The sequence below is a fragment of the Vigna unguiculata genome, chromosome 11 (assembly GCF_037176805.1).
Source record: "Vigna unguiculata cultivar grain cowpea cultivar isolate G323 ecotype 2 chromosome 11, ASM3717680v1, whole genome shotgun sequence".
NCBI classification, from domain to species: Eukaryota; Viridiplantae; Streptophyta; class Magnoliopsida; order Fabales; family Fabaceae; genus Vigna; species Vigna unguiculata.
The window spans coordinates 41,011,020-41,072,917 of NC_140802.1; the positions used below are offsets into that span (position 1 = coordinate 41,011,020).

Below are 61,898 nucleotides of genomic sequence, written 5' to 3' on the forward strand. Positions count from 1 at the left end.
TTTGTACTTAGGTGTCTAGTGCAGACCTTTGATCTTCTATGCTCTCTTGTATCAGATTTTTCATTATAAATAGAAGATCATAAGAGGGCTCTTTCAAGCCCTCCAAAATATATTTTCTCTCTTTTAATCTCAAGTATTTTATATGATCTCATATACTTAAGCCCTTTGAATTTGAAAATGCTATAAAATGAAAGTTCACTTTTTACTCTGTTTCCATACATCAAAAAGTGACAGAAAGGAAAGAATGTCTTTTATATATCCACTTATCTTGTTTAATTTTGTCAAAATGATGGAAACTAAAATTTATCTCTTCATACGAGAAAATTTCCCATGCTATTGTTACCGTAATTGTGGCAAAATTAATGCAATTATATACAATGCCTTTTCTGAGGTTTCCTTGAATAATCCAAAAAATATATCATATAAAGACTTTGAAAGATGATATATTTCATGCCCAATTTTGAACTTACTTGCAAATAGGCAATATATGCATCTACAATGTCCTCGAAGGTACTAGCCTTGTCTTCTGTTTGTCTACAATTAAGAAAAAGCATGAACTAGTAAGACATTCAGTTTCATTGATGTGTGTAACAATGACACATAACTTATGATGATATAAAACACCTGCAGATAATGGTCAAAAGAGTAATACTGCCTATAGTTTTTTATAAATGTATATAACTCAAAAGAAATGCTTACTTCAGATGATAATTGCTTTGTTTAAGTGCATAAAGTTCAAATAGATGTCGAGGATTTGGCCCAAGTACCTCAGCGATCACTTTCCACTAAATTTAAGAAATATTAATTAAAAGTTGCAATGCTTACTTGGAACTAAAATAAGAATTTAAACAATAATAAAAAAATTATCTAATGGTTGAAATATTTCATACTTCTGAAAGACTAAAATAGTCAGTGACAACGTGCATTTTGGCTTCTTGTGGAGTCCATCCAAAGGTCTGCCAAGCAAAAGTTGTTCAATCAAAAATATGTACTAAAACATATGAAAAAGAACTTATACACACAACTATAAGGATAGCATATCACAAAACCACATCGACTTCATCATAACCATATTGTAGGAGGAAGCAATATAATAATTATAGCAACAAAATATTTTCCCAATAGGTGGAGTCAATTACATGAATCATTTGATACCATAATAACTAAACTCTGCACCGCCACTTGCAAATGAGGCAGCTGTTGTTTTGGGCTTTAAAAAGTTTCTCCTTTGAACTCGCCAACTCGGTTGCAAACTCACGAGTCTAGGCAAGTTCACCGAGTTCACTCATGATTCTATCGAGTTTGCAGCAAAAGCAAGTTTGTTTATATGTTAACTCAGAAGTTATGTGTAGAAAACGTAAACTCATCCAAGTTAATGAGTTAACTCACGAGTTTGACAACCATACAATTGAGTTTGACCCAAAGATTATAGGTTACAAATAGATCTAGTACGAAATAGTTTTTTCTTAAACTACTCTAACAAAAGTCGTGATTCTTATGAAGATGATTTGAGAAACGCCAGCAAAAAGACAGGCCTTCACACTTCATTTCTATCCTTGTGATCTTTTATCCATGTCATGGTAGGGATAAGCTTTTTTAGAAGCTAAACAACATTTAAACATTGTGGAAACCCAAATATACCATCACAAAAAATTAAAAAGTGATGGGTAGTTTCCAGATTTCAAGCCAGAGTTGACAACAAACCCTAAATCACGCCGAGAGCACAACCATAACAATGCCTTGCAACACCCGCAATAATGGATGCTCCAATCACGATTCAAAATTGCAACACGTAAATATGTTTTCATGCCTCACCACCACAATAGCAGCCATTTTTGCAACTGCAGATAACATTGATTCACATTGATTCACGTATTGTGTTTTACCCTCAACTTTCCTTCCTAGGAAACTTAACCTCAAAAGGTAGCATAGTGTATCTTACCTTGTCATCAGTAACATTTTTCCATAGAAAGGAAGGTAGACATCTATACAATACAATTGTAGACTAATCCTATATTCCATATTTCATGCTTAATTCGGAGGAATCAGCAAGTTCGTCCATGTATCTTAACCTAAATATATACACAAATTCTCATGATAATTTGTTTGTATTGGTTTGGGTAGAAAGAAAGAGTGGAGGAGGAAAACATTGGCTATTCAAGTACCTCACGTGAGATAAATATCTCCATATATCCAAACTCCAAGAAAGCTTCATATGAGTAGTAACTGGGGCAAATAACAAGGTATTGGAATTAGTATTACAAAGAATACAAAGGTAAAATAAATGTAGAAAGGGCAGCCCAAATATTAAATTAGCCCAAGTCTTTCATAAGAATGAAAGAATTCAGAATACATGAATATGTATAACATGAAAGTCAACCTAGACCCAAGACCATGAAAAAGCATTTAGTCATTGTTATAGGAATTTTATGCAGGAACAGCAGTGTTTTTTGGAGGTTGTGTTGCTGAAATTGTGCAGCATAAATACATATAGATATAACCACTCTTTGTGACTATGTGGTTGTTATTAATTGTATATTTGCATGTTTATATTTCTTGTATGTAAAGTATGTGTTACATTTTTAATGTACATGAATCTAATGATTCACTGTACAATTCAAAATATAACTTCTCCGATACAGAACTTGTATCTGGATTCAACTACTATGTTTTGTCACTGAATCGTTCAACATACACAGATAGTTTCCCTGCAGTCAAAAGTTGATACATCTATTAAAAAGGTTCCAGTGCCTTCAATTCAAAAAAGTAATTATGAGAAAATTTGACAACCGCAAGATTCCAAGGTAAAAGAATATAAGCAGTATTAGCTGGAAAAAATAGAATCAAAGTCCAACCAGTATGTAAGACCTTTGTGTAAACTGCGACAAAAATGAGAATAAAGGAAACAAAGTTTAGCATAAGAATATCACCTATCAGATGTCACCAGGATAACAGGCAGACAACGTTCGTTTGCACCCAAAGCAATTATTCTCCATATTAGACTATCATGATATAGGGGTCCACCGACTGATAACTTGTTATTTACCATGGCGTGCTTTAGAACTTCAATATTGTTAATAACCAGCTTTGGCTGCAATTACTTGAATATATCATCAGTTTGAACACCTCATGTCACTAACACACTACACAAAAAGAAAGAAAAAAGCAATCCAACATGACTTCGTAGCATAGATAAATGAGCATACAATCTTACAAAAAACAATCATTTCTGGATGTATATTAGCACAAAATGCATCTTTATTACGTTCAACAATTTAATTCAAGGTTTATAATTATGGCCCAAAACCACAACTGCAGCTGCAACGTCATGGTTTTGGAGGTCTCCCCAACTGCAACTGAGAATACACCAGACACGATTGCCCGAAATGAAATGAAGAGAATGGCATTCATGAGTGCAATTTAAAACCTTGATTAAATTGAGTATTTTGCAAAACAAACCAATAATGTACCTGAAAATGATCAATTTCAGCAGCTTGTGACAACAACTCTAACAACAAGCATGGCCAATCAGTACAAGAATGTGTCAAAGTCCTGGAGAACACACCGGTGTGATTCATGTGAGAAATGGCATTGGCCCTCCACCCTTGCTGAAGCTCGATCACCTTCTTCGCCAGCTTTAGTGCCACAACCGATTCCTTCATGTAAGAAGCCTCCTCAACGGACAAGCCATTCTTCTTCTCCCCAAATCCCAAAATCCGACCAACCTCCGCAGCCGTGCATTGCCCAGACATGGCCAACACGGCCCGCTCCCATAGCGCGGCAGGGGAAGCCCTGTCCGTAGCACGGGACTTGCTCTGCAGCACCTGGCGGAGCGCGGTGGTGAGGCCGTGCCATTTGTTGAGGATAGTAAATATTTGTTGGGAGCTTATGGTGCCGGCGCGGACACCCTTCTCGGCCATGGATTCCAGGCAATGCTCAAGGGTTTTGCGGCAGTCGGAGAGGCGTGGCGGCGGGCAGGTGGACCAGGAAGCCCACGGGCCGTGTGATGGGCCAGGGTCAACTTTCATTTGCTCCGCGAAGTCAACGTATCCGGTGAGATGGGGGCCTTTGTTCCAGTCGGGTAGTAAACCTGAGAACAAGAAGGGACAAACGTGAAATGCGTATTAGAGGCAGAGAATTTGGAGAGAGGGAGGGAGAGAGAGCAAAGGCACGTTGAAGAATGAGGGTGGTTTTGCCGACGCCTCTGGGGCCGTGAAGGAGGAGGGGTTGGGGGACACGGTGGTGCTGCGCGTGGTTGTTGAGGATGGTTTCTAAGAGGGGTCTCGGAAAGATTCTCCATGCTTTCTTTTCTGCCATTTTGCGCGTAGTTTCTTTGCTTTGTTTTCACTGGGTCACAATACTTAAGGAACGGCTTTGTATTCAACCTAGAAACACACAAGTACACCACATGGAGAACATTCAGCACCTACAAGCTTCAATAATGCCTAAACTTAGGGTTTAGGGTTTAATCATAAAGATCATCAATTACCAGATAACAAAGCACAATTACCAAATACATTGTGACACTATTTTTTGCTGAAAACTATGCATGCCGAAAACTCAAATTAAGAGAAAATTAACAAGACTCAAATTAAGAGAAAATTAACATGGTACCTTGTGCAGAAATTACTGAAAACTCAAGTTTAAATGGAAGAAGTTACAGCAGTAGTGCGGGAGATGATGTCAAGTTGAAGGTGGAACTTTCGAAAACGTAAATGGCCAAGAAGAAAACCTAGATGAAGAAAAGGAAAATTAAAAGTTAGTAAAAATAATGGACATAGATGAAGAAAAGAAAATTAACAGTTAGTAAAAATAATGGAAGGCCAAATTAATGATATTGAGATTTCTAAACGAGAAGTTAGATAAAAACGCTTAATGAAGATTATGAAAAGTGATAAAAGAGGGTAGGAAGAAGTAAGTGAGGGTTTTGAAAATATGAAGAAGGGAACACTGTTTTGTCTCTGTTGATAAAATATTTTAGATTGATGTTTTATTTTTACTATAAATTATAAATAATTAAAGTGTAACTTTTCTTCATTATTTTTTTATTTTTATATTACATAATTTAATGTCATTTAACTAAATTTAACAGTTTGTTATCATGTAGCAATTTTTATATCAACAACCATATTTCTTTTAATTTAACTATTTACGATAATTTTAAAGCTTGTAATCAATTATTTTACACATATTTAAATTAAATTTAACTTTAACCTTTTAATATGACAGGACTTTTATTTCTTCTAAATTTCAATAGCTCGGTGTATAAAAGACATAGTTACAAAAATAACTAATATTATTTACTTTATTGATTAACAAATAAAAAACATTTTTTTTAAAATAGTCAAATCTAAATAAAAAAAGAAGTGGAAAAGCTTTAATAATTTTATAAGAAAATTAACTTTTGAAAATACTGATATGACTATTTTGTAGCACGTGATTTATTTTTTCTTAATTTTCAAAAACTTTTCCACACTCGCACAGGAATAGAAAGATATTGGTTTTTACTCAATCTTCATTTTGCGCTTCTTCATTGCTCTCGTGCATTGATTTAATCCTCATTCTTCCATCAATTACTAGTAAGTTTTTGTTCTTCGTGAGTGGTTTATGGGTTTAGACTTCGTGAGTGATACCATTGTTATGAAAAGATTAACAAATTCATAAAATAACTTGAAATTTCTTAATATTTTGAGCCAACTTTTATTAATGTGTTGTATTTATGTGTTTTGTTTTTAATTTTCCAATTTGTTTAGTATTAATTCATGAAAAGATGTTAACCGGTATGATATGCAATTATTAGATGTACCACACCAAGTCAACTCAACAAAATAGTAATAAAATGATACCTATATACTAAAGCATTCAAGTAATCAGCCTAGGCTGGGCTAACCTAAGCCTAACCGACCTAAATCGGTAACCTAAACATTTAGAGGAACAACCTGCCTAAGACAGCACATGAGCAACACAAACCACCAAGGAAAGTAGTCGGCTTAGGCCGACAACCCCAATATACTTAGCAAAATCAAAGCCCCCTTAGTATTCAATGGGTCCACCTAAGGGCCTGGGTTAGGGCCCAGGCCCACTTACAGCCCAAACTAAGGCCCAAGTCAGGGCCCGACCCATGGCATAACCAGACATAATTAATACTCTATAAATACACATGGACCCCAATAATTAAAGGTACGCATTCATTACTCCATTAATCACCTAATTTGACCTTTTGAGAACTTCGACTCACCTCATTTGGAGTCCCTTCTGCAGGTAACCCCTCCTGGGTACAAACATGGAAGACACCATACCCAAGGTCTTGACAGAAGGAACTGCTCTGATACCACTAAATGTGACACCCCGACTATTATACTAAATAATTATTATCTGATAAAAAGATATGGAATTAATTTTTTTTTATAAGATTATTCTTGAGAGAACATTAATAATAACATAACATCATATTCATATATATGGTTTACATCTTTGTAATTGTTCATGAAATATTACAAAAATATATATTTGTATAATATTAAGAGTCTTACATCAAAATAGAAGATTTATCTATATTTTTAATATCTCCTAAAGATATTAATAGAAATTATCCATGAGTTAATCTTCAGGAGATCCACCAACAATATCCCGAATAACTCTCACTAAGCAGGTTCATCTTCTGTTCATGCAACAGGTACATATGAAAGAAAAATATGAAAGGAGTGAGGTCTTTATAAGCCTTAAATATCAATCTTAATAAACTCAACAAACAATACAGACACCGGGGGCCTAGATTTGGACCTACAACCACAAAACTTGATCTTGTTTTACCAGACATATGGATCCATATTCCACTTCTGATGATCCAATCTGAACATCAAAAGTTACTTTGGGAAGTGATTAGGTAGTTGAGTATTTCTCATAAAACATGGTACAATCATAATTATTTCTTTCTCGAGAATATTAGCCATTCATCGGCTCATAAAAGAGATATATACTCACTACCTAACCTTGGCGATGCCGAGCAGGTATCGGATAGTCCCAAGTTTGGCCTATGAATATCCTAGCCCAGTGCGTTATTCTGAACTATCCAGATATTCACCTACTTGGTAAAACTTCCTTAGACCCCACCATGGTCCCTGCCTTTCATCCCGCAGTGTACCAAACTGTGACTTCCCAAATACAAACACTTTGACACTGGTTTAATCTCAACTTATTGAAACCAAACTTAACTCTCACTCAACTGACATACTCTTGGATATTTTCAATGGTCATAAAATGTGATGACTATCAAATCATGTCATTGTATAAACTATACACAAAGAACATAAAATAAAATAAAATGTACATGTAATTTTCTTATTGATTGAAGAGCACACTAATAATATTTGAAGAGAATTAGGATCTATTTGAATCTTTGCTCTAAACTTTCTTTCCATATTTTTCTCTTTCTCTTTCTCTCTCTCCTTTCTTTCTCTTTCTCTCTCTCCTTTCTTTCTTTCTCACTTTTTCTCCCTTTCTCACTTTCTTTACGTAACTTCTTCTCTTCACTTCATTTCATCTCCATACATATGTATATATATAAGCTACACATGCTTATCCTTTTCCGAATCATCATTACCATCATTACCTACATTAATGAAGAGACAATCTTTATCTCTTCATCTTATCTTCTTCTTTTTTTCTTTTTATCCTTTCTTACTATCTTCTTATCCTTTCTTCTTCTTTTTTTTTCTTTTCTATATATATTTTTTATCTCTTTCAGAAAATTCTTCATATATATATATATATATATATATATATATATATATATATATATATTATTAGTTTTTTTTTCTTCTTATAATTATTTTTAATAAGTAAAAAGTATATCATGATAAAATATATTTTTACTGTTTAGACTACATCATAATAAAATACAAAATATTAGTAAAATATATAATATTTTCTAAGTGTTTTATTTAAAATAAATAATATAGTTTGTTAAAAAAAGGATGTTACAGTATTCCTTTTAATTATGACTTTTGGTGCAATATTAATGCGCTTCTTATGCAAATAGGGTGTTAATAGTGAGGGGGAAGAAGAGTTTTCAAGTGCAGATTACCTATTAGGAGACAAACATAAAGTAATTATGTGGTAAGTGTACGGTTAATTTTTTTATAATTATAATAAATGAATAGTTAATTAACTTGTATCGTTATGAGATTTTTATAAGCTCACAGTTGGATGGTATTTATTAAATGCGTGGACTTTGACTATTGTAATTGGAAAAAAAAGTAACTTTAAAAATATACATTTATTATTTTTTCTAAAGTATTAGGTACCAAACATAGAGTAAGAGTAATTATGTGATAAACATAGTGTTACTTTTTTTCATGATTATAATAAATGAGTAGTTAACTATATTGTATATCTTATGAAGAATTTTTACAAATTTACATTTGAATGATATTTAAAAATGTGTATGCTTGGACTCTTGCAATTGAAAACAAATTAAGTTGAGAAATATATATTAACTATTCTTTCCAAAATATAGGTAACAAACGTCGAGTAATTATGTGACAAATTTAGTGATACTTTTCTCATAATAATAATAATAAATGAGTGGTTGACTATACATTTCAAGAATTTTTACAACCACATGATTAAATAGTATTTACAAAATGCGTAGACTTGACTCTTGCAATTGAAAAACATAATTAATTTAAAAAATATATATTGATTATGTTTTTCAAAGTATTTGGTACCAAACATAGAGTAATTATGTGTCAAAGTCAATGTTACTTTTTTTCATAATTATAATAAATAAGTGGTTAACTACCTTATATACCTTATAAAAAAAATTTACACGCTAATACTTAAATGGTATTTCAAATTATGTAGGCTTGGATTCCTACAATTTGGGAAAAAATTAATTTAAAAAATATATATTTACTATTTTTTCCAAAGTATTAGATACCCAACATAGACTATTTATATGATAAATTTAGTGTAACATTTCTTATAATTATAATAAATGAGTGGTCAAGTATCATCACGAAAAAAATTTACAAACTCACGATTGAATGGTATTTAATCATGCGATAATCAAGTTATAGTTTTTTTTTTTTACAAAGAGTATGTTATTAGTTAACACATCAAAATTACCAATGATGATGCGGAAAATTTGTAACTCTGTTTGCCACATAATAAATTTGTATTTGATAGATACTTAGTTCTCAAAACACATGTGAAACCCATGCATGAGAAACCACAAATATGAAAGTCCTCATTTGTACAAATTTATGCAATCTATCTAAAAAATAAATAAATTCTTGAATCTAATTATTTAATGACAAAATTATTATTTGAAAAACAAAATTATAGAACATTAGTTATATGCGAACTCGTAGCTCCAATATTAGGCCGCTAGTAAATTAATAAAATTGATTTACTAATTGGGCTTTAATTCTAACTACACTTTTCATCGTCAACATAACATTAAAGACAAAGCAATTTGAAAATACATGGTTGAAGTTATTTTAAAAAAAAAAAAAAAACTTTTTACTAATGATAGATTGATTTTCGCCTGAACCGTCGATTGTATTCAACTAGGTGAATACAATATGAAATAAACTTCTGAAAAGTAAAACAAGATTAGAAAGAAAAAAAAAACAGCATTGTATCAACATGGACTATTTCTTTCCTTTTATGGCCCAATTACTTTTCACCGACACAAGTTATAAAAAATCTAGAGAAGTTATATATGGAATTTTGTATAAATTAACTTGTATAACTCAAAGAAAATTTATTTTACTTTTATTGAATTTGTTCATATTCAATATATATAATATTTTTTTACGAATAAAGTTAGTGCTTGAAAATATAGAATAAGTATCCAAAAACATAAGAATTAGTAACAGCTGGCCAAAACTTTTGGAAGCCAAATTCTATCATCACTTCATCTTGTTTGGTTTGTTCAGTCCGCACTCTTCTTCAATAAACTAACTATTTTAATTAAATATGATAATAGTTAACAAAATAGTAACCAAGATAAAAATAAATGCATCTCTGGTGAAACATCTTATAAGTAATGACATGTTTATTAAATTAATCATAGTATTATAAGTGAGATTGACATCTTATTTAATAAATTGAAGAATCTATAATAGAAAAAAATGTCATTTTTTATAGTAACACTATTTTTTTATTAATGTAAAATTTTCACACTAGAGACCAGTATCATGTTGGTTGAAGTAGAATACGAGACTATCATCTTCAACAATATTTCATATATTAGAGTTTGTTAGAAAAAGAAATATAATTAATAATCTAAATTAATCTAAAATATCGACATTTAGTAGTTCACTTAACATTATATATGTTTCTCTTGTTTTCTAAAAGAGGTTGATCAAATTTTAGAAAGAGCAAATTAGTTATAAAAGTGACAAGTTTTGAAAGTACTTAAAGTAGTGTATCTACTCATATTTAATCTATATCTAATCATTGGAAGTTCCACATTGACTAGAAATAAAACAATGTAAATTTCATTTTACAAACCAGTTTTGTAGGATTGAATTAGGCTTAAAGCCTACTTCTAATACTAACCATTAAATTATTCAAATTAGTTAAGGTTTCTTTTTGGTCATTCACTTAAGCTAAAGGCATGGGGGAAGAATTAGAAGTTGAAAACGTGTCTCATAATGTAAGAAACACAGCTAACCCACCTCAAAAACCTAACTTGAAGAGGAAAAAGAAGAAAGAAAGAAAAAGGGTAAGAAAAGAAGATGAAGCACCCACTATTCCACTTTGAAAAAAAACCAGAATAGAAAAATGGGGAAGCCATGACTCATAGCCCATGTTTGTTTGGACTTGTGTCTTCCCCCTAGAAGAAGGGACCCTCCTTAAAAGATAGGGCTCTTAGTTCCAATAACTTTATTAGAGGCAAAAGTTATGTCCTTTTTGTGACCATATATACTTGCCACTAATCAATTGCCATAGAGGATGGGTTACCATCTCCATAGAATCCTCCAAGATTCCTTCTAGGGTTAAAATGTCTTTCTTATTTACTATATTTATTTCCAAGACTTTATAGGAATGAGTCAATAGAATATGCATTGAGCATGTTTAAAAGAAGAACAAAACCATACCAAATCAATAATCCATCAAAACCATCCCTAGTTGCCCTCAAATGATTGAATGCCAACATTCATAAAAGGTTTTAATATTAGGGTTATGAATTTTAGTTACATATAAAAATAATGGATTTGGAATACATATGAGTAGAGTTTAGATAATTGCTCCTGATAACTCACAATTATGATTTAAAATACACCTTAGTAGATTTGAGACAACTACAAAGTTAGTTTATATTAATTTTATTTTTTTCTTTAATAAATACACGTAACAATTATTAAAGATCAAACACATAATTATTTTATATTAACAAAGTTTGAACAAAATTAATATTATTTAAAGAGTTAAATATGTTTTTATCTCTTAATTTTTAGTAAAAATTGAAATCAATTCATCTTTGAAATTTTGACTTAATTTAGTCTCACAATTTTAAAAATGCATGACTTTAGTCATTTTAACTAAATTTTATTAATTTATTTGATATTTTGAACGTGATTCATGATAGTATTTGAATTATCTACATCATTTGACACGTTTTCATTTCAATGTTAGTTGAGAAATGTGTTTAAAATGTTAAATAAATTTAACAAAATTTGATTAAAAGTTAAAATGACTAGATTCGCACATTTCTAAAATTTAGAGACTAAATTGGACTAATTTTAATTTTTATTGAAAGTTAGGAGATAAAAAACATATTAATTCTTGTTAAAGTTTATACATTAAGATTTTTTTATTGTATTAAAAGTGAAATATATTTTTAAAATGTTTTAGAGGATTTGTTGGCATCACTTCCGATAAGCGTATAGGGTATACCTACTTTCTAGTGGGTGATTAGTTGAATATTTATCGTTTCCCCCTTTAAATATATGATGTCAAACCAAACCAACAAAGAATTTGCTTTAGCGTGCAAAAACTAGAAACAAATATCACCTTATGGTATATTTTGATTGGTTAATTTTTAATTATGATTTGGTATCTCTATGGTTGGTTCATATTATATATAATATATGGTTACACTTTTCTCATGAGTCACTTTTGACGAGGAATTTGAGCACCCTCGTTAAACTTCTTACTTATAATAATTAGTGTACAATTCTCACATTGTGGTGATGGTTCACAAAGGAAGCTACCATACAAATTGATTCATTAAGATTTGGGGTGGCAGAAGATAACTTTGAGGAGAAAAAATAAAATAATTTTTTCAAATGAATAAAAATAAGATTTTTTTTTTACTAATATAAAAGAATTTTACACATTTGTGATGATGAAGTTGAAGTGATTTGTGATGAGTGTGAGTGTTGAATATTGGTGGAGGAATATGATAAGGTCCATAGGAGCATGAGTGGCGATTATGCTAAAAAGCCACTCATGTGTGTTCCCCAACACAACTTTTTTTTCATTTTGACCAAACACGGTATATTCTTTCTCAAGCCTTTTTTAGTGATCAACCAAACAAGCCTTCTCTTCAGTGGAGTCTAGATTGGATCTGCATAACTCTCTATCTCTTTCCCTCACCGACAACTCTCGGTTGACTAAAATACTTCAACAACAAATCATTGAGACATTTTCTTAAAAAAAAAAAATTTACAAAATATATAAGAGAGAGTAAACTCCATTTTGTTAAACTGTATTAGAAATTCAAATATAAGTCTGATATTAAATAGAAATGATAAATTTGGTTAAATATATTTTTTATCTCTTAACTTCCAGTAAAAGTTAGTTAATATTCGAAAATTTTAGCTCAATTATGTTTTCCAATTTTAGAAATGCGCGAATCTAGTCATTTTAACCAAGTTTTGTTAAGTTTATTTGACGTTTCAAACATGTTTCATGATAATATTTAAGTTGTTTATCTCGTTTAACACATCTTCGTTTTAATGTTAGTTAAGAAAGCGTTTGAAATGTCAAGTAAATTTAACAAAACTGGATTAAAATGATTAAATTCACGTATTTTTATATATAAGAAGTTAAATTGGTTTAAATAGATAGATTAATTTTAATTTTCACTTAAAGTAAGTTAAGAAAGGATAAAAAACATATTTAACAGAATAATATACATGAAAGAAGATTAATAAATTTATTATCTTAATATTTTATGTTGAAAAATATAAACTAAAATGGACTCAAATCTTATCAATGTTATATTTTTTTCATTTAATTATTTTATTGAAATATCCATCAAATTAGTTGAATTTGTATGATTGAGAAAAACTTAAATTCTCTTATTTGAATTGTATCGTGGCTAGGTACTCCCATTATTAGATACAAAACTAAGATGTATTTTCTAAATTTTTATTAGTTTTTTTCTAATGAAATAGTCTTTTTGACTTTCAAACACACAAATTTTGATTAGTTAGTTCTCATGATCTTGGACAATTTAGTCATCAAGATCCAAATTCAGTCTTCTCTTTCATTGAAATACTCGCACATTCTTTCCTGAATTTGTGTGGGGTGATCACAAAAAAACGAATCAAACTATTTAAAAATAGAATAAGTTTAAAAACCACAAGCTAGCCCTAAAAAATGAACATTTTTGGGATACATTTGAATACTTTGTCTCTACCACCAAGCTCTAACCCTAGTAGTTGAGGTATCTAAATAAGAACAAATTTATTTTGTAATTGCTTTTATAAACTCTAAAAGCATGAGCTGGATCCCACACGAATTAGCCAACTACTATGTCATTTATATATTTAACGTAGCTATAAGAAAATAATGACAATTTTTTTTTTACTATAAAGGAACAATTACAAAATTAAGTTAATATATAATATTAATAAGCCATAATTAATTAGATGATGCATACAATATGCCCCATTTTATGGTCACGGGTTTTGATAGAAAGAAAGCAACTATGGGCAAGGAGTAATTAATGAAATCTTTAATCCATAATTAGCACACATACACTTATATAAAAAAAAAATAACATATATAATTGTTGTTTTTATTTATGATCTTACATCACCTCCTACTTAATTAGGAAGCTTAATTTCCTTTTGTTACATTAAAAGTTGTTTCCTTTTTTATATTACAAAAAGCATGTATACGAGAAAACACTTGGATGGGTGGTTTTACCATGTAATGAATGTCAACTTGTTCTGTTGGCCTTATTCATATTTGAAGGTTATTTAGAAATCCATCACAAGTTGCGTGATTTGTTGAACTTCTTTTTCTTTGTTTGGGTTTCCATTTATTAACAAGAGGTTGTTGAGTCTAAGACGTTTCCTTCTAATTGGAGAACACTCAACAACTTGCATTTAATTAATTAACTCTTCTATTCCATGTCTAAAAGTGACATCTTCAAATTTTCATAGAAAAATTATACTTTAACTTCTATCATTTACTTACTTTCTGACATGATTTAGTATGAATTATTGATTCTTTAAAAAATAATAATACATTAATGATGAAAATCAAAAAATAAAAATCATATCATTGTTCATTTTCATATTACTTAAACCACAAATTATATACTCTAATCACAATAATAATATTAATTAATTAAGTATTGCATGTCTATAAATATACTATATATAGTGTTGATATTTTTGACCAAAGGATTAGACGGTGCAAAAAGCAAAAGAAAAAAGAAAATTTTTACGATGAGAATTGAATGAGGGTTATGTTATGAAACATTGTTGCAGGAGGATAATGACAATGCAGTCTTCAAAGGAAAGTTGTGTGTGCACAGTAACTAATGTTGAAATTTGATAATGATAATATGAAGCAGTAGTCAACTGAAGCACGTTGAATTTTGATAACTTAGACAAAGAAAACGATTGGCCGGCAATGGAGTGGTTGGCCTTAGTCTCTCTCACATTCTGCACTGCTCAAACTTTATGGAAAAATCATTCATTTCCTTTTTAGATTACAATTTTATAAAACGAGGTTCATGTATAAATTTTGTAAATAAAAATATATCAAAGATAAATTTCATTCAAAATATCAATTAGATATATGTCTTGGAAGAAATTTATCGTAACTGATAATCAACGTATTATTTCCCCTCTTGATGAGGTGGTGGTTGGTATGTATTTATAAGAATGATTTTCTAAAAAATTTAAATGTGTGATTTGTAAGATTAAACATTTTTGAAGAATAATATATTCGTCGCTGGTTATTGTAAAATAATTATAATTTTACATTTAATTATTGTGAAAAAGAATATGGTTTTCTGTCAATCAAAGTGAAAAAGGTTATGAAACGTATTCGTAAATGAATATTCCGTAAATCTTTATTCTCAAATAAATGTTTTTTATTTCTTCTGCCAAATAAATGTTACCTTCATTTAGTAAGATGTTTTTCACGTCACTTAAGAGTTTCATACGTGACACTTGTCGAGTGTTGTTATGCCCTGCGTTTAATGGCTATATTTCAATTTTCTTTTTGATGTTTTTATTTAATATGAATTTCTTTGGAGTCTTTATTGTACACATGATCGGAATTCGAGTAGATAAAATTGAAAAAGTAGAACATTAATTATATATTAATATTTATAAATTTTCTTAAAGTTATAGGGTGAAAATAATATTAATCTTTTATGTGAATTAAGTTTATATTGTATTTGTATTATTTGTCGTATCAGAGTGAGCTCGTGATTAACTCGATGATATGTTCATACACTATATTATGGTTCTTGTAGAAAAAATTTGTACAACAAAAGACTTGAGAGTGAATGTACCGATGTGAAATGTGAGAGAGACTTATTCTTAAGGAGAAGAATATTACGAATTTAAGTGAGTATAAATTTTACATTTGGTAGAAATGAGAAAGTTCATATAAAAATAAAGGTTTGTAAATTTATTGTCTTTTTAAGGTTTTGAATTAAAAATAACATCAATTATTTTATATCCATTACATTCAAGTCCTATTTGATGGGTTTATATTTTATCATATATGGGTTATAGTTATAATTATTGTGAGATTGTGATTCCATATCGTTATATAACATTAGTCTTACACATATAAGACATTTCACACCATTTTAATCCCAAAACCTTAAGGCAATGGTGTTATGAGTTTTTATTCTTATATAGTGTTTAACTTTGTCTATTCTATCCAGTGTAGGACCTTTTGACACACACTTGTACTATTCTCAACAATTTCCCCTCAAGGGTCAATCCCTTGTTTTTTTCTTTTTCATATGGTATATTTTCCCTCAGGTGTATGGTGACCCCTTTTTGGTTGTGGTCATACGATCAGTCACATAGGTGACCCTCCTTTTTTGTTATGGTTATGGTTATGTGGGTTGTCACTTCGAACCATTGGCTCTGATACCACTGATAGGTTATATATATTTTTCACATATGATTATATATACCAATGGATACCTTTTGATTCATACTTAAACTATTCTCAACACTATTATTGAAGTTGTTTGTCTATTTTTAGTAAATCCTTTATAAAGATCCATCAATAAATATTTTAAAATAATAAGAATAACAACTTTTTATTTGTAAAATTTTTTAATAATATCAAATGTTAAAAGTGAGTTTAATAAACGAAACTGTAAGTTTGCAAACTTTTTCTCCTCAAACAAAAATATATTATTGAACTTAATTTTGTTTATAAAATGTTCATAGAAAAGTTTTGAAGATTCTAATGCATTATAAGAACATTATCTCGAGATGAAAATACAATATAAATTTTCTATTTGTGATAATAATTAATAACAAGAGGCTTATACGACTGTATAGTGAGATTATACTTTTCAAGACAAACTCAAACTCAAAATGAATATGAATATCTTATATACAAATTATTATATCTTTCGATGAAAGAGAATTCTAAATTATCTTTTTTACACCAACTCAAAAACCAACTAATATACGAAACAAAAGAAATAGTACAAAATATTTTATTTAGTAAATGTTTCTATAATTATGCAACCCCTATTACCTAATTAATAGTTTATTATAATGAAAAAAAAACTTTGTCCTTCGATAACCAAAGAAATTATCAAGTTAGTTACAGCTATGAACTTGACCATGATGACTCCATTTATAAATAGAAAAAAAAAATTCCAAATCCACACCAAATGAAAGTAGGTATTTTCTTCAAAATCAGAGGATAATTAGAATTCAAATTTGATTATCGTATCATATCCATACAAGACGTGTAAGAAGAAATAACAAAACTTACAAGTTATTATTATTATTATTATTATTCCAACCTAAAAGATTGAGGAAAGACTCAATCTTCACATGGAGTACTTGCTAATAAATTGCCTAAAATATAACATTGCTGACCAAATTAAATAGTCCTGGTTTGCCATTATTTTTTCTTCTGAGTTTCATGCAATTTTATATATACTAATTCTATTTATCATCAACAAGGCACTGATTTTTTCCAACATAATCACCGCACTTTTTGGTGATACTCAATTGTTCCCAAATCACATAATTTTACATATGGCAACATGGAATCACTGCAAATCATTTTCTTCACTTTGATGCTTCCCACACGATCCTTTCAAACAAGTTCACCAGCAATGTAATTTCCCTCTTTAAATTCAATTACATTAAGATAATAAGCTTAATGTAATATAATTAGAAAAAAAAATCTTGTCACATACCAAAGGACACGAATAGATCATTAAGTTTTTCTTTCTTTTAATAAAATTGTTATTCAGACCCTTATAGTTGAACGTCTCATGTTGAATATAGATAAAATAATTTTATAATATATAGAAATAGTCATATGTTTAGTAAATAATGAAATCTCGGTATTTTTTGAGATTTCATACGATCTTCGAAATTTTTAGATATTATTTTCAATATCGATTCTTAAAATTGGTAAAAATATAAAAAAATTCAATAAATAATATTCTCGTGGGTGAATATTTACTCTTTTATTCTCAAATTTAGATGTAATGAAATTTAGATGTTAATGTAAAGTACAATTCCTAAAAAATGGATTGTTTTAAGGTTTCTTCCGCCATTTCACCAAAGAAATCATTAAGATTTGTTTTCTTTAAGATTTTTTTAATAAAATCTTAAGTCTTAAGTATTTGCAGGTATCGACGTTGTTATCATCGCCTCTTGAAATTTTATATAATAAACTAATTTTATAAAATTGAATTATATTTATAAAATGAGAAAGATTGAAAAGTAAAATAATAAATTTTTATAAGTGAGAATTAAAGATAATACTTCTTTAATAACTGGGTGACAATTTTTTATTAGTTTTATAAAATTAAAATAAAATATGTAGTTTTTATTTTTGTAATTTCAACTTTTCTAGGTAAAACTTATCTTTCTCTTGACTGTGCAAAGACATCCAATTCAACGGAAACACTTGGTACTTTTGTTTGTGCTTATGTTGTTATAAACATGACAGTTCATGTAACAATGGGGGCCTGAAAATATGGATAGGGTGGGTGGCTCATTCATTCATGTTTCAAAATTAAGTTTTTTATTTTTTTTAAGAAAAAAAATATTTCCCTTTTTGTTTTAATTTACAATGTTGAGAATTTGTATGTTTTCTAACAAAGTATTTCTATTATCATGATTAGCAATCCAATTTCTAACTTAAGAAACCTATTTTTATTTATTTTTTACTTTTTATATAGAATATCTCAACCAAGTCTATTTTTCTTCAAATTAAACAAAAATCACTACGAACATTCAATTATTTTCTTTTCAAATATTAAGGACCACTGTTCACCAATTAAAATATGGTGGTATGCAGAGTGATTCAACGACGTAATGACGTTGATAACGAGAGAAAAATATTACATTAAATGACACATCTGAGTTTCGTTATTGTAAAATACTTTTCTAATTACGACAGGAAAACTTATACAAACCAAAAAAAAAAACTAGAATAATTCGTGTCTACATATTTCAATTTTTGTATCTTACAAATAATTCCAAATATCTTATGACGAATCTGAATTTAAAAATTAAGATTGTTTAAGAAAAATGGAATTTAAATAAACCTTACAGGAATGACAATACAAAATTTATGTAAGATTCTTGGATTATTTTAAAGTAAAAACAATAATTTTCATGAAACTAGTTTTATCATATATATGTTATAAAAAACATATGATAACATGTATTAACATCTCATACTTTCATTTTAGGATAATTTTTGTCCTCTTATGTAATATAAGTACATCATATATTGAATAAAATCTTATGAACTAAAATAAGATGAACTGTTATTGGTTGCAGCATAACCAAGATTCAAGGTAACATTTATCATTTCTCTTTCCCACATCAATTATTACCTTTGTCCTACTATACACCGTATATTATTTTTCTTTTATTGGTTTTTTATAGATAAAATCGTCATAAAATTTCATATTTTAAACTGAATAATAATTCAAAACCATAATAATTTTTTTAACATGTTATTAAATTGATTGGATCGGAACACTTTTCTTTATATATATATATTTAAAAAGTAAAAAAAATATATTATGACTTTTATTTTTTTCACCTCTATTTTTAAAATGATTTAGTATTAATCATCAATTAATATATTAATATTTTTTTTATGAATTAATAACCTACATTAAACTATAATTTGATACATATGCATGTGGTTTTGTTGAGTTGGTACTCAGTCCAAAGAAAATTCAATAATATTGAATTCCATCTAAGCTAAGAAAGCTGCTGCTGCTACTTGTTGCCTCTCTCTACCCTATCATCACCACTCATCATCTCATACCTTCACTCCACTCCAGCAGTTGAAAAGGGCCAAACTTTCTCTCTCTTTCTCTCTCTCAACTCATTCATTACAGCCACCGTTTTCTCTCTCTTCTTACTTCCTTTGCTTCTTCTCTTCTATACCTAAAGCCTACCCTTCTTCATACCCATCTCCATTTCTAGCATGTTTCGTCTTGGCCACCCCAAAGTTCAATTTTTTCTCACACACTCCTTCCATTCAAACCTCTACACGCTCTTGGGTCACTTCTAGAAGATCTATCTCTCAACCCTTTTGGGTGAACACAAAGAAGAAAAAAAAATGGGAAGCAAGTGGAGAAAATTGAAGCTGGCTCTTGGTTTGGATTCCTGCGTTCACATTCCTAGAAGAACCTTTGATGATTCCTCCGCCACAGACAGGTTTTCCGGCAGCGTCTCACCCAGCGTCGTGTCGCCGGCCGGAGACACCTCCGGCTATCGCCCATCGACTCCCACGCCGTCGTCCTCTGGTCTACGGTTACCCAAATCCGGACCCAAATCTCCCAAGGTTAGAAGAACTTAGCATTACCCTTTGAACCTTTGCGTATAAAGTTCCGTTTTTTATCCTCTGTTTTTTCTTGGGTTGATTTCTAAAGTTGCCCTTTTTACTTCACCTGTAACACACCCGTGAATCTCCCTGGCAGGTTCTGGTTTTCAGTGGCCGCATTCATTACATTTCTTATCTTTATCGTTTTTGTTTTGTTTTCTGCGTTAAATTGGCATATTAGATGCTATGATTCATGCTATCCATTAAGATATGACTTGATGGACATCAACTTCAGCTTTAATCACACTTTAGCATTCTTAATTGGGGCATGGTGGAGTGTGACGCATTCTGACTATTGCTGAAGCGTTTTATTCTTTGTTGTGTTATTTTCAACTCCATTATGGGTGGGGAATGGCATAAAGTGGAATACTGTGCCTACCCTTTTATGGACCAGTTGCTTGGCTCAACAAAACATGCTTTGCATTTTACACCCTTCTTGTTTCGTCCATTTCTCAAATTTACTCTGCACTGTTCAATTTTGTGGGCACATTTTTCTCTCTCTCTCTCTCTCATTTCCCTTACTTTGTTATCCCCACTTGAGACCCCATAACCGTTGATAGGAAATTTCCCAGATACAAACAAAATAAAAAAGTTGCAGGATAATCCATCTACCGAATGAAAATCAATATAAACTAATATTAATAAAAATTTTAATTTTTTTTTTCCTGTCAGGTAAGACTTTGTACTATTAATCCATAAGAAATAAACAGGGAAAGATGTACTAATTTGTAATTGGATGACAGTGCATAGATTATTTAATAATTATAAGATATAATAATGATACAGATTAATAAAGATAAAGATGGTAGACCAGTGAATAAATCATGTTAGGTTTCGCTTTCTTTCGATGAAATTTGCAATTTTTTAGTTGTGAATTTGTCTTGGTGGCTTTTTTTAAAGGGGGTTGCTGATTGTTGTTATTTGTTTTTCCTTGGTGACCTCAAAGTCTTTGACCAGGGAACGTTGACCTAGTGTTGTTACCTTTGTACTGTATTAAGATGTGGATTCGGCTGAGAATCTAGGCCTCTGTGGTAAAAAGATGGGTTGCATTCAATTTCATCTTTTTATGCAATGGTCTTACTAGTGGACCTGCATCGGGACGAAAGAGTGCAGTGTGATACACTGTAGTGTAACAGTGACCTTTGCAAATGTTACATTTATCAATGATTACTTTACTGAGTCACTGTTCAGATTCTCGCCTATTCAATCCATTTAGTGCTTTTTCTTTTAATTTTTAATAACTTGCTAATTCAGATATTAGCATGGATTGTTGGGATCGATGTCCCCATAGATATATCTGTGTGGCCACGTTTTTCATTGTTAGAAAATTTTAATCATAGTGATAATTTATTTTAGTCAAAAACCTTCATATATACATACAGACAGTGGGATTTGAACCTGGGAATTGTTGTTTCCACCAACTGTTTGCTTCAATTTCTCTGAGAGCTTTGTTACTTATAAGTGCATCAATATGGCCATATTTTCCTAATATTTTTATCCACTGTGTGCAGGGTACGTGTGCAATATGCCTTTACACAATGAAACCAGGGCAGGGCCATGCCATTTTCACTGCAGAATGTTCTCACTCTTTCCATTTTCATTGCATCACTTCTAATGTGAAACATGGGAACCAGATTTGCCCTGTCTGCCGAGCAAAATGGAAAGAAGTTCCTTTTCAGAGTCCTACTTCTAATATACCTCATGACTTACCTCGAATTAACCTTGTTGCTGCTCGAGATGAAGGCTGGTCAGCTGCTGTACGGAGGCTTCCTTCTCCTCAAGGTGATGCTGCTCGGCCGATTTCGTCACTTTACCATGTTACTGAACCAGCTATTTTCGATGATGATGAAGCCCTGGATCAACAAACTTCTATTACCCATCAAAAAAATGAAACTGACCATGATATGATAAATACAGTAGAGATAAAAACATTTCCTGAGGTTTCAGCTGTTCCAAAATCAGCCTCTCATGATGCCTTTGCTGTATTAATCCATCTCAAAGCGCCTCATTCAGGGAGAAAACCACATATTGGACAAAATATTGAATCATCGCCTCCAGTTGAGAACACTCGAGCTGCGGTTGATCTTGTTACAGTTCTTGATGTGAGTGGTAGCATGGCAGGTACTAAACTAGCGTTGCTAAAGCGTGCTATGGGTTTTGTCATTCAGAATCTCGGTCCATCAGACCGGCTGTCTGTCATTGCCTTCTCCTCCACAGCACGCCGCATCTTCCCTCTCCGGTTGATGACTGAGACTGGACGACAGCAGGCATTGCAGGCTGTTAATTCTTTGGTTTCAAATGGGGGGACAAACATTGCCGAAGGCCTGAGAAAAGGTGCCAAGGTGTTTGCTGATCGCCGGTGGAAGAACTCCGTCAACAGCATCATATTACTCTCTGATGGGCAGGATACATATACAGTCAATAGCAGGCCTAATACTGGAACAGATTACCAGTCACTTGTTCCAAACTCCATTCATCGAAATAATGGTGTTGGCATGCAGATTCCAGTGCATGCATTTGGGTTTGGCTCTGATCATGATGCCACTTCAATGCATTCAATTTCAGAGATATCTGGGGGTACATTTTCTTTTATCGAAGCTGAGGATGTGATCCAGGATGCATTTGCACAGTGTATCGGAGGACTCTTGAGTGTGGTGGTACAAGAATTACAAGTGGAAGTGGGGTGTGTTCATCCTCATTTACAACTTAGTTCTGTAAAAGCAGGAAGCTACCAAACAAGCTTGATGCCGAATGCAAGACTGGCTACTATCAGTGTGGGAGATTTGTATGCTGAAGAGGAAAGAGACTTTTTGGTGACAGTTAATGTTCCAGTTGATGAATCAACTGATGAGATGCCTCTGTTGATTGTGAAAGGTCTTTACCGAGATCCCATAACAAAAGAAATGGTGGCTTTGGAAGAAAACAGTGAAGTTAAAATTCAGAGACCTGACATCGCTGGAGAACTAGTTGTGTCAATAGAGGTAGACAGACAGCGAAACAGGCTTCAAGCTGCTGAGGCCATGGCTGAGGCTAGAGTTGCAGCTGAACGCGGTGATTTGTCTACTGCAGTTTCAGTCCTGGATAACTGTCACAAGGCATTGTCTGAAACCATTTCTGCACAAGCTGCAGATAGGTTATGTGTTGCTCTTTCTGCAGAGTTGAAGGAGATGCAGGAGAGGATGGCGAATCAACGTGTTTATGAGCAGTCTGGAAGGGCCTATGTTCTGTCAGGATTGAGTTCACACTCATGGCAGAGGGCAACCGCACGCGGTGATTCCACAGACAGCTCTAGCCTTGTGCAAGCATACCAAACTCCTTCAATGGTTGACATGGTGACGCGCTCCCAGACCATGGTTTTTGGAACGCCGCAAAATAAACGAGTTCTCAGGCCTGCCAAATCATTTCCTGAGAGACAGAGAAGACAATAGGAATGAAAAACTATGTTTGGAAAATACTATTTGGCCTATACTTATACTTTCTGAGGAAACCTTCATGTTTCTTCGTATCTTAAGCTACCCTTTTGTTTTTGGTTTTGTGAAGGTGGGGTATAATGGAAAGGAAGGAGTTTTAGGTGGATAAAATTCCTGATTTTGCCAATATGAAAAAAGTGTAAATGCATAGGCTGGAAAAGGGGCTCTGCAGAGAATGAATGGCGAAAAAGGATGCACAGGTTGAATATTTCAGTGTGATTCCGAGTGATGTACATAACCTATTGTTTTCAGTTGAATTGTGCGGGTGAATTTCATCACTCGATTATATACATATGGTATAATATATGTGCTTCTGATTCTTTTCATCAGTGGTGATATTCTTTATTATGCTTTTCCTTAATTTTATGTCACTTTAGTTTGCATGCTTTCATTTTATATTATTAAAGTTCTTTTCAAATTCAAGAACCACCGTTTGTGGATTCTAATTCACCAATATTCTGGCAACAATGAAGGAGAACTTGCATTCTTCTCTAAAACGCCTTTGTTCAAGATGAAATCTGTAGGATTCTGAATATATTCTAATATAAGCGACATGATTGTGATATGAAAGAGGATGAAAAAATCTATTGGTGCCACTTTTAGAATCTAATATTCCAAAGCATATATTGTTCTTTAAAAAAGCAAAATTCAAACTTTTACATAAAACATATATAATATATTTTTGGACAAATGAAAGAGTTCCTCATCATGTTTTATACCCCCACCACTTGTTTCCTTACTGGATAATCTTGGATTTCATTCTCTAATGTCTCAATTCAGGCCTAACTCATAAGTTCGTTCTCACTTGTTTTCGATTTTCAATCCAAACTTACACCAAGTGTCATGTACTATGATACATCATAATAATTTGAGTCACGTATATGTGTCTTATATGAATGAAGTATTTAATTTATAAAGTCATAGTAAATTACAAAAGAAATATTTGAATAATGACCGATTCTAGTAACAAAAAATAATTAGTCACTATAGTGATAAATTTATGTTTAGGTACTAATTTATAAACAAAAACTTATCGACAACTAGAATAATTTAAAAAATTATAATTAATCTCTAAATTGATAACTAAAATACTTTCTATTTTAAATTAGTTTCGAAATTATTATTAATATTAACTAATAAGGTTTTGACTACAAAAATAATTTGTTTTTAAAATGATCTTTAATTAGAAAATTAGTCTTTAACATATTTTTTGTTACTAAAATTGGTAATTATTTAAGAGTTTTTTTATAATAATGCTTTTATGATGACAAAAATTTATATTTTTTATGTTTTATGTTGAAAACTTCATTACATATAATTTTAATTTAGATTCACACAATAATAATAATAGTTTTATTATATTTTTAAAAATTATTATAAACTTTTTAATATTTATATATCATATTTTATTATTTTCAAAATAAAAATAACTATATCATAGTTCATATATATATATATATATTTTATTTTTTTTTTGCTTTTCTTCATTCATTACGTGAAATCATATTCCTTTTCTTAAAAACAAACCACTCAAACCTTTTTTTTGTCTTCTAAAATTCAAATCCTATATTATATTCCCACTCTCTCCCACGTTCCATAGGTTTTGCGTTTTGACCTGCTTTTTATATGACATGGGCCAGAAAAGTAAAACTCCACCTACTCTTTTCGGATCTTTCATTGCAAACCTAAACATGTAGTGATAATGGAGCTATGGACACCACATGATTGGATATACCTCGTAATGTGAGTCATCAAGTCACGTGATTCTCATACCAATCTATGTAATAAATTTTCTTTGATGCAGATAATTAATCTGTTTAATAGAAGATTAAAACAGCTACGATTAGATATTTAATTTGTAATCAAGTGTGATTAATATGATATATTAGAGTGAATTTATTGCATGTATGACAAAAACTTGGTAGGACCACCACGTGTTTGATAAAGTAAGCAATGCTTGCCACCTTTGCACTTGCTTCTCTCTAGTTATGGAGCTACCTTCAGGAACCTCATCAATCTCTCATTCTCTGTGACTTCATTATAAGCCCTTCGACACTCTCAAGTCCTTCATATTCTTCACCAAAACTTGCACTCAAATTCTCATTTCCCCAACATTGCATGTTTCACAGTTGGCAGATCAAAGGCTTTGAGGCACGTACTATGGTGAGTCCTATTTTTTTCAAAAAATATAGGTGGTGTTATTATTCTCGTACGTAGTTGTACCTAAAGAAGGTGGCATTGTGGTTTGGTTTGGCACATCAACCCCACCAAATTAAGGGAAAAAGTTAAGAGGGTATGTTTATTAGTGTAGGACATGATTGATTAAGGATGCTTGACAGCATAATTTGATTGCATTTTTTGGATTAACATGCTTTCCAATAACGATCTCAGAGTCACCACCGCTGATTAAGATTGTTCTTGAGGAACGGAAATGCTCATTTTTCTGATTGATTTCTGTGCTGACATCTCTCTCCTTCACGTTTGGCACTGACCCCACAAACGACAAAGCAACATGTCACTTGGGACCCACACTTTAGATCAAAACAACTCAGCGTTGAATTTCTTCTTTACGGGATTAAGTACATTTTAACCATATGTAGCTAGCTCCATGTCTTTCAAGCTAAGTTATGTTATATGATATGTATAGAAACAGTCATGAACCAGTGGACAAATAGTATAACTAGTATAATTATTAATTATACTTTATTCAATTCTTATCTAGATTCTCTCACATTTTCACTGGTAACTGCTAAGTTACTAATTAACATTTATTGATTAAAAGGTTGTGGTTCTGGAATGCATATACCAGTAGTTGTAGCCGTTATTATTGTGTGATCTGTATTCTGTCACATTTTCAATGGCAACTTAATAACACATTTATTGATCAAGATTTATTAAGAGAGAGACTTGCAAAGTTTTTGTGATTTTTAATAAATTTAACTGAGTTCAAAGAAGTGTTCTACTACCACAGAATATTACTGACGGTTCTCTTGTAACATGAAGTTATGGTATGCTTTATTTATCTAAATCCATTAAACTGTGTATACCGTCAGTGTTTTTTCATTGTCTCTCACGTCTTTTCATTCAAGAAATGACAAAGCAGTACTTTATCTTTTTGGCCGTTAGCTACACCTTATTGTTCTATTCTTTTGAAGTAAGTAAAATTTGGTGCTCCAAAGTTGAAACTAATTTATTCCATTTCGTTTTTCATGTTTGTGATAAAAGATATACTTGTCCCTTAATTTTTATATATTTTTAAATAAAGTACAAATTCTGTTACGACTACAAGACAATTCTGTAAATTCAGTGGGTCAGATTGTTCATACGAAGGAAGAATGGATCAGGAAATGGGTGAAAAACTAGACAAGCTGTGAGGTGGTTTTATTTTGGATAGATGCAAGTAAATTTAGAAGGGAGGTTGAAGTGTTGTTTTCAGTTAGCAATGAGTTATTTTCAAAGAGGTGGAGGATTAGATGGTTCCTTTTTTAAGCTTCAATTGAATCAATTCATATCTAGATGTTTATGTTGTTTTTGTAGAATAGACTCATTTGGATAGGTCTCTATCCTCTATATCTGTTTACCATTTGTGTGATTGATTTTCTTCCAATTGCCATCTATTGTTCTCCAATAATGAAACTTGGAGGTTGGTGACTGGGGTTCTCATCACTCTAATTTACTTCTGTTTTTTCCTTGTTCACTTTAGTGAAATAGTTTAGTTTCTTTCCAGAACAGAGAAAATGTGCATAATTTGAGGGGAAATTACAAAACCTTGCAAACCCTCCTTGCTATATTATTAATCTTAGTCTTTGCTTTCTCAGATGCTCATTGTAGCTTTCTTTCTCTTTTTTTTCTGTTGCTGCTGCTTTGACTTTCTTTGCACCAAAACCCTCTTCTCCTATCTCCAAAATTCAAAAGCTTTGCAGAATTGTGGGTGAAAACCGTGATGGTTTCTTGTGTTGTGGTACATTCCATTTGTAGACTTTCGAGGCTGTTCTCAAGCCCTGCTTCTACCAGTTCACTACCTGTACTGATTTCTGTTTTTGTGGTTTAAGATGTAACATTTCTGTCGGTCGATCTGTCTTCCTGCAAATGAACATTATTGCAACCTTTTTTGTTGACTTCCTAACTCTTTATCTACTATTTACTCTACTAAATGCTCACGCCTTCAATGCTTCTGCATACAATGTTTTATAGTCAATAACCTACCCACTGCCACAGCTTTATGTTGTTTTAGTATATGGAACTGAGGGAGAATAACCTTGACTCTGATGTTTTGTTGGGAAACCCAGCATTTGTTCCTTCCTACCTTTTTACCTTCATTGCATACATGGCTGTGAAATTAGGTCAGGAAACGAGACTTTATATCCCCTTATTAAGAATGAAATTATTGACATCCATTTCCTTGCTCAGTGTAGAAACTGAAAAATGGGGATGCAGTTGGCTCTCTTGATTTATTTTTGTGAAGCTTGTAATTTTTGGATTAGTTAACCGGTGGATCACTTTTCCATTTTGCTTCCACAGATGCAGATTGGACTCACAATATTAGAAGACTAAGCCTGTTCTTAATACTGGTTTAATTTGTTTCCTTTCTTTTACTTGCAGTGTATGGGTTGGAATAAATGAAGCCACAGCTCAAAATTGCTCTTGCTTTAGTTATTAGCTTGCTTTGGATTCAGAGCTCATTTTGTGGTCAGTATAGCAATTTAGAAAATACTATGTAATTGGCTCTGCAATTGGTTTTAGTAGCTTAGCTCAGAAATTTAGGTGATTTACGGCTTCAATGAAAAAGGAATCCTATGGGCACTTCAGGGAGTATTTGATTTCAGTTTGCTCTGTATTTTAGCACTAGTTATTTCACAAATTACGAAAAAATATTTCTTTGCCTTTCTAATTTTGTGAGTAGTATAGTATAGCATACCTTGAATACTGATATTTAGGTGCTTTCTGCATAAATAAAGAAAAAGGTAAATAGATGTATTTGATACACGGGACATTACATAGACTTATTCCTGCAACGTGAGATGATTGATAATTCATAATCAGTTTCACTTTCATGTTCTTTTAATATGGAGTTTTTTGAGTTTCTGTCTTTTACTTGTTTCATCTTAGTGATAAATTAAACTCAAAATGAGCCAAAAATACATTTTTTTTTTTGCCTTGTATTGTTCTTTACAGATGAAGCTTCTGATAACCTAAACAAGTGGAGATGCAGATGTTCTTTTGGAGGGAATCAGAGTTTCTCTCTGGCTAACTGTTCTAAGTCATGTGATTGCCACTCAGGTATGCTGTTAATATCTTAGTGGAATGAAGACCGATAGCCTCCTGCTGTATATTTTTAGGAACCTACAAGCAAGACATCTGAGAAAAGAAAGAAAGAAAGATGATCTGCAAACTTTGATTACATTTTAATAAAGAAAATCGATAATTCTATTTCACAGTATATCTGGTGCTCAGTTTTCCATCACAATCAAATTTCAGAATGAATCTTTTTCTACTCCCTTCTAAGCTAACCACTCTGATTACCTTGCTTTGTTTTTCTTTATTACTGTGTCCTATCAGTTTTTTTTAACCTTCTTTTCACTTGTTATATTCTAACACTTGATTATTTAACTTGGTCTTTGATTTTGGGTACGAGTAGTAGATGGATTTTTGAAAAAAATTCCTGGTAAAGGGAATCAATATAGATTTATACAAGTTGCTTTCACAATAAATTTCAAATTATATTTGTTGATAACAGAACACCCTGTAGAGTGGCAAAAACTCATTGGATATTAGTAGGTGTAGGTTAACTTTGATCCTCCAAACGTTTCATTGTAGATTTCATATTAAATGTTGACACTAGCATAAGAAGTTTTGGAGCTAAGATGCTAAAGTAGGTAATTGTGGTTGATAATCAGTATGCATGGTAGGAATGCAATGTATTTCTCCATTTCGGTTGAAATGGGGATACCATGATTACAGCTTCAGTATCATATGGTGACTACTTTGCCTTCCATGTAGATGCTGAAGAAAGTGCATCCGTATGGACATGCACATGCGATTCAAATGGGTTTCCCCAAGTGGCAGCAGATGGTCATAGCCCTAATTGCTTTAAAGCTTGCAACTGCACTTGGGGTACTTTCCCTCTATCTCTTCCTCTAGTCCTGAATTTCCATCTCTTAAATTTCACTTGCTCTTTTTTGGGGACATTTAATACAATTTTTCCACAACAGTTAACTTCTTACTTCAAGATTGGTTTTGTTTCTCAATTTTTTCCTATTTCCATCATATTCTGGTCCAGTTGATACTGGAAAAAGATTATACCATTTCACACAAAATTATTGATTTATTCCTATATCAAGCAACTCAGAAGCTGAATATATGATTTCTTATAACAGATGACTTCTTACTTGAAGATTTTTTTCTTCTTCGTATTTTTTTCTTAATGATATTGGAAAAAGTTCACTGAATGTATGATTTTTTATGTATTCTTCAGGAACTGTCAGCAACCGGGGAGGTTCAAAGAAACGTGTTTCCATCAAGATTGTTGTAGTTATCCTATTAATATGTGTTATATGCACAACCATGGCGTTTCTTGTCTCACTCTTATGCCATGTATACAGAAGGGACAGATGTACTATTCAATCACCCATATTCTCAACATATAAGGAAACAAGTAGTGGTAGTACCACCAACTTAATTAGTCATAGGTCAGGGGCTTCCTCAGTGCCAGAAACAAAATTTGCAATAAATTCTCCAATTTGTCATATTACAGGTGAGCTGGTTTTAATTTCATGCTTCAAATGTGTATCCCTTTTCAAATTTTATGAATGTATATGCAATTCCGGGGCTTTTCTGTTAATTTGCTATTGTTCATTGGTTCTCAATTAGCATTTTTCTTTTCTGTAGGATGCTTTCAGAAAGCCTCTTTCTTATTTGGGAGCCCAAAAGAAACTTACCATGGAAATATTTTTCCATTTTCCTTAGCTGAACTGGAAAATGCTACTGAAAACTTTTCATCTTCCAACCTGATTGGACTAGGCGGAAGCAGTTATGTATACCATGGTCGTCTGAAAGATGGTAGCAATGTGGCGGTTAAACGACTAAAAGATCAAGGAGGGTCAGAAGCAGACTCTGCATTTTTCAAGGAGGTTGTTCCTAATGTTGCAATATCAGTATTCTTTGGCTTTCCATTTGAAGTTATTGCTGCACAGCATTTACAGTAATTATTGATTAATCGTTTTTGGTTGCGCAGATTGAATTATTATCTAGACTTCATCATTGTCATTTGGTGCCTTTGCTAGGATACTGTTCAGAGTTAAAAGGAAAACATGTTCAGAGGTTACTTGTATTTGACTACATGGCTAATGGAAATTTGAGGGATTGTTTAGATGGAGTTTCAGGAAAACATGTAGATTGGGCTACTCGTGTCATGATTGCGTTAGGAGCTGCAAGGGGCTTGGAGTATCTCCATGAAGCAGCTGCTCCAAGAATTCTTCATAGAGATGTCAAATCAACTAACATTCTTCTGGATGAAAATTGGCAAGCAAAAGTATGAATCTTGTGTGTTCTGGATGCACTGTAGTAGTAAATTTGGGAATTAGATGAAATATTTTACCTGGATTTGCACATGAATACGAGTTTGGCTTATGATACAGAGCCAGTAAGATACTGAAAGCAGATAAAAAATGGTTTTGGACTAGAATCCTGTAACACCTTTCTGGCTGCTGAATTTATTTTATGAATCTACTATCTTTAGGAAGTATAGTTAATGATTCATAGCTGGTAATTGTTGTTTAAATCAAAAAGGTATACTTCCATAATGTTTTCAAATATTGAACTTGCAGATAACTGATCTTGGCATGGCTAAAAACCTGAGATCTGATGACCTCCCTAGCTGTTCAAATTCTCCAGCAAGAATGCAGGGTACATTTGGCTATTTTGCACCTGAGTATGCCATTGTTGGTAGAGCTTCTCTTGAGTCAGATGTCTTTAGTTTTGGTGTGGTTCTTCTTGAGCTTATCAGTGGCCGCCAACCCATCCATAAATCTACTGGCAAAGAAGAAAGCCTTGTTATATGGGTATTTTAAATTATCCTCTAACTACATAACCATAACCTTGATTTTACATTTGTTCATCTTAGGAACATCATTTTTCATGAGGATCTTTGACTTATAATAGCTTAAACTTGTTTTGTTTTATTCATTTCAATCATTGATTCATCATGTCTTCTGCATCCCCATAATACATTTCATTTTCCATTTACAATCTGAATCCCCATTGGTGAATTCAACCCTGAGGCATTGATACATGTTTGTTAACTTGTGTTTTAGGCTACTCCTCGCTTACAGGATAGTAGGCGAGTAATAATGGAGCTGGTTGATCCACAATTAAAGGGAAATTTTCCAGAAGAAGAGGTGCAGGTGATGGCATACTTAGCAAAGGAGTGTTTGCTGCTAGATCCTGACACTCGACCAACCATGAGTGAGGTTGTTCAGATTCTTTTAAGTATTTCCCCAGGAAAATCTAGGAGGAGAAGAAACATTCCAGGCACCCTCTTTCAGGTTTCTTATTTTTTTCAAAGCTTTGATGTATACTTTGGTTGTCTGGTTGTTACATTTGGTGGTATATCCTGATGTTTTGTTTCTTGATGGACTTGTAAAGGAAACGCAGGATGAAGAAAAGCAAAGGCAAGGCACACCCAGTAAAATATTTATTGATCATAATGTTTCTGTTAAGAACAAAAGTAAAGAAGCAGATCCAGTTTCAGGTGAGTGTATGGAGAGTTTGATCCTCTTGGCTTCAAAATCTGATGGCTCTTGTGTATCAGAAGAGGAAATGGTAGACCTAACTGAGCCTAGGTTTGAATCCTTTTGCATCACCACTGCCAAAGCCCCTTGAAAACATAGCACCTGCCAGAATTCTCTTGTGCATGGCTGAATCAATTGCAGAATTCTGCAATTAATTTCTTGCGTTGTTTCACTTTGTTTTGAAAGGAAGAGCACGTAGGTGGTGTTAGATAAGCACTGAAAATATTCGTTTGTTTCTTGTACAGAAAAGCATATAGGATGATACAAATTTCTGGTTTTCTTTATGTGGAAAAGAACTAAAGAAGAACCGGATGACATACACATTAAATTAAAGGTTTTGCTCTTTGATCTCAAAATTTTATTTTATTTTTGCAATTATTCTAATTATTGGTATACAATATGAATCATATGATGATAAAACATGAAACATATAGGCCCATGATAACATGAAATGTTTTTATGAAACTGAAAAGTAAATAAAATAATGAGAAGATCAAGGAGACAATGAGAAAGATGCACAAGTTATTGAAGTAAAAGATGACTCCATTATTTTCCCAGATAAATTTCTAGTATGGAATCATTACTTGTCTCATAACAACCAAAATAATTCTATAAAAATTGTCCTTCTCACACAATAGGCCCGAAATCAATCTTTAACGAAACTATTTATAAGATAAGTCGTCTTGAAATTCAAATATTACTTAACAATGAAATGTAATTTCTATTCCAACATTTGTTTTATGAATTCTAAAAAATAATAGAAACAAAAATTCAAATTTTATAAGTTTTTAGATTAATTAATCAATGGATAAGATCATCTTTATACTTTTCATGCTCTTATTACATTTTTTATGTTTACCTCATCGTGTTTTATATTCTTTGACTCAATCATATGGATTTTGAGGGGGTCTCAAAGGTAGACAGATACTCTTGGAGCAGTTTCTTTATGCACCTTCATACATTCTTCTAGCACTTACATAATTTTTCCCCCTTTTTTTATTTCATAATTTGAAAGTTATACTTTAATTTTCGGATTATCCGATTCAAAAGTTAAAAAATGATTTTCAAATTTTGTAATTCAAAATTCATTTTTTCCTTAAAAATAAGCTTCGAGAGTATATAATTCAAAAAGTATTTTTACTTTTTGAATTATGCAATCTCAAAATAAAATAACTTGCAAACTGTGCAATTCAAAAGTTAAATGATTCTAAATTATATAATTCAAAAACTATTTTTAGAAAGAAATAAAATTCAAATTACACAATTTAGAAATCATGTTCAACTCTCGAATTATTTAATCTAAATTTATTTTTATCTTTCAAATTGTACAATCCAAAAAAAAGTAAAATAGCAAAAAACAACTATAGAAAAAAAAAACAACCTACTCTTAGTTTGCCTGTACTCCTTCACCCTCATTATCCTTACTTCCTTTTGGACCTAATACACTAACTAAAATTATTATATGCACCTAACACTGCACATAAAAGAAAATACAGTAAATCTAAATTATAACATACTAATAAAGTAAATTCTATTATAAAACTTAAACAAACATTTTTATTTATTTAAAGCTAATAAAAATATTCTTACTCATACACTTATGATCAAAGAAGACAATAAACTCAAGAAAAAGAGTCTATCACGTAACATGTCTAGTTATATGCTGGGTACCAGCAAAAGAATTACAAATGGATTTTTTTATATCGTGAATATTTTTATTTCTATTAAAAAAGTATTTAAAAATCATTCTTTAAAATGTAGAACTCATGAAAAATTGATTTTAATGTATAATCTAAATAAAATTGGATTATATATTAGTGTAAATAATAAATTTAGTTTTTTTTTTTCAAAACAAACTTAAATAAATTTTACCACGAAATACAAGTTTTAAAAAATTAATCTTTAAAAATTGTATTAATAAATAAATAGAAAAATATAAATATATATAATCAAATTTCCGAGAACTCTTAAACATGATATCAAGTAACAAGATAATTAAAATATGCATATCTATTATTCACAAATATTTATTAAAGGTATTTACTTAATATTTTTGTGGGTTTTATGCTCGGATATCATGGATACCTATGATGCACGGATACGATATCGAATACGACACATATTCGATACGTTTATTTTGGAAATAACAGGACACGATATATGAATATTAAAAAATGGATACAATAATTCTTAAAAGCATAATAAATATATGATTGTTATTGTGTTAATCCAAATTAAAACTATATGTACTAAAATTATCAATATAAAAAATAAAAATTATTGTCATCATAAAAGTATCACTATAAGAAAACTCTCTTAAATAATGACAAATTTTAGTAACCAACAATATGTTAGAGACCATTTTTCTAATTAGAGACCAATTTGTAGACTAATTATTTTGGTAGCCAAAACATTGATAGCTAATGTTAGTGACCAATTTAGAAACCAATTATTTTGGTAGTTAATGTTAGTGACCAATTTAGAAACCAATTATTTTGGTAGTTAATGTTAGTGACCAATTTAGAAATCAATTCATAATAAAAATTATTTTAATTATCAGTTTAGAGACTAGTTATAATTTTTTGGAACTATTTTAGTTACCAATAATTTTTAGTTTTTAAATTGATACTTAAATTGATCACTATATAGTGACTAATTATTTTTGTTACTACGATTTTGTAAATTAAATACTTTACTGATAAGTATCGATCAAGTATTTTAAAGTATTAGATACGGATACGTGCCAAACACGGATACATGATTCAAGTTGAAGTATTGGTGCATCATGGATAGGGATGTCAAAAAAATCTGTACTCGCGGATAAAACCCGCAACGGGTAGGAAATGAATATTAAAAATGGATACCCGCTCCCTGCGGGTATGGGTATTTTTGATACCCGCATGTTAACGGGGCGGGTACGGGTATCATAGTATCCGTACCCATGGATATCCGTACCCGCTAAACTTTTATTCACAAAAGTACCCTCATATATATATATATATATATTAATAAAAAATATTCTAGCCTAATTTTTTCTAAGTTGCACATCTTGTCTTCTGTTTTCATTCTTCAAACTTCAAGTATTGGTACGTTGTTTTCTTCCAAGTACACCCCTTGACATTCTTCTCTTTCATTTATTTTTGAAATTGGGCATATACATCAAATCCAATATAGACAATGATGTTTATGATATACTTGTTGTCAAATGAAGGAATCAAAATAAGAATACTTGGCACGTGGCAATTGATGTTTATTATTTGTTTATTTTTGTTTATTTTTTAGGAATCAATTGGAAAAATTGGATTTTTTTATCAAAACACTAATTATAAAATTTTCATTGTGTTGAACGTCATCTTATATTTATTTTTATAATTATTTGGACTTGAACTTGAGTTTATTTGAACTTTATTTAAAATTGATGACAATGATGTATTTTATTTTATTTGAATTTATGATTAAATATTTATTTTTTAAATAATTTTGTAAATACCCGCGGATACCTGTGGATACCCGCAAATATGAAAAAAATAAACAAATACTCACATAACGGATACTCGACGCGGATATGGGTACGGATACGGGACGAATATTTATCCGGCGGGTAGGGTACGGGGAGCTACTACCCGTACCCTACCCGCCCCGTTGACATCCCTAATCATGGATGGATACAAATGTTTTGCCTTTCCTACTCATGAGCATTTCCTTCAATGCACCAGTGACACCTGATTAAGAGATAAAATAAAGATTGAATTTTGAATCTTTGTTTTTCTTTTAAAATGTGAAACAGAATCACTAATAGTGTATTATGCAGAAAGCGTGTTGAATAATTTGTTGTTTTTGAAAGGGTTAGTCAGGGGTGGCGTCTGTGATAATGACTCTGTGTGTGAATGGTTTATGATGAAAATAATGTTTGTTGATGGTTGAGTGTTAGTTAGAAGTTATAAACGTAGAAGTAACCATATGGAATCCTGTATTTTGAAGAAACTTTGACTCTTGCTAATATTAGTATCTTAGACGGATCTTTATTTTCAATCCATCACACAAAATGACATTGAAACAGACACAATTAGATCTCTTTCTTCTTATATTTTCAATCCAATAATTTTGTATGATGCATATTAAGCCAATTCTTTATTAGAGGGATAAATCGGATTAATTTGACTTGTATTGACTCAACTTACCATTTATCTATAGAAGATAGAGAATATTGAGTTGGTTTCTCGAAATAAAAGAGATTGAGAATTTTAATTTGTCTATTTTTTAAGTATTTAATTATATAAAAGTTTCCGATTTTTAATTGATTAATTAATGTTTAAGAATTATGGTTTAAGGATTACTTAATGATTCTAATCGAATAAACAAAAATAATCATTTCATTCATACGTTGGATTATCATGTTATAATTGAGGCTTAAATACTAATTTACTCCACTTTTTTATGAGCTTGTTCAATTTGTTTTTTTTTTTTTAATAGTTTCAATTTTGTCAATCTTTGAAAATTTGAGTTTTTTTTTGTAACACCATTTAAATATCCATCAGTATCTACCATCACTGAAACCCTCATGATTCTTCAAGGTCTTTAGGGGGAGGAGGTTTACTTGGAAGATATAACACCAACACCATTGAGACCTAAGCCTAACCACATAAGGCATTGACACCACTTTCAACTCAAAATTTTAAGGCAATGAATTTATAGGTTTTTATTCTTATATAGTGTTGTACTTTCTCATTTCTAGCTAGTGTAGGACTTTAGATTCATACTTAGAATCTTAACAGATTCACGATTGCATATGGGATGTGCGTGGGCAGCAACATTGGTGGTTCGTTTGCAATATCGATGACTCGCCAGTGATGTCGATATTATTTCCAATCGAAGATGCCTCGTGTCACAAGCTTAGCAGCAATGGGGAGAAATTCAACCTTAACAAAGGAAGAAGAAGAAAACATTTGGGAGAAGAGAAAGTAGTTGGTGGTGACGCCAATTGAAGATGCAAAGGTGTTAGAGGAAGAAGATGGAGCGACAATGTCAACAATACCTCTGGTGGTGTTCAGCATCGTCATCGATAATCTCAACTAGGTGAAGAAGGTGCATACATGGGTGGAGGAGGTTTTACCATGACGACATATTTCCCTCTTTTTTGATTTAAAACTAAAATTTCATATCACATATTAAATAAATGAGACTCGTAAGATAAAACGGGTTATATTAGACGAATTGGATCACCCAATTCACTATGTTGTTAACTATTTAAATGACATTACCAAAAGATGCTAAATTGACAAAAAATGAGATTTAATTGAATAAAAACAAGGACTTAATTAATAATTAAACCTATAATTTATAATTATAATTTAATTTGTAAACATTAATAATTTAAATTATAAAATATTATATATTTACATATATTTAAGTAATATAATATATAAAAGTTAATATTTTAAATTATTTTAATTTTAATTTTTAATTTTAAGAAACAGATCGGTCTATTACCTACTAATTAATTTGACAAAGAGAATGGACCAAGTTGATGGATCGAAAACTTTAACGGAATCACTTGGTAAATTGGCAAGTAAACATGTGGGTTATGAGCCACTTTACCATCCTATCTTCATTTATTGTCGGTATAGATAACTCATCATGCATACTCTCAAGTTAACCACTTAACATGTTATCGAAAAACATTGTTCTATCCTTTTTTTCTCTTAGCTGATAAGCTGCTAAAGTTATGAACCAGTATAAACGTGTTTAGATTCATGTCCTTTGAGTTAAGGAGCATATCAATTTGAAATTGTTCACTCTTGTTTTTTTTTTGTACTCATGTTGATGATTTGGATGTGATATATATATATATATATATATATATATTAAAAATTTCAAGTCTTTGTTTGTATCTAAACTCTATATTACAAAAATGATAATAATATTAAAAAAAAAATTATTGATGTTAAATTAGTATGGTTTTACAAAATAAAGTTTAGGAAAATGATTTATGGATACCTTGATTTTCTCTACACCTATTACATATTTATTTTTTCTTTCTATCTCTCTCTTTTTTTTTTCATCACGTCACACAACCAATAGACATGCTATTTTTTTTTTCTCTCTAAATATATATTGGTATTAATGCACCTTTTGTTTCAATAAATTATTACTCTAAAAGTCTATATTGGTTCTGATGGTACCACAACTTATATAAACAGCAGGAATCTTGTGTAAAGTATGCACCATCTTCTCTTATAGTATTCAATGCAGATGATATCTGTCTCCACATTGTTACTCACATATCCTACACAACCTACGAAATTAGCAAATAAAAGAAATTCTGCAACTCAAAAGAAAATGTATATATATATATATATATATATATATATGTGTGTGTGTGTATGTATGTATCCTTTAAAAGAAGATGACAGAAGCTTCTACTTTTCTATGGTGTAAACTTAAATCGATCTTGCAGTGAAATTTTTTTCTTTGGCCACAAGATATAAAAGCTTGTTTGAATTGGGTAAATTATTTGTAGACAGCAATGTCATCATAATATTACTGTACCTTTTGTTATGTTAATTTGTAATATAACAATAGTATCAAAGTTTTAATGCAGTAATGATGACAAAGTTTTAAAAGTTATTCAAAATGGCATAATAATGTATATAAGGTTTTAATTTAATGTTATTAATTTGTGATCATGATGATAAGGTTAAGACTAGTTAAAAAGAGAAGAATAGAAGTGTATTTACATGACTAAAGTCTGATCCTTTAAATATTATATATAATAAACAATTGATTTGTTTAAATAGCTCTTGACACGACTTCTATTCGAATTCCACCCAAATACGTCTCAGCAATTTGTGCAACTTGAGAATATAACACTTCCAAAATGTTTTCCTTTCTTGAACAATTATTGATTCTGATATATAATTACGTATGAAGATGAAACTTTAATATCAATGATTCATGTTAAAGCGTTATGGGTCGTAGTCAGAAAATTTTCTGAGGCACATCTAAGTGCATGTCTTGTTAAGAACACATATCAGTTTCCAAAAATATGTGTGTATATATATGCGCGCATATCACAAGTGATTGGTCTCAGGAACCAAGTAGTTAAGTTTTCCATAATCATTCACTGCCATGGCCTTCAAAACACTGTTCCATAGCACTTTGGTTTTGCTTCTTGCTTTTGCATTTTGTGCTTTGGAGGCCAATGCTCGCACTCTTCAAGATGCCTCAATGCGTGAAATGCACGAGCAGTGGATGGTTACACATGGAAAACTCTACTTGGACTCTTACGAGAAAGAGCAGAAATACCAAGTATTCAAGGAAAACGTGCAACGCATCGAGGCATTTAACAATGCTGGAAACAAGCCTTACAAGCTTGGCATAAACCAATTTGCTGATCTCACAAATGAGGAATTCAAAGCCAGAAATAGATTCAAGGGTCACATGTGCTCCACAGTGACAAGAACATCCTCTTTCATGTATCAACATGTGACAGCAGTGCCAACTTCATTGGATTGGAGACAGAAAGGAGCTGTTACACCCATTAAGAACCAAGGCCAATGTGGTATATACATTTATATGTGTGTTTGGATTCATGATTATCTGAATTTTAATTACAAGTGTCCTTAATTTATACTTGCTTTAGCTCTTTTGTTTGAAGTAATGTATAAATTAAAGATAAAACTAATTTACAAATCTTATCTTATAATATGATAGTCGGTTTTAGAGGGTTGAGATAGGATTAAAGTCCACGTCTTAATATGTTATCAGAATTATAGATTAGATTCTATCCTATTAAAATTTATTGTTTGTTAAGTTTATTGTTCCACCTATGTCATCGAACCGTTGTTAGACTATCCATTAATGTATATTAAGTTTAATATTTATATCTCAGACCTAAAGAAAGTGTATTGTAACTCTCATCTCAACTGAAAATAAGGTCGATTTATATATACACATAATTGTAAAAGTCGATTCGTTTTTGTAAAGTTAAGATAAATTTAAAAACTTAAGACTCTTTCACATGTTAAATAAAAAATATGATATATATATATATATATATATATATATATATATATATATATATATATATATATATATATATATATAAAAGTATTTAAATGGTGATACATTTATCTAAACAAAACTTTTGTTTGTATTTTTATGTTTAGGATCTTGTTGGGCATTTTCTGCTGTGGCAGCAACAGAAGGAATCACGAAGCTGAGCACAGGCAAACTGATATCTTTATCGGAACAAGAACTCATTGATTGTGACACAAAAGGTGAGGACGAAGGTTGCGAAGGAGGTTTAATGGACGATGCCTTCAAGTTTATCTTGCAAAACAAAGGACTTACCACAGAAGCTGCATACCCTTACGAGGGAACTGATGGAACCTGTAATGCAAAAGCAGAAAACAGTCATGCAGCGAGCATAAAAGGGTACGAGGATGTCCCTGCCAACAGTGAGAGTGCACTGCTGAAAGCTGTTGCAAATCAACCTGTTTCTGTAGCCATTGAAGCCAGTGGATATGAGTTTCAGTTTTATTCAAGTGGTGTGTTCAATGGATCATGTGATACTAACTTGGATCATGGTGTGACTGTTGTGGGTTATGGAGTGAGTGATGATGGAAGTAAGTATTGGTTGGTGAAGAATTCATGGGGAGTGAAGTGGGGAGAAAAAGGATACATTAGGATGCAAAGGGATGTTGCTGCTAAAGAAGGCTTGTGTGGCATAGCAATGCTGGCTTCTTACCCAACTGCATAATTGCAAACCAAACTTTCTTACTCATATATATTTCATTAATTATCTGTATCTAATTAATGTACAAAAATCATAAGTGTGTCAATATTGATATTTATAGGTCTGAAGAAATTAGATAGTGTTGGATTCAAACCTTGTATATAACAAGAAGTGATAATTATGCAATCACAATTGTAAGAAAAATTATATATCATGAAAGCAAATTATGTTTTATCTTTGTAAAAGTTCCTCTGAATGTGCATCATTGAAAATTTAATATCGTAAAATTTTCTTCAAATAAATAATAATAACTTTTATCGTATTTTTTTTCACAAAATAATACAAGAAATCATACTTATTTTTATCTCATAGTGAAAATACATGTATTTACTTTTTTTATGATAAAAATAATAACTTTTTATTATAATTAATAAAAATAAAAATAAATAAACATGATCAAATAAAGCAAAGTTTTTAAATTTTTAAAAAATCATGTAAAGGATAAAATTGTTAATATAATGTTTTAATTTAAAAAACTGTCATTTAAAAACAAAAAATATGTACAGCGAAAAGAGACAATATTCTATATAATGATACAGATGTGTGTTATTTTTTTTATGATGAAAATAATAAAAATTTTATTACAATTATAAAAATTAAAATAAATTTTAAAATTTAATTATAGGTAATTTTTATTTATTTTGTAAGAAATTCTTTTATCATAAATAATTATTTTATTTTTAAATAGTGGTTAAAATTGATCAAATAAAAAAATATATTTAAATTTGGAAAAAAAGATGTAAAGGATAAAATTTTAAAAAATTCTTATTTAAAAAATAAAATGAAAAAGAAAATATACACACAAAAGAGACCTTTTATATAATGGTATAAATTTTTTGCATTATATCCTCTCTCTTTTTTTTCTCTTTATAATTCCTTAGGTTGCATTAAATATGAGTGTTATGGCAGTGATGGGAGTAGTTTAGGGTGGATGCTGACATTTGATTTGTTTCTAGCAAAATATGTTACCCTAAGGTAGAATAATTGTTTTTTTCTTTTTCAACTTTCTCAAAACTTTCTATTAAGTAAAATAAAAATAACTTCTTGTTGAGATCGTTTATAACAGCGTTTTTTTCAAAAAATATTACTCCAATTAATAAATTATTTTTATTTTGACATATTTTTTTAATATTAATTGAGAAAATTTTTAATCACTAACAATTAATAATGAAGATTGAATTGTATAAGTGATTTTTTTTTGTTCATGTATACCCTTTTATCATTTTTTATTTATTTTTATATTCATTGACTAAATTTGTAGGTTCTGTTGTCCAATTAAATTGCTCATAAAAATTGAGAGTAATTTATGGGATAATTAGTAAAGACATGTGTGCATGTGTTCAATTTTTTATAATTATTATTATTATCAAAAGCATAAAGAGTAAATTATCTTTATATAATAATATAGATTATAATAGTATAATCATGATTTTCTAAATATATACATGTAGTATTTTCACTTATGTAAAGAATATAATTTGAAAAAATCATTTTTATAGTTTTACTATGATGGAAGGAACATGAAGTAATTATGGGTGACAAAGCAAAAACATTTCTTCAAATTGATGGGCCTGAAAGTAAGAGGCCCAGTCCAAGAAACAACATTTCCTTAATGTGATTCTTAAAGGAAGTTTTTCATGTACCCTATATAAACAACATCAAGAAATGAAAGTAACTAGTAAAGAGGTATAGTGTCTTGCCGTGGTTGAAAATGGCCGGCAAAGGTGGAGCGACTCCGGCGACGTATTCGCCATCTCCGACAGCCGATAGAAAGAAACCACCGTTTTTTAAGGAAGATTGGGTTCGGCCGGATGGCCGCGGTTTCCACCAGTGCAGACCTGCATGTAAGTTCCACTTGCTTCCAAATAGAACCATTCTGTCTCTCATTTCTCCATGCAATGACAAACAATCTCAATATGTGCTTCTCCATTTTATTATTATTATTATGTATTTTGTTATCAAATGGAGGTTACTTTTTGTTTTCTTCTGGGAACTGTTAAGGTTTCCATACACGTTGTGTCTATAGTGATTTCTGACGCGGCCGAGCTGTTTGAATAAATGCCGTTTACGGATCACGATGGCGCTTTTGGGAGAATGGTGAACAGAGTAAAATTTTTTGAATAGGTTTACCTCATTCTTTTCAAATTGACAATGAATGTTCCAAGATGGCATGATTTCATTTGGTGAAGTGAAATGTAGAGAGCCAAGGGTGTTCCTGCAGACATCATTGAATCTAGAGTAAGATTATGGATGCATGCTGTCACTTGTACATGGCAAAGATTACCAGATGAATTTGTTAATTAGATTCATTTCTGACTACCAAAAACAGATGTATTTGGTCTCAGTTGTCCTGTGGTACCAGTTAGTTTTTTCTGGACAGTTGCCACCTTGAACCTCATGTCCCAATGGGACCTTTTGGTCCTCAAGATCTTCATCCTCTTATATGATTTTAACAGATGGGCATGTTCCAGAAGTTTCACTGTGTTAACTCTAAAAGTAGTATCCATCCAAACTAAAAAATTTCATCTCCTCCTGTCCCAGGAGTCCTGTCCCAGGAGTGTTGCCTACTCCCGTGCCTTGGATTGTGGTATCTGTTCATTGGTGTTGCTCCATTGGTCGTGGATTAGGACTTGAACAACCATTTGCAATTGATCCAGGGTATTGACTTGAACAACCATTTGCAATTGATACAGGGTATTGATAGCGGTGGTTCTGTTCCAAACACCTTGATCCAGTCCAGCCACTAGGATAACATCTGTAGTACCTGCTTCAGTCCAACCTGATATTGATAATATATGGCATGGAAAAGGGATGGGGATTGAGATTTAGATTCTTCATGTTGTAGATTGTGCTGTTAGGACTGGATAAATTGCTTAACTCAACCCTCTGAGCTGGCTAAGGTGAGGGATGTGTATTGCTTAATAAGCTCTTATCAAATACTATTTCTAATCAACATGGGGTTTAGTTTTTTCCAAATACGCACCTTCACATCCTACACTTGGTGCATAGATAATATGGCAAACGGGATAACGATGGATGTAGAATATGATACTGTGCTAAAAGAACTTTGTATTGTAAATGAACACATTTTTGATTCATCAATAGAGTTTATTTACACAATGAGGTACATCGATGCAAATGAAGTAACGCAACTCTAACTGTCATTAAAACTGATAACTAATCATCTAACAGAAGACTAAATAACTTCGGATCATTGAAATCAACAGTAAGAAAGAATCACTTATATTTATTGCTATGTTGATTAGTTGACCTGGTATTTTAATAAGAACATTGATATTTTGCGACTTGTAGTTTTCAGGACTGGTGCTGTGAATGCAGCATCTGGATCTGCATATGCTGAGTTTGGAAATACCAAGGTCATTGTATCTGTGTGAGTGGCTCTTTGTCTTAAAAATGTCAGTTAGCTTGTTGAGTTTTTTTTTTTTTTTTTTTTTTCTGACTTTGTTGTTTGTTATGCTCTCACTAATGTGGGTATTTTATTTGTAATTTTTAATATAGATTTGGGCCAAGAGAGAGCAAGAAGGCAATGATGTACAGTGATATAGGGCGTTTGAATTGCAATGTCAGCTTTACAACGTTTGCAACTCCAGTACGAGGGCAGGTATATTAAAGGCTGAGTAACTTTTTCTGTTTCCTCCATCTTCATGGCTATTTGAAGTGACTTCTAATATGTTAAATCTCACTAAGCTAGGGTTCAGACCACAAAGAGTACAGTGCGATGCTTAATAAAGCTTTAGAAGGTGCAATAATACTGGAAAGTTTCCCCAAGACAACTGTGGATGTTTTTGCATTGGTGCTAGAATCTAGCGGCAGTAAGTATTATACTATTTCATATTTATTTTCAATCTAATTTGTAATGATATTTTTTTATGGTTGTAAATTTACAGATAAAAATTGTGCTGGACATAGATATACTGAAAAACATTATTAAATAAAACTAATGTATATTTTTCTTCTCATCTAACCTTGCTGTTATTTAATGATTGCTTTGTGTCAACCTATTTTTCTTCTCTTGTATAACTGTGAAGGGGTATTTGGCTTTAACACATTTGTTTTAGTTAACCATTAGGTGTGGTTCAATTGACAATGTATATGAATAAATTTACCTGCAATGCATGGGTTTGAATCTCATGGACAGAATTTGTGATCAAGACCACACCACCAGGTGCTTGACTGAGAATTATTCACACACTATTGGGGGTGGAAAAGCTTGTCAGAGAATGAAGAATGTAGTTTCTTTAAGTTCGGCTATTTTTAGAGTTTTTGTGGCAAGAGATGTCAGCTGGAGCTTCTGTTGTCTGAGGCTTTTGTTGCTCATGATGAGAATTGATTCCACGTAGCAAGGATTAATAATTCAAGAATTCTTTGATAAAGGTTTCCAAATGCACAAAGAACAATGTTGTCAATAGCAGATTGCAGAAAGCCAAAATATGCCATACTATATACCACACGTAAGATAGAATGAGTAAGATGGGCAATAAACTAGAGGAAGAAAAACATGAAAAAATTGGAAAGATCAAAACTCTATGAAACGAGGGAGCGTGAAAAAATGAGAGGAATGAATCAAAGGAAAAACAATCCAAGTGAAAAGAAACAGGCAAAGATTGAGAATGAAAAAAAAGAACAGAGGAATACAACAGTTACCTGAAGTCCTGGAGATTGTAGGAGGGCGTGAATAGAGGAGTGACTACTTCCCCCTTCTTACTTTATCAGTCATTACTTGGCCCTTACGTTAACTGAAGTTGTGACTTTTAAGTAGAACACAAATGTCATTTATGTAAGCCACAATATTTTATAGGTTTTGAGTGGGATAAAAGACGTGCCCTGGATGAGTTTAATACTTGCAGATTTCAAGTGTAGCGAAAAAGTCTGGTGTCCTAGAAGACTTTATCATGTGTAAGACTTCATTTTTTGGTATTTGTGGAGTAAATACCCAGCAACTCTTATCAGATCTGTGCCCCGATGCTGCAACTGTAAGACGCCTTTTGGCTGTCACGACCTTTCTTGCGGGTGGTAGCGATGCAGTAGTGGATCAGCTGTTATTTGCAAGGCAATAATATTGCCTCATTTATATTATGGCCATAGTGACAACACTGACAAGCACAAGGAACGTATGATTTTTTCGTAATTTAGCAGTTTTTATGAAATAGTCATTTGTAGTAATCTGATTTTGTATGAATTTGTTTCAGATGTAGTATTATGCCTTTGGATTTTAGAATTGTAGGAGTAATGATGAATGATCCTATTTAAAGTTTGGAACAGTCAGAGATGCAATATAATTCTAATATTTTCTCAAAATCATTTAGTTTCTAGCAGGTAATAATATTATTGAACATGTTGCAGGTGATCTCCCAGTTGTCATATCCTGTGCTAGCCTTGCCCTGGCGGATGCTGGAATAATGATGTATGATCTTGTTGCCTCGGTTTCTGTGGTATGAATCTTGATCACATATTGTCACTAATATGTACTTGTCTTGTAGTGCGGATAATCTTTTTTCTCCCATTTCAAACCTTATCTTGAATTTCTTATTATAAAATCACATAATTCAATATTCTCTTACAATTTCAGACACTGTTCCTGCCTCACATTTTGTGCTTTATTAATTTACATCTTAATGTAAGAGTTTTGTCTTCTGTAGCCTAAAAATAAGTTTTTAAACAATTTTTTTTTTTGTTTATTCCAACTATCTTTCTGTGGATACCAAAAAAGTCTATGGCATATAATTGCATGCCAGCGGGCGTACAATTTTTCTGGAACCATGTTCATCTTCACAAAACTCATTATGATAAAATGAGATCATCATTATGAAGGTTAATGACATTTAACCAATTAGGAGTGCTATAAATTGTTCCTTCATGATGTGATTATCTTGCTGCTGAGAGTCTAATAATTATTTTTGCTAATTGTTGTAGTCAAGCTTTAGTAAGAACCTTATCATTGATCCTATTCTGGAGGAGGAAAACTCCCAAGATGGTAGCTTAATGATTACATGCATGCCTTCTCGCTATGAAATCACCCAACTCACCGTTACCGGGGAATGGTCTTCCCCGAAGATCAACGAGGTTTGCCTATTTTCAAGTTTTTGTAATATTTTTATGTAAATGCGTATTTTGAACTCGTGAATTTATGTCTTGATATCTATTGTTCCAAATTGGTCACTCTCAGTTACATTTTGGGTTCCCACATGCAGGGAATGCAGCTGTGCTTGGATGCTTGTGCAAAGCTAGCGAAGATTATGAGATCATGTTTGAAAGAAGCTGCTTCGGATTCCAGGGAGTAAAATGGCAGTTCTATATTAATACAAATCACGATGTGCTTTTAATTTTTTCTTATATTGAGTGATAATTTTGTGTTGGAGGTAGTAGAGAGAGGTGCTGTGCATATCCTGAAAATTTTGTGCTCATGAGCTTGTCAAAGATAAGGTGAAAATTATTGTTATAGCAACAGCTATATGATGAAACATTGTTTCATGAGTCAATTCAATCTTCCTCTGAATTAGGAAATTCTCAGTTATTGGCCCGCCAATTTTTTTATGACCCTCTCAAAAAAACGAGAAAAACATCAAACAAATAAATAAACTGTATGCGCATGTCACCCAAATATTCATTTCAACTAGTATCGTAATTTTTTTTTCCCATTTTTTTAATCCTCTGAATGGATTTAGTTACAGGTTTTCTCTTCTGTTCTGTCTCAAACCACCAAATTGTACAGCCTAAAAAGTGAAGACAACAATGGAAGGTAAGGAGAATTAAAGGTGTTACAAAAATATTAATTTAACTGAATTAATTGCATGAAAAGTGAACTACATTGGAGATGTATTTTGCAAGGAAAATAGTTAATTTGAATTGTACCAAACTATTTTCTACTGATATTGAAAGACAGAATTTTAACTTCATACAAAAAACAGTTTTCAGAGTTGTTAAATCAAAATGATTGAGTATTTGTAATAAGATCAAGGTAAAATTAACTGAAAATGAAAAAAACTACGCTACAAATGTTTGATAAAATATTGAATTAAATGTTAATTTTAAGTAATGATACATTTTTAATAATTATAAATGTCTCTTAATTTATTTCAAATTTTTTACAATGTAAAATATTTTATGTAAAGTTAAAGTTAAAGAAATATTTGTATAACAAATATTCTTTAAAATAGTTATATTTTCTCAATAAAAAGATACTTCATTAAGAGATAAATAGGATTTTGAAAATTAGAGTTTTCTATATTATTTATAGGAGATAAAATAGTAAAGTACACGTTTTGTTTTGAAATTGAAATGAACTAAAACCTAATAATGAAACTACATAGTCAAACGTAAATGAAATAATTTAATTAAAATTTTATCAGTCAACTTCATTCATAATTTAAATAAGATGTTTTGTTCAGAGGTTGAAATTACTTTGGTGGGGCTAAAATGATTTTGGCTAGTTATTATTATATATACAAGGAAAACACTAATCTAATAGTATCTTTGCTCCTAACCACTCTTTGAAACGTTAATGAATTGTGACTAAAGCGATAAAGGATGTATGGTTTCTTCAATTTCTTAAAACATATGGTTTAGTATTTCACAGTTGATAAAATTTATTAAGTTGGACAGTATAAAATGACATGTTTTGTGTAAACATGTAAACTATGTGTCACAAACTCATCCTCATCAGTGAAAGAAAAAAAAAAAAAAAAAACTCATTCTAGATTCTTAAATCCTTGGATGCTTCTACACCATACACACTCTGCACATGTTCATTTCATATCATTTGGAAGGTACACTCAATTATACTTCTTCATTTAAAGCTTACACAAGGGCTGTCAACCCTTTATATATATATATATATATATATATATATATATATATATATATATATATATATATATATATATATATATATATATATATATATATATATATATATATGTGTGTGTGTGTGTGTGCCTTTTCTGCAATATATAATTTACTTGGTTCTTCCTTTTTCATCATTTTCTACTATGACAGAAAATTTTCATATTATTCAATAAAACTTGTTAATTCTAACTTGTAAAGAAAATTATGCAGACATGTGAAGAATTGGGTAGTATAGTAACAAAATTTTGTTTTTAATTGTGCTTTTTTCAACCTTAAATGTTTGGTCAAGAAAGATATTCATGTGATAACGAGTTATTATTCATGTTTCTCTTCTGGAATACTGACATGGGATATAAACGATACAAATTTAAAATTAAAAAAAAAATATTTTTAATCTAAATTCAAATAATATATGTAAAGATAAAGATAGATGAAAATAGGTTATATAATGAAAAGAATTTTAAGTTATTCATTTATATATTATAAATTTTTCTTTTCACCTATTTATATGTTCAAGTTAATTTAAGTTTAATTCAACGGTATGATAAAATTTATATCTCTATAAATTTTTAGTCGGTGAAATTACTATTACAATCAAATATTTCATTAAAAAAATAATTTTAATAACAAAAAATTATTAATTGTTGACGAATTTATAATAATTTTTTATTACTAAAATAGTCAATATTATAATAAAAAATTATAATTAACTATTACTCTTTAATTAATTATAATTTTTTATTCAATCGTAATTATTTTAATAATTAATAATATTTTATTCTATAAATTAATATTTAAATTATCACTATATAACTAATAATATTTAAAAAATTATTATTATTATTAAGAGTTTCTTATAATAAATCCTGAATCATTTAAAAATATTTTTAATCTTTTGGGATTTAAGAAAAAAATCATAACAAAATCCCCATTAACTAAAACATATAATACATAATATATGCAATTATCTTGACATATTGCAAACTGGTGTTGGTTACTAAATTTGATAAAGTCTATGGGAATAGTGATTAATGATGAGTGTGTTGTCCACACCATGTTGTTCTTATTTACGTGTGATTTCTGCAGGCATCACTTGGCTTTATGGGTTCTTGTGATGGATAAGTTTTGCTTGTCCAGAACAAAAATAAAAAATAAAATTACAAGATTTAAACAACATGAAGTGTGTTTGTGGTTACTTGTGACTCTGTCTCTTTCAATGGGGGCACTGTGTTTGTGGTTGATGCTACTTCCTTGTCATATCTACACCAATATACTAACATACTAATAACAGACATAAACTAATTTACTACAACTATTTTACTTCATTCAGTGTTCATATTAACTTTTAAACTTACTTAATTAACTAAACCAGGGTACGGTATTAACACAAATCTCAAGCTAAACCCATAAGCAATCTTTTACTTAAACCATGTATAAGTTAAACAAATCCACGTATGCTAAAGAAAAACTTTCAAAATAATATAAAAATTCATTCTTCTTTTGTAAATAAATTGTATAGAAGTTCCGAGACCAAAATTTATATCATATATATATATATATATATATATATATATATATTAAAATCTTATTATTTACACCAAATGCAATATACTTGAGAGATATAAGTGAAGGCACTTAATGGAATTTTTTTTGGTAATAGTATATATTTGTTAGCAAATCATGTTTACCAACACATAGAAATTTATCTGGAAAAAGATTGTCCATAAAGATTATTGATAAATGCAAATATCAATCGATAATCATTGATAATGTTAAAATTGTTGATAAAATACGTGAAAAGGTCTTTTCCTTCTTTCTCTTTTGTTTTGTTTATTATTTTTATTTGTATATTCATTTGACCTATAACCATGCTACCATGGGTCTCATCCTTTTTCTATTTTGTTAGATATGTTCTAATATATTTGTTTTCATCTTCTTCCACTTTCTCTACCTCCACTTACAATCCCTACCCATCATCGATGTCATTGGTGTGTTATCGACAAGCCTCTACGTCAACCACCATCCTCTATGTCACCCGCCAACGTATCCAATCAACTCCTCATCATTTCTTCTTCTTTTCTTCTCTTCTCTTTCTTCTCTTCTCTTTCTTCTCATCAGTCTCCTTGATATAACATTAAATCCACTAGATTGGACAAAAAAATTATCGTTAAAAATATTGACAAAAGTATTTGTCAGTAACTATTATGATAAGTTATTAACAGAATAAAATCATCAGTAACTATAATGGTAAGGTACCGACGAAATTTTTCACAAATTTTATAAATTTAGTATCTTTTATAGAAAAATTACCGATAAATTTAAATGTTAAATCTATCGACAACATTCATCAATAAATAGATTTTACCGATGGATTATACACAACGGGTGATATCCTGTAGGGTAATTTTAATTTAAAAACTTAATTTTATGGTCATTAAATTTTGTCCTATGTTATTTTGTTTTATTATTATTTTCAAAATTTAAGATAATTTATTTATATTATTATCTTTTATCTCATTTATAATTAATTTATACATATGTTTTATCAATTTTTAAAATATTTATTAGAGTTAAGAAAATTTATTGTGTTTTTTAAAATTGTTTAAATAGATTTAAACTATATTTAAAATAAAATATTATTTAAAGAATGACTTTATATGTTCGCTTACATATAAACATTGCTGAATTGAAGAATTTTTAATATAACGATTGACTTTTAAATTGGTGATTAGTGATGATAAACAAAAAGGCATAAAGAAAAAGCGTTGATAATTTCAAGAAACATATAAAATATAAATATGTGTAGTTTAAAGTCGTAATTTCTTCATAATAATTATTTAAAATTTTAATAACATTGTTTTCATATCAATTTCCCATGAGATGATTTAGATAATTTAAATAGCCTAAGAAAAAAATAAATAATATTGTACATATATAAATAGATTTCGTTTACACATAACTAAAGAAAGATTTTTCATAAAGGTATGCATAAATAAACAAAGATGATTTATAAATATTAATCTAAGGAGGAAGAAAATAAAACTATAAGTTAACATAAATAAACAGAGTTTTTACCCAGAAATAAGAATATGTATATTACTTAAAGTAAACTTATTTAATAGAGTATAAAAAATAAAAAATATTCTTTATAAATAAGATCTGCATATTAATTAAATAAGGGTACAAATATTACAATTTACGTAAACTAAATTAATTTATAACTTGTTTAAGTAAGATTTTTAACCTTTACAAATAGTTTCTTTATAAACAAGAATACACAGTATCTTAAAAAGTAAACACGGTGATTGAAACAAAATTATTTAATCACAATAAATAAGAATCTCACACAAATAAGGAAACTATTTTATAAATAAAAATATAATTATCTATTTTCACAGTATTCATATATATAATAAATTACTTCCAAAAACAAGATGATTAGGAAAAACACTCTAAGTGTCTTAAGTTTACATAAAAATAACATTATCAGAAAATAATGTGCTGGGAAATCATTTTTCACAAAAGTTTTATAAAAACATTCTTATGGGAAATTGATAATATAACTTTCCCAAGTTATAATAACAAAATTTAATGAAAAAAATAAACGCTACTCTTATTAATAAAACATTTAACAATTTTATAAAACTTAAATTATTTTAAATAAATCATAAAAAATAGTTATAGAAATCATAATCCTTCGAATCTATGATTCCGACAAAATCAAGATTAGTGGATATGAATTCTTTTTAGATACAACTAAATTATAATTGACTTACAGCAAACAAAAATCACGTTTTTCTTAAATACATAAGAAGTATTATTACTATTTCCTCATTATTATTATCAGCAATGTGTAGAACAACGTTGTGGTAACTAATAAGATCGGAAAAAAAAACTACAAGTTACAACACACCGACAACCACTTTGTTCCGATAATTACGTGGAACAGTGTCGTAAAAGAAATTGCTGTCAAGTGTCCCACATCGTTTTTCATGTCCTTTCCTTATTGAATTATTAATCATTTTAACTTTCGACACCTTATCTTAAATTGCTCAATTTTGTATATGCATGTTGTTACTGTATCCTTATGGTTTTGAATGGTAGATGTATCATATAATAATGAGTTGAGAAAAAGTGAGAAGAAAATGACACATGTTAAGGTTCCCTAAAAACGTATCTAACGTAGTCAACTTCACACGTTGAACAAAGCAATTGTCATCTTTTCCTCTCTGTCTCCAGCCAGATACCTTACTTGGTTCAACTTTCACACACCTCTCTCTCTCTGCCTCACTCTCATCCATGCCTACACGCTTTTCAAACACTACTTTTTCTCCCTATTCATTTCTCTTTCTTGTGTTTCTGTGACTGAGTTTTTTTTTTCTTTTGCATTCAAGTCATTTTCTTTCTATTTGCATAGGCTCTTCCGTCTTCAACTCTTTTAAATTCACCATTTGGGTTGTCAAATACGGTTTTGTCTTTCGTTTTGGCTGTACATGATCACCCATTTTTTATGTAACGTCTTCTCTCATTTTGCAATCAATCCTCTCACATTTCTGTGTTTGTGTCAGATGCTAATGGTGAAACAAGGGTTGGAACGGAGAAGAGATTGTTGCTAGAGGTGTAAATTGACGAATTTGTTGGTTTTATTATGTGACATGGCTTCGCTTGCAGCAGAGTCAAATGCTTTGGAATTTGTGTCACTTTAATTCTCTGTCAATTTGAATAGCTGTAAGCAGCTAAACTTTCACAAAAAGTGCTTTTTTATTCACACAATCCGTGACTCTATATGGTTTAATTTATCCATATCCTATTTCTAAAAGTTCCATCTTTTGGCCACTATTGTTTCAGTGGTTGATTTCTATACTTTTGGTTCCTTCTTTAACTCTTACTTTTCATAAGAATACAAGCACAGATGATATAGATTTTGGGTTTTGATAACTGCAATTTATCTAAGTTTCAAGGTTATTATTCAGAGATGCTATGACATAAGGAACTTTTGTTCTCAATTGGATAGCTTCATCTCCAAGTTTCATGTATATTTTATTTCATTGTTTCGCAAAAAGTCCTGGTTCCAACAAACATGGATTGGTCCAACAAACATTGATTCAACCAGTGATATTCATACATACATACATATTGTTGATTGAGAGAAACTGAAACTTGTGGAAAGTCAGAATGGCTTCTGATTGTTCAAGATTTGTAAGGTGAGTCTCCTTCCTATTGTACCTTTCAAGTTCTAACTTACTATGCACTCTTTCCTCAGATTGTGTAACTTCTCATAATCTATACTATTAGCCTCTAATGTAAAGTTTCACTTTACAGATTTCAAGATGACCCTGAATTGGTGAAATTGCCGACAGCAAAAAGTGGCAAGGGAATCAGGAGCAATGGAACGCGATTAGCTGAGATAAGGGGTAAAAAGGGTCTGAAGGAAACAAGGAAGTTCTTGAAGGCTAGAGTATTGTCAAGAGTATTCTCAGAGGATTATGAGAGAGTTAGAAAAAAAACACTATTAGATCCCCGGGGACAAACCATTCACCGGTGGAACAAAATTTTCTTGGTAGCATGTCTGGTTTCTTTGTTTGTGGACCCTCTTTTCTTTTATTTGCCACTAGTTCGAGATGAAGTGTGCATTGATATTGGAACAGCACTTGAAGTTTTCCTCACAATGATAAGATCAATGGCAGATGTGTTTTACATGATTCAGATTCTCATGAAGTTTCGAACAGCTTATGTTGCTCCTTCTTCTCGGGTATTTGGGAGGGGAGAACTTGTCATAGACACTACCAAGATAGCTACTAGGTATCTCAGAAAGGGTTTTGGTCTAGACTTCATTGCTGCATTGCCTCTTCCTCAGGTAAATTACTATACTTTTCCTTTATCTTGATCAAAGCCAAGGTGTTTCTTTGACTTGGTAGGTAAAATTGTCACAGGTGTTAATTTGGATTGTGATCCCCAATCTCGGAGGTTCAACCATGGCAAACACAAAGAATGTGCTTCGCTTTATCATCATTTTCCAATATTTACCAAGGCTGTTTCTGATTTTTCCACTTTCATCCCAAATTGTAAAAGCTACAGGGGTTGTGACAGAAACAGCATGGGCTGGGGCTGTTTACAACTTGGTTCTGTACATGTTGGCTAGCCATGTGAGTATATTGAAACTTAACTAAGCTAAAATTTGAGCACATATATGATTATGACATGAATGATATGAATAAAGAAAATGTAGCATGCTTCACTAATACTGATTTTTTGGTTGAAGGTTTTAGGAGCTAGCTGGTACCTTCTATCAATTGAAAGACAAGAAGCCTGCTGGAGGAGTGTCTGTGATATGGAGCAATCTTGCGAATATGGATTCTTTGACTGCAAAAGGGTTGAAGACTCCTTCAGAGTCTCCTGGTTTATTGCAAGTAATATCACAGTTTTATGCTCACCAAAGGCTAACTTCTATCAGTTTGGTATATACGGTGATGCTGTGACATCCCAAGTTACCACCTCATCATTCTTTCACAAGTACTTCTTTTGTCTTTGGTGGGGCCTAAGGAATCTAAGGTAACTCTTATTTGGAAGGATATATGGGTAACTAAATGCAGAGACCTGTAACAAATCAAAGTTGGAATTTCTAGCCTTAAGCATTTAAGCATACGCTTCAAAAGCGTTTTATCTTTTATCCCTTCAGCATTAATAGTTCGTGATATTTCGTGCAGTTCATTGGGACAAGGTCTTCTTACTAGCACCTTTGTTGGAGAAATAATGTTTGCCATTGTTGTTGCAACCCTTGGACTCGTTCTTTTTGCATTGCTTATTGGTAATATGCAGGTAAGTGTCTATCAATTATCTCTCTTAGCATATTGCTGCTTTAATTTGCATATTTCAGCCATTAATTTCTCTTCTAATGTCTTCATAATGACAAAACAATGCCTCAACATAGGACCACAATCTGCTTCCTATCATCCAAACTCATTGTTAATAACTTGGAGGGTATATGACCAGTTTGTGCTTCAAACATTTTGCTCTGAATTCTCATTTTTTTTCATGCTTCAAACATCTTTTTCATCCATTGTCCTATACCAGCTAGTACTACAAGAAGCAAAACTTGTTTGATGTATGCCTGATTCTCCATAGCCTCTTCTGTTATAGAGATTGAGCCTAAAATCAACCTCAAAACTGTTATACTTTTAGTTAGCCTTATAGCAGTGAAATGTAAGAAAATACTTGAACCTGAATGAACTTTGTTCTTGATAAATTATATTTGGCAGACATATCTCCAATCAACAACTGTTCGCTTAGAAGAGTGGAGGGTGAGGAGAACTGATACAGAACAATGGATGCATCACAGGCAGCTACCCCCAGAACTTAGACAATCTGTGCGCAAATATAACCAATATAAATGGTTGGCCACACGAGGGGTAGACGAAGAAGCTCTTCTCAAAGGACTTCCTGCTGATCTTCGAAGAGACATCAAACGTCACCTTTGTCTCGAATTAGTTCGACGAGTAAGCTACTCACTCATCAAAGTTTATATCAGAAAAAAGTTTTGACACCGGTTATTTTGAACAAACACTCACATTTCAGTCATATTCTTTTCATGTATAGCAAGAAAACAAGTTTGGAACTTGATACCCTGTATAAGAACCATTTGAACCAACAAGTTGATAACACTTCATTACTTACTTTAACATGAATCTTGGAATAACCTCTTTTACTTAAAACATGTTTGTTGTTGATGTTGATGATGATGATGACGATGTTTAACGTAGGTGCCATTGTTCGATCAAATGGACGAGAGAATGCTTGACGCGATATGCGAGAGGCTGAAGCCGGCGCTGTGCACGGAGAACACGTACCTAGTTCGCGAGGGCGATCCCGTGAACGAAACTCTCTTCATAATCAGAGGCCATCTCGATTCTTACACCACCAACGGAGGGCGCACCGGTTTCTTCAACTCGTGCCGCATCGGGCCCGGCGATTTCTGCGGCGAGGAGCTGCTGACATGGGCTCTGGGCCCACGGCCCAGCTTCATCCTCCCCTCCTCCACTCGAACCGTGAAGGCCATCTCCGAAGTGGAGGCCTTCGCCCTCATAGCCGAAGATCTCAAGTTCGTGGCGTCACAGTTCAGAAGACTACACAGCAAACAACTCAGACACAAGTTCAGGTTGGAGAGATGATGATGATGTATGATTTGATGAGTTTGATGTTGATATATTAACGTACATTTATGATTTAGGTTTTACTCGCACCAGTGGAGAACGTGGGCTGCGTGTTTCATACAAGCTGCATGGAGACGCTATAAGAAGCGAAAGGAAGCTGCAGAAGTGAGAGCTTTGAGCTACTTCGTTGAGTCGAAGAGTGAGAGTGAGACCGTAGGGTTGGTCGTGTACGGTACGAGGATGACTAGGAAGAGTAGTGTGCATTCGGATGAAGTTGTGAACTCTTTGCAGAAGCCAGAAGAACCAGATTTTTCTGTTGGTGGTGAGTGATGAGTTTGTTGGATTGTTGTATACCCTATAAAGGGTTATTCTTTTATTGGTTATTGATGTAAGTTAGGATATAGAATTTCTTGTATGGTGCTGAGATAATTGTTCATAATGTATATCTTTTTCAAAATTTAATTTTAATGAACACAAGAATGATGGGGTAAATTGGTTCTCAACACAAGACAGACCGTCAATTTGGCTCGTGGTCCTGACGCATACAAGTTAAAGTCAAAAAGCATTTAAAGGACAAATAAAAAGCGCACATAAAAATAGTCTATATGAGCTAAAATAGCAAGTTCCATGACACAAGGTCAACCCTCGGACTAGGACCAACACATATATCGGTCTCATTCAGTTGGTATTAGGTCAAGATATAGGATTGGGTCAGAACCAAACTAGATACTTCGGGTTAAGTTTAGGTTAAGCCAAAGTTAATAAAGTTCGAATAGAGTAAGATAAATTTGATGAAAAGTTGAGTGGATCAAAATTAAAGATTGAGTTGAGTCGATCTAGGTTAAAAGTTAAGTCGAGTCAATTTAGACCGAAATTAAATTCGAGTTAATCGGATTGAAGAATTAAGTTGAATTTACTCAAATTAAAAATCAAGTTTATTCAATTCAAGTTAAGAATAAGGATTTTGGAAGGCCTAAAACAAATTTAAAAACAATACATTTTTATTTACTAATAAAATATTTAATGTATTGTGATTTATTTAAAATTTATTGAGTTTTGTAAGGCATTTTTTTCTTATAGAGATAGAAAATATTTAGTACTAAAAAAATTTAAGGCATTTTTTTAAGGCTTAAAGCAATTATACTAAAATGAAAATTTAACATTTATTTTTCTTCGAGGCCAAAAGTAAAGGTTTATATGCTTAGGTCTTGAGTCAACCTTGATTAAGAGATTCAGGTCGAAGGTCGAGTTGAATCGGTAAAAATCAAAGGTTTAGACAAATCGACCCGCATCAAAAGTCGACTCGAGTTTGTTTGAGTCAAAAGTTGATCTAAGTTGGGTTTAGTGAAAATTCAACCTAAGTCAATCTAAATTGAAAAATTGAGTCATCTCAACCTTTTGTCCAAGTCGACTTGATTCAACTTTTGGATGTTGGATTGACACATCTTAACCTTTAATCTAGGACAAATTAATTTGACTTTTGACACATATTCACTTGACCCAACCTTCTACTTATACCAAAAATATTGTATTTAAAAATTAATTAAAGTATTTATAAATAAAGCCAAACTTACTTTGATCTTGATCTAACCCCACTTGAAGATAGAACTTTCATACTTGAAGCTTTTAAGGTCTCTTAGGTGAACCAATAAAATACAGACTAATTTAAAAATGGGTTAAAAATTAGTCTAGTCTATATACCATGATCAAACTTAGAGGGTTGTTTATAATATGGACTTAGATATGATCAGTTCAGAATTATGGTGGACTGTGTAAAACAAACAGTTTTTTTGCATTATAAAAATATGGTTTTTGGAGCACACTTCAGAAAACTAGTTTATGGAACAGTAAAAGTTAACTCATATATATGATTGTGGTCCACTATTGGTGGAAGACCTGTCACCTGACGCAAGAAGAAGCATAAACTTTTCAATTACAAAAACAATACTTTAATAATTACAACAATTATTTTCATGTTATATTATAATAATATAAATTGACAATTGATGAGTTAAATGAAATTTTGATCTCATTATGTATTTAAATGAAGTTGTCATTGTTATTTTAATTAATGGGCTGAAAATATGGGTTTGGGTAGGAAAATGATATTATGTTCTACAAAAAAATAACAAAAAGAAAGGAAGTGCAAAAAGAAACTCCTAAACCATATACAAGGCCCACTCCTTAGTAATCACACGACAACTTTATTTCTAAATGTCAATAGATCAAATATAAATCAGTATTTACTATGGATAGTTATCGTTAGAATTGTTGTTCAATTATAATAATAATTATAAAGAGTAGTGATATTTTAACACACATTAAATTTATTAGACACATTATAGGAGTAAAATAATTATAAAAAAGAGAATTTTTTTATTTATAAAGGAAAAAAGGTAAAGAATAATAAAGGATAGTACCAAATGGGTATAAGAAAATTTTGTGTATCAAATTATCATTATTCAATTATAAAAATTGAGTGAAATTTCAACTTCAACTTATAATATTTATTTATTAATTAACTCTATGGTAATATAGATTGAAATTTGTTAATATTTTAATTAAATTACATAAAATTTTATATTATTTATTTATTTTTATTTATCTTTTAGTTATTTTGTTTACATATTGTTTCTATTTGTTAATGTATATATGGTAGATATTTCTAGTGAGAATTTTGTTAGGAATTTAAGATAAGTCTAAAAGTGAAAATGAGTACAAAGATTTTGTCTTGATTTTTCATATAGATTTTATCACAATTGGGTAGCCAATTTTCTGTGTCTCTTTACAAAAAATCTCACAAGTTGCCAACCACTAATGAAAATATATATAGTTTTAAATAATAAAAACTCAAAAACATTATAAAAATGAAGAATTATACTTTAAAAGTCATAAATTTTGACAAGTGATGAAGAGTATATAATTTTGAATAACAAAAGCTGAAAAGAGTATAAAAATGAAGAATTATACTTTAAAAAGTCATAAATGTTGACCGATTGTCTTTTGTTTGGATAAGCAACGGATCTTGCTTAGTTGAGAGTGCTTTAAATTATTCCCTTCGGATTTTGATGTCTCCTAGAAAATAGGAATGAACTATAGATGAAAGTGGTAATCATTTATTTATTTTTTTCTGCTATATTTTCCTTTGTTTTAGTTCAGATTTTTTATCGATTGTTCTTTTATTGTTCTTTATTAAACATTAAAAATATATTGCATTAGTATTTTAAATATTTTTTTAATATATTTTAAAATGTTAAAATTAGTAGTAATTAATATATTACGAAGACAGAGTTAAAAAACAGCACCAAAAAAATTCAACCATGAATTCAAATTTCCTTTTTGCTTTTGTTGATTTTGCAGTCTCTTTTACATACTGAAAAACGAATTCATGATGGTGTAATCCACCAGTAACACCTCACTCTCATATTTCAAACATTTTAATCGAATCAAGAACATTTGCATCGATTTATAAAATGTGCTGCGACACATGAAAAATTGTATCAAACCGCGTGAAATACTCTTTCTGTGATTTTGAACAAGTTATGTGAAAAGGAAACACATTGCAGACAAGTTTTGACAGTTACTGCTACAAACAACCCTGCTTAATTAGGAGCCCTTTATTGTTTTTACACTTCCTCCTACAATCATACTTTATGTCTTATTGCTAAGATTTGAAAAATGTGCAACTAATTCTGCAAATTTTCTTTTCTTGTCCTTTCTGATTTGTTTCTTCTTTAACCATGAATATGAGTCTTATAGTCTCGTAATAGCATTGCTTGAACATGATATATTATCTTCGAGTCTGTGATAAGGTTTGTTGTGGTTGAGTTTTCTAACACTATGAATTCAAAAATTTTAAGTCGTTATTAATAACATTAATATCCAAAATGCTTTACATATTTATATATACAATAAGTTTAAAAGTTATTACACTCCCTTAATATTTGAAAATGATATTTCTATTAAACATCTCAAAGTGTTTCAAGATATAAGAAATAGGTTTTGATACAACTTTTTTTAAAAGAAAGAAAAGGACTTTGTCTTCTAAATTATCGTTATCATTTGTTATCAGTTCCTAAGCTACTGATCTCATATGTTATTATTTTTGTTCATGTATACGAATATCACATACAAAACAAGTAACACAAGATAAGCTAATGCATTTAAAAGAAGGAAGGAAATAATTAAATCATATTATAAAAGTTGTGAGAAATAATTTAAAATTTGTATGATTAAATCTCTGTTAGAGATATCATATATCTCCTGATTTTAGTTCTATTGATGAAGATATCATATATTTTATTCTATTTTATTATTACCAAATATTCTGTATTATGATGACATATTAAGTTTTACTTTTTCCCTTTATATCATGAAATCTTGTACTTTATATATTGAACAAGTTCTAATAGATCAATATGAACAGTAAAAAAGTTCTTTTTGAGTTACTTTTCATCAAACACGTCTTGTGTATATTTTTCCTTCTAATGGC

At 31.0% G+C, this 61,898-nt stretch overlaps 6 protein-coding genes and 1 long non-coding RNA gene across 16 annotated transcripts in view; 5 read left to right on the forward strand and 2 right to left on the reverse strand.

The window, feature by feature from the left end:
- LOC114169795 (uncharacterized) overlaps positions 1-4,881 on the reverse strand; it is an 18,308-nt gene extending 13,427 nt beyond the window's left edge. For 4 of the 6 annotated variants that reach the window (XR_014986528.1, XM_028055104.2, XM_028055101.2 and 1 more), the window contains exons 1-8: positions 4,615-4,880; positions 4,173-4,385; positions 3,471-4,090; positions 2,931-3,091; positions 2,166-2,226; positions 891-956; positions 700-785; positions 471-534 (exon numbers count right to left, since the gene is read on the reverse strand). Coding sequence is in view for 5 of the 6 variants with exons in the window: in XM_028055104.2 (XP_027910905.1) it covers positions 471-534; positions 700-785; positions 891-956; positions 2,166-2,226; positions 2,931-3,091; positions 3,471-4,090; positions 4,173-4,317 (1,203 nt within the window). In the remaining variant the exon portion in view is untranslated. Of the gene's footprint in view, positions 1-470; positions 535-699; positions 786-890; positions 957-2,165; positions 2,227-2,930; positions 3,092-3,470; positions 4,091-4,172; positions 4,386-4,489; positions 4,509-4,614 lie in introns of those variants that run through there. The other 2 variants (XM_085668972.1, XM_085668973.1) reach the window with 2 other exon arrangements.
- A 14,891-nt stretch (positions 4,882-19,772) lies between these two features.
- On the forward strand, positions 19,773-24,130 carry LOC114169156 (Zinc finger (C3HC4-type RING finger) family protein). Its single transcript, XM_028054194.2, has 2 exons — positions 19,773-20,295; positions 21,846-24,130. The coding sequence occupies exons 1-2, from the start codon at positions 20,071-20,073 to the stop codon at positions 23,760-23,762; spliced, it is 2,142 nt and encodes a 713-aa protein (XP_027909995.1). The 5' UTR covers positions 19,773-20,070; the 3' UTR covers positions 23,763-24,130.
- A 2,985-nt stretch (positions 24,131-27,115) lies between these two features.
- LOC114169562 (receptor-like serine/threonine-protein kinase NCRK) lies at positions 27,116-32,949 on the forward strand. Of its 4 annotated transcripts, none has more exons than XM_028054773.2 (10): positions 27,116-27,265; positions 28,407-28,493; positions 28,980-29,084; positions 29,805-29,918; positions 30,280-30,558; positions 30,693-30,934; positions 31,039-31,335; positions 31,631-31,864; positions 32,117-32,347; positions 32,448-32,949. In XM_028054773.2, exons 2-10 carry the CDS (start codon positions 28,424-28,426, stop codon positions 32,682-32,684), a joined length of 1,809 nt encoding a protein of 602 aa, XP_027910574.1. In that variant the 5' UTR covers positions 27,116-27,265; positions 28,407-28,423; the 3' UTR covers positions 32,685-32,949. The 4 variants fall into 4 exon arrangements, with proteins under 4 accessions (XP_027910574.1, XP_027910576.1, XP_027910575.1 ...); XM_028054775.2 differs by lacking the exon at positions 27,116-27,265 and adding an exon at positions 27,294-27,447; XM_028054774.2 differs by lacking the exon at positions 27,116-27,265 and adding an exon at positions 27,470-28,147.
- Positions 32,950-39,668: 6,719 nt separating this feature from the next.
- On the forward strand, positions 39,669-41,575 carry LOC114168594 (senescence-specific cysteine protease SAG39-like). Its single transcript, XM_028053479.2, has 2 exons — positions 39,669-40,154; positions 40,762-41,575. Exons 1-2 carry the CDS (start codon positions 39,722-39,724, stop codon positions 41,352-41,354), a joined length of 1,026 nt encoding a protein of 341 aa, XP_027909280.1. The 5' UTR covers positions 39,669-39,721; the 3' UTR covers positions 41,355-41,575.
- Positions 41,576-42,919: 1,344 nt separating this feature from the next.
- LOC146881908 (uncharacterized) lies at positions 42,920-46,668 on the reverse strand. Its single transcript, XR_014986665.1, has 2 exons — positions 45,518-46,668; positions 42,920-43,605 (listed from the first exon to the last, which is right to left on the reverse strand). It is a non-coding gene; the product is annotated as an uncharacterized LOC146881908 (long non-coding RNA).
- RRP41L (3'-5'-exoribonuclease family protein) lies at positions 43,044-47,921 on the forward strand. Of its 2 annotated transcripts, none has more exons than XM_028053253.2 (7): positions 43,044-43,234; positions 44,703-44,781; positions 44,910-45,012; positions 45,103-45,223; positions 46,755-46,843; positions 47,325-47,474; positions 47,603-47,921. In XM_028053253.2, exons 1-7 carry the CDS (start codon positions 43,102-43,104, stop codon positions 47,690-47,692), a joined length of 765 nt encoding a protein of 254 aa, XP_027909054.2. In that variant the 5' UTR covers positions 43,044-43,101; the 3' UTR covers positions 47,693-47,921. The 2 variants fall into 2 exon arrangements, with proteins under 2 accessions (XP_027909054.2, XP_085525594.1); XM_085669468.1 differs by having other exon boundaries at positions 43,052-43,234; positions 44,703-44,806.
- Positions 47,922-53,488: 5,567 nt separating this feature from the next.
- Positions 53,489-57,898, forward strand: LOC114169006 (protein CNGC15b-like). Its single transcript, XM_028054016.2, has 8 exons — positions 53,489-54,460; positions 54,579-55,113; positions 55,190-55,402; positions 55,519-55,808; positions 55,964-56,075; positions 56,516-56,752; positions 57,017-57,411; positions 57,484-57,898. Exons 1-8 carry the CDS (start codon positions 54,432-54,434, stop codon positions 57,734-57,736), a joined length of 2,064 nt encoding a protein of 687 aa, XP_027909817.1. The 5' UTR covers positions 53,489-54,431; the 3' UTR covers positions 57,737-57,898.
- The last annotated feature ends 4,000 nt before the right edge of the window (positions 57,899-61,898 follow it).

Coding starts and splice junctions, on each gene's coding strand:
- LOC114169562 (XM_028054773.2), top strand. CDS start 28,424: ATGAAGCCACAGCTCAAAATTGCTCTTGCTTTAGTTATTAGCTTGCTT. Junction 28,494..28,979: donor GATTCAGAGCTCATTTTGTG/GTCAGTATAGCA, acceptor TGTTCTTTACAG/ATGAAGCTTCTGATAACCTA. Junction 31,865..32,116: donor AAGAAAGCCTTGTTATATGG/GTATTTTAAATT, acceptor CTTGTGTTTTAG/GCTACTCCTCGCTTACAGGA.
- LOC114169156 (XM_028054194.2), top strand. CDS start 20,071: ATGGGAAGCAAGTGGAGAAAATTGAAGCTGGCTCTTGGTTTGGATTCC. Junction 20,296..21,845: donor CCGGACCCAAATCTCCCAAG/GTTAGAAGAACT, acceptor CACTGTGTGCAG/GGTACGTGTGCAATATGCCT.
- LOC114169006 (XM_028054016.2), top strand. CDS start 54,432: ATGGCTTCTGATTGTTCAAGATTTGTAAG. Junction 55,114..55,189: donor CTGCATTGCCTCTTCCTCAG/GTAAATTACTAT, acceptor AAATTGTCACAG/GTGTTAATTTGGATTGTGAT. Junction 57,412..57,483: donor CAACTCAGACACAAGTTCAG/GTTGGAGAGATG, acceptor TTTATGATTTAG/GTTTTACTCGCACCAGTGGA.
- RRP41L (XM_028053253.2), top strand. CDS start 43,102: ATGGCCGGCAAAGGTGGAGCGACTCCGGCGACGTATTCGCCATCTCCG. Junction 45,013..45,102: donor CAACTCCAGTACGAGGGCAG/GTATATTAAAGG, acceptor TCACTAAGCTAG/GGTTCAGACCACAAAGAGTA. Junction 47,475..47,602: donor CTTCCCCGAAGATCAACGAG/GTTTGCCTATTT, acceptor TCCCACATGCAG/GGAATGCAGCTGTGCTTGGA.
- LOC114168594 (XM_028053479.2), top strand. CDS start 39,722: ATGGCCTTCAAAACACTGTTCCATAGCACTTTGGTTTTGCTTCTTGCT. Junction 40,155..40,761: donor TAAGAACCAAGGCCAATGTG/GTATATACATTT, acceptor TTTTATGTTTAG/GATCTTGTTGGGCATTTTCT.